Source organism: Aythya fuligula, chromosome 2 (genome assembly GCF_009819795.1).
Source record: "Aythya fuligula isolate bAytFul2 chromosome 2, bAytFul2.pri, whole genome shotgun sequence".
Lineage (NCBI taxonomy): Eukaryota > Metazoa > Chordata > Aves > Anseriformes > Anatidae > Aythya > Aythya fuligula.
In genome coordinates this window covers 66,445,528-66,517,616 of record NC_045560.1, presented here as the reverse complement: position 1 = coordinate 66,517,616, position 72,089 = coordinate 66,445,528, and the positions used below count along the sequence as shown (strand labels likewise).

At 42.4% G+C, this 72,089-nt stretch overlaps 1 protein-coding gene across 2 annotated transcripts; it reads right to left on the bottom strand.

Moving 5' to 3' along the window:
- Positions 1-43,034: 43,034 nt before the first annotated feature.
- Positions 43,035-71,430, bottom strand: DCLK3 (doublecortin like kinase 3). 2 transcript variants are annotated; one of them, XM_032180621.1, is made up of 5 exons: positions 71,361-71,430; positions 53,048-54,915; positions 46,175-46,307; positions 45,041-45,208; positions 43,035-43,608 (listed from the first exon to the last, which is right to left on the bottom strand). In XM_032180621.1, exons 1-5 carry the CDS (start codon positions 71,428-71,430, stop codon positions 43,412-43,414), a joined length of 2,436 nt encoding a protein of 811 aa, XP_032036512.1. In that variant the 3' UTR covers positions 43,035-43,411. The 2 variants fall into 2 exon arrangements, with proteins under 2 accessions (XP_032036512.1, XP_032036513.1); XM_032180622.1 differs by having other exon boundaries at positions 43,035-43,605; positions 71,361-71,393.
- Between the last annotated feature and the right edge of the window lie 659 nt (positions 71,431-72,089).

The following is a 72,089-nucleotide window of genomic DNA, read 5'->3' as shown; positions in this document are numbered from 1 at the left end:
TGTTTTGCTTACTACAGAAACAGTCGTCCGGACTGCGGAGAAAGGATGGACACATGCCAGCCGTGTTAAAGGACCCATCTGTGACGAGAAGTGGGAGATCGCTCCAGGAAACAAAGACCTGAAGCTCACATTGCGACGAACTCAATAGATACCGTGGGTTAAGGTAGAGGCTCTCCCCTGAAGAACACTACTGCTGCCGAGAAGAACTAAAACCTCGTAGTTGGCTGCAACCCAACTGACGAGTGAGGCAGAGGAGTGAATAAGTGGGGAAAGAAATGGGCCTCAGCCATTCCTATTGGTATTTGGGGGTTCTCGCAGTGATTTCATCCTGCATAGCGACTCAACACCACTCCCACCAACCTTTTAAATGGACTTTAAGTCGATTCGAAGATCAACAGGTTATTGCAACCCAGATAACATCGGGGGGGACAAGCTTTACTTCTACACTATGTCAGCTGATCTCGAGGCCCCGATGCTGTGAATATATGGGATTTTATTTCTGCCCAAGTTCTAACCCGGGAAAGGGGTACTGTAAATGCCTGAACGTGTATTATTGTGCATACCGGGGGTGGGAAACCATTGCTACAGACTGGACACTCGGGGCTGGTCGGGATAAATTCTTACAAGTGGAATATGGGCTGCAAGGTTGTAACCAACAATTGGATCCTTGTTACAGGTGGCAAGGGCATGGTATAGGGTATACAGGAACCTTCCACGGAAATAAAGAAATATGCTAGGTTCTATATATAAATATAACAAACTTGGACGATACTAGCTGGGTACTAGGAAAAATGTCAGATTTTACGAACACGGAACAGATAGGGGAGGACTCATACTAATAAAGAAGGAAAAACCCAAGACTTCCAAGGTAGTCGGGCCTAATAAAGAGTTAAAAGGGGAAGGTTTGGTTGTCCAGACTGTAAAGATACCTGGGACTGCCCAACCTACTACAGTGTTTTCTAATAAGTTGACAGAGTTATCCTTTCCCACACTGCTTCCAAGCATTGTGAAAAAAAAAAGGGGTTGTACCCGAGGAGATAACTGAAGGGTGCTGGCTATGTGTAAGTGTTAAGCCCCCATATTCAAATTCTTCCAAGTGCAGTTGGGGTCAGGAAATTGGGATAACTTTGACCCAAGTTACGGGAAAAGGTAGATGTATCGGCACAGTTCCAAGAGATAAAAATGATCTGTGCCATACCACTGAAAAAAATAAAATAAAAAAAAAATGTACCAAACACACAAATGGTTAATTCCTGCAAATAACACTAGGTGGGTATATTCATTGTTGGGAGTCACTCCTTACCTATCTTTAAAATTGTTTAACACATCTCATGATTTTTGTGTACAGGTGGTCATTATACCAAGGATTCTATACCACACTGAAGAGTATATGTATACCCATCACACAGTGGCTGAATACCATCTGGTAAAGATCATAATGGGGTGGTAAGAGATACAATGACTAAATTGCGGGAAGGATTAGAAAAACGCAAAAGGGAAAATGAGGCTCGTCAGAATTGGTATGAATCCTGGTTTAATTACTCACCTTGGCTTACTACCCTGCTATCAACCATAGCAGGTCCCCCTTGTTGCTACTTATATTAACACTGACTTTTGGACCATGTATATTCAATCAAGTAATCGCAATTGTGAAAAGTCGATTAGAAGCTGCTCATCTTATGCTTGTGCGTGCTAAGTATGAATCTCTTGAGCAGGAGGAGGACAATGCAGAAACTTTGATGCTCAGCAAGAAGATATTGCAAAAATTCAATGAACAAAATATGTTAGAAAAAGAAAAAGGAGGGATTGTGATAAATTAGTAGGGGTTTGTTTATTGTCCTTGAGAATTTAAATAATCTACTGAGGAGATAAGGTTTCACAACTCATGGCATTGTAACATGGCGACAAAGCAAGACATCCTGTTTTGCCCCCACCTGAACACAAGCACAACGCATGATCACCGGAGGAAGAATAACGACCCCCAACAACATACTGCGCAATCTCAGGACAGGTCTCGACAAGTCGACAAGTCGACAGGTCTCGACAGGTCTCGACAAGTCTCGACAAGCCGGAACTTCAATGCTATAAAACAGCGACACTGGAAAGGGGAAGTTGCGTGCCGTGGTGGAGCGGAGACTCCCCAGCCGCCCAGTGCTGTTTTGCTTGTGTCTGCTTACTTGATTAATAAAATAATTTCAATAGACCAGTAAATCGTGTGGTCTAACTTATAACAATCTGGCAGGAGCTGCTGCCTGTAGGGGAGCCAGGTTGGAGCAATTTTCTCCTGAGGGATGGACCCCGTGGTACGGACCCATATCTGGAGCAGTTCTGGATGAGCTGCTGCCTGTGGGAAGCCCACGCTGGATCAGTTCATCAAGGACTGCATCCCGTGGATGGGACCCCACAGCACAGGGGACGAGAGTGACCGAGAAGGAGCGGCAGAGGTGCTGTAGACTGACCATAACCCCCATTTTCTCTCGTTCCCCTGTGCCGCTTGGGGGGAGGAGGTGGAAGAGGGTGGATGGGGGGGGAAGGTGCTTTTGGTTTCTTTCCTTTGTTTCTCACTTCTCTAGCTTGTTAGTAATGAGCAATAAATCTTACTATCTTCTTATGCTGAGTCTGTTTTGCCTGTTACAATAATTATTGCGTGATTTTCTCGTCCTTATCTCAACCCTTGAGCCCTTTTCACATATTTTCTCCCCATTCCTCTTTGAGGAGGGGGAGTGAGAGAGCGGCTGTGGTGGAGCTCGGCTGCCTACTCGAGCGGAACCACGACAGCCAGTCACCTGCATGAAGTGAAAACCAAGTGCTCTCACTACAGTGGTGAGGAGTGTTGCGGAGGTGCTGCAGTGGTTTGTCACCATTGGTGTTTCACCCAGAATTGGCATAAGGGTTAGCACATGAATGGATTGAATACACACCCTGCTTGCAGTCAAGCCTCCTTGGGACCATGAGGCTGTGAGAGGTAGATGTACATTGGGCTTTTTATTTCCTAGGGGCAGATGTTTCCTGGGTGGCTGTCACAGACATCTGCTGCTCTGCACTCCCCATGTTTGCAGCTCTTGCTGAGATTATTTGTTTTATGACTGAGGTTCAGCCATATTTTTATCAACACGTGCTTCAAAAACATTTGAATGGTTTTGAAGGTTTTGTTTAGCTATCTTCTTTCTTTCTTTCTTTCTTTCTTTCTTTCTTTCTTTCTTTCTTTCTTTCTTTCTTTCTTTCTTTCCTTCTTTCCTTCTTTCCTTCTTTCCTTCTTTCTCTCTCTTTCCTTCCTTCCTTCCTTCCTTCCTTCCTTCCTTCCTTACTTCCTTCCTTCCCTCCTTCTTTCCTTCCTTTTTTTCCTGTTGGTTTGTCTGCAGAGAATACCAAAGGGAGATAAGTCCTGAGATAAGGTGGGAGTGAAGTGTATTTGATTATATGACCACTTAAAAGATTTATCTTTAAAGAAAATTCATCCTTAATTTATCTATAAAAAACAACTCTCCAGGTTGTGCAAGATTTTTGAGGGATTCCTTTGAGTATTTGTCCTATTTAGTTAGGCAAAATCATACTGTTCACTACTAAGTGCAACAATAGACTGAGACAATTAGTGACAGGTTCCAGCATGGTGGGAAGTGGAATCACATGTGAAAGCAAAAATACATCTTTGTTCATAAGTGGTGTGCCTGAATCTCTGATAGAAATTGTTATAAATGAAATCTCAACTCTGAATTTAGTAACATAAAAGAATATTTATAAAAGGCAAGTAAACAGCGCTGGGTGCACAGGGAGTCTATGCTCTACCAACATGTACACGCAACCGTTGAACTTTCCAAATATATATATAGGACATTGCTGTTACATATTTACAAGAAACCCGAGTACACCTATACATATGGATATTCTATCCCCGCTTCATATTATAATTCTCTTTGTGGTGGTCATTGTGGGTGAAGGGCTCACAGTTTCCCCATCACCATTAGCAACCTTTTGTTCCAGACTGCAGGAGCGGCTTCGACTGTCTCCCTCTTCTTCTACACATGCTCTGCCCACCACAAGGTTCCCGAAAGCAACAAAACGTGATTGCTTTTCCCGCATTTCATTAACACTTGAAACCACACTAAACAATCAATGTTAACAGTTCTAACCAGCAACCCCCACACACAACTTGTGTGCCTTAACAGAGGGGAAAACAAGCAATCCCAGATGGCAGGGCATCACCTCAATCACCCTTCTTTATTTCCTCTAAACTCTTTACATTCCTGATGACCTCATCGTTAAAGAGTTTGATGTTATCACCAACCACCAGGCTTTCCGACCCCCATTGCCACATTCCCAAATCTCCCCCTTCTTTATTAATATCAACCATTTTTCTGACATGAATTACCACTCCATATACAACAGAAATGATAGTTTCCTTAGTATTTTGCAACAATACCAGAGTTGTGAGAGTTTTGAGATGGATGAAGTATCATTTCTTAGAGCTGTCTGCAAAGAGATTTGTATAATACAATGTATTTGCTGTTAACATTTTGTTGTTATTATTTAGTGGGTTTGTTATCCTATCCCAGCACTGAGTAGGGGTTTATATGAAGTTTCTAGTGGAGAACAACTACTGTCTAAACTTTCTGAGAAACCTTTTCAATAGGCTTGATTGGCACATAAAATACACTTCCAGAAATTTGTGTGCACCAAAGGATGAAAAGAATATCAGGGAAAACAGTGTTATGAATATCTTCAGGGCTGATTCAGTATCATTTTTCGCTGGTGAAGACTCCAGGAAGCTCTACAAAAGGAAGAGTGTCCTTATTCACTTGCCAAAATGGGAGATTTGGTGGCATCTTAACACTTTTGCAGTCTGCACTTCATTGTATCTGACAGAACTGGATTTCTAATTGGGAAACTGATTGCTCAATCAGTTTGGGAGCACGTAAAAAAGAAAGATTATTTTTTTATAAAAATATAAGATGTAAACTGACAGCTGTTATTTTGATTCCTGCCTGGTAGATATCTAGTGAGGTCTGCCACCTCTTATCCACAATACAGGATTAGAAATATGTGAACCATCTTGCCTATACTGAGAAACAATTCAAGGTGAGAATTTTGAACTTGAGTTCTAAAGCTTTAAATTATTTGTGTTAGAGTTTCTTCCATTTTTAACAGTCATGTCCCCCATCCCATCCCATCCCTCCCCTCCGCCCCCCCCCTGTATATGTAACACATACATGGATAGCATCAAAATTATGGAAGTATAACAAATATCATAGACCTAAAGAGTTTCTTGTGTCTACTGCTGTCAGATCATGGTTGAGCCAGAGGAAGTAGAGCTACTTTCCTGACATTAAACCAATGCAGTTTCTGTCCATTCTTGGTCTTTTTGTGTTAGATAGGAAGGAGAAAAATAATATTTCATCCTAGTCCATATATCCAGTGAAACATTTGTTTTAATATGATGTGAATGGTTAATCCAATGTTGTACTCTGGTTCTGAAATATTTGCATATGCCACAAGGATGGGATTGAGAATTGGAACAGCCCAAGTTTGTTCTTCACTCTTTTAGAAATGGAAATCAGGCAATCTCATTTGACATTTTCAAGCATCTGCAAGATGGGGAAAGATATATTTAGGATCAACAAAGTCAATTTATTAACATCTGAAAAGCAGTTTGAAGTCTCTAAGCACAAAGTATTGTAGGAAATGTAGAAAAGAGACACTATTAGAATTCAGACAAATCTTTTTTTTTTCTTTTTTTTTTTTTTTTTTTCTTTTCAGCCACCTTGGTTTGCTCTGAAATGCCAATGACATGTATGGTATTTTTAATAACAGTTTAAGCCTGTATTGAATTTTCATCTTGGCTAAATTGCTCTTGCAACCAGCCCATGCCTTTTGGAGTAAAGAGTGGTCAGTGAGGGACAGTGATGTGTGGTGTGGATTAATGTGTGTTTGGTGGGCCTGAGAAAAGGTGAAGAAAGTTTGCTAGAAGAGTTGAAAAGTTTTCTGGCTCATTATTCAATTAGCTGGAAAAAATGGAAGTGACACACTAATGACAGGACTAATACAGAGCATCTCAGCACACTGTCAGCCACAAGCACACCTGCTTCCTAACATTAGCACTTGTCAGTTTTCATAGACTCTGCTAAATAGAATGTTCCTGAGGAACAAGAGGAAAATGAATAAAAGCCCTACTTCTTTATCTTGCTCACAGCAAACACTGAAAGCAGCTCTGTGCCTCTCAAAAGGATGACAGTCACAGTTTCTCATAATGACTCTGTTGGTCCTGTTCTGACAAGTGTACAGTACACACGTTGATACTCCCTGCAAGCAGCTCACTAAATCGTCAGTGGAAGCATCATCGAGGGTCTGTGAACTAGGTCATTGCTACTGGAGGAAGCAAGCTAAATCAGCATACAGACAGTGCCCTGATTTGCAGAGGTTTCTTCTGCCTAGGCCAAGGACACCTCTGCCTCTGGGGGGTGGGCTGGTCTCTCTATCAACTGTTGCCTGTCTGTAAAACTGCAAGTGCTGGGTAGCTTTTGTTCAGCTGTTGGCATTGTTCCTGGCCTGAGGATCCAGCAAATCATGTGTCCTTTTTTTCATATTCATGTCTTGAGCAAAGACAGGATGAGCTGTCACCTCCTCAAGCTAGGTCTCCATTTGTACATGTCCATTTCTGATTGTCTGACTTCTCAGGACCAGAAGTCAATGTGTAGTTTTCCTTCAGTCAAAGAAAACATTGCCTCAGATTTCTTGGTCTTTTCTTACATTGGAAGTTCATGAACAAGAGGCCTGAATCTGCACAGTTATGGTTTGAAAGGCAGGTGAAATGGCAGGTCCACTCAAGGCACAGGTTTTACAAGAAAGGGCCATTCTTGATGGCACAAACCTGCTTCTACCCTGTTGGTTACATAAAAGCAATTATTTTTCCAATAGTGTTATATATGGAGTGGTAATTTGTGTCAAGAAGATGGCTGATATTAATAAAGAAGGGGAGATTTGGGAGTGTGGCCATGCCCCCATGGTTGATGAGAACATCAGACTCTTAACGATGAGGCCATCAGGAATGTAAAAGAGCTTAGAAGGAACAAAGAAGGGTGATTCAGGAGACTCCATGCAGTCTCCAGTTTCTTGTTCTCCAGCATTTAAGGCATGGAAGTTTCTGGGTGTTTGCTGTTGCTGTTATATGCAAAGTTGTTTGACCAATGAAAAGTTGTTTTTGAAAAGGACTGCTGTGGGGAGAAGGGTATAAAAGGGAAGACTGTCCTCAACACAATATAATGACGTTATGTCATCAATAAAGAAGTAGAAAGAAGGAATGAAAAGGAACAGGCTAGCAGAACGGAGACCAGGACAGGAACAGGCACATTGAATGAATATGGGTTCAGCCTCCTCCCCACCGCATCCCTTTGCATCAGGAAACTGCAACTCCACTACTGTTGGACATAAATATCATGCTTAAGAAGGCAAGAGAGGAAGATATTTGCTGTGCCTGGACCCTTCAGCATTACCCAGTCCAGCAGAAACGAAGAACGGTAGGTTTAAGTGAAATCAAGCTCCTGGAAGTATTTTTCTCCTCAGTCCACCCAGCATACAATGCATGGTGATAGCCACGAGGTGTGCACAGTGCTCCTCTATGAGCCATACCCTGACTCTTAACCTCTTTCAGTCTCCTTTCATTTCCACATGATGAAGCTCAGAGTCTCCCTCCACAGAAATCATTTTTATCCCACAGCTCTGTGATCCCACTGATGCTCCTGGTGCTCCCACAGCTGATCCCCAGGTACACCAATCCCTCCCAGAAGGTTTTACCCAGGAAGTTTGCTGGTTGGTGCCAGAGCCCTCTCACTGTGGCTGTATCAGCAAGGCTGCCATGCTCTGCCCTCCACAGAGCCCATTTCCTCAATGTACATGTTGTTTTTTTTCAGCAGTACCACTCATGCAATTTAAGGAAGAGCTGCATGCTGTGAACCTTAATCATCACTGACATATGAACGCAATCACTGTTCAGTGTTTACATGACAGATCAGTGGTAAACCTGGCATTAAACTCTCCCCAGAGTCCTCACACCCCACTCGCAGTCACCTGTGGCAGTGCTGCTCAATCCTGGAGCAGAAAGTATCCATTAAAATGAGGCAATATTGTTCTCTATAGCTTGCATGACACTGAATGTAGTAAGATTACATTTAACATTAAATTTACATTTTTGAATTGTTAAAACCACTAGCAGATCTTCTAAAAAGATGTTATGTCAGTAACATATCTATCTGTTATACTACACAGTTATAAAGCAAGTTTACAAAAAACCTATCAAAACTGACAAACTCTTATTAAGTTATCACTTACCAACAATCTATATCTAGGCTCTCTACAAAGTGATGACAGCAACCCATTGGACACTTGCTTTAGCTAGAAAAAATCTGGAAAGTTCAGTCGTGCAAAATCAGCAATAAAAGTTTAGAAGCGTTGATAAAGGTTTTCTGTTTTCAGGAAAATGATGTTGCCATCTGAGGCGTCAGTACTCAAAAAGAATACTTTCAAGGAATATTTCACTGTAATTGTGTTTTTATCCTCTGGCCTTCTAGTCAGTGACTCAGAACTGATATTAAATAAGAAACTCATTGGAGGAAAAATTTCAGGTGAAAGAAATTGTGCAGCAGATTAGAAAACACTATTCTCAGTTAAGATTTTGAACAGTGATGCCATCGTCTCACATTTTTCCAACTGGCTAGGACATTAATGTTTCAAAACATTTCTAACTGTTCATACACACAGTTAAATTAAACCTGAACTGTCAAGAAATATCCAGGACACTAGAAGGGACATTGTGCTTGAAGCATATGTCTGTGCTCCCCCTGTGATTCCTATGGAAGCACAGAAGCCATCAGACAAAACAAAGACTGACAAAGAGTCCCAGCTCAGGTTTAACAGAGCAGAGCAGAGATGATTTTCTTGCTGTGCTCAGATATTCCAAGCAGAGCAAGCTATCCTCCTCTGGATGGCCATGGGTAGCATTGCTGGACCAGCCTGGCACCTCAAGATGTTTGGAAGCACTATGTTGCCCATCACGGTAACAGCTGGCACAGAGGGCAGTGAAAGAGGATATGCAGTTGCAAGCATGGAAAAGAAAAATAAGGGTAAACCACAGCTCCTGTGGAGAGAATCATTCTTATGGGGTGGCCTATTCGTATTAATCTCATAAGAGGAATAAGGACCCAATCAACACCATGAAGAAAAATTCCTGTTTCAGGTGTTCCTGTGATGACGTCTCCGGTGACATCAACATACTCAACACCACCACTTTCCTCTTCTTGCTCAACTCATTTTTCCCCCCTTCTCTCTTCCTCTGTGCTTGGTCATTCCCTTTTCACTCTCCCACACAGACCACAGGGCTGTCAGCCCTTTCATGCTCACAGTTCTTGGGGTAAAACAGACACCATCACTGCCTTCCAAAGGGCAAACTTTTGCTCCCGGGACTGGAAAGCAAGTTAGGGAGAAAGTATAGGAATAGGTTCTGATGGTCACATATTAGAATCACCTAGGTTGGAAGAGACCTCCAAGATCACCTAGTCCAACCTCTGACCTAACACTAACAAGTCCTCCACTAAACCATATCACTAAGCTCTACATCTAAACGTCTTTTAAAGACCTCCAGGGATGGTGACTCAACGACTTCCCTGGGCAGCCTATTCCAATGCCTAACAACCAAAACCCTTTCAGTAAAGTTCTTCCTAATATCCAACCTAACCTCCTATGGTGCAATTTTAGCCCATTCCCCTTCATCCTGTCACCAGGCATGTGGGAGAATAGACCAACCCCCACCTTGCTACAGCCTCCTTTAAGGTATCCGTAGAGTCTAATAAGGTCGCCCCAAGCTTCCTCTTCTCCAGGCTGAACAATCACAGCTCCCTCAGCCGCTCCTTGTAAGGCTTGTTCTCCAGACCCCTCACCAGCTTTGTCGCCCTTCTCTGGACTCACTCGAGCACCTTGATGTCCTTCTTGTAGCGAGGGGCCCAAAACTGAACACAGTACTTGAGGTGCAGCCTCACCAGAGCCAAATACAGGGGGACAATCACTTCCCTAGACCTGCTGGCTACACTGGTTCTTATGCAAGCCAAGATGTTGTTGGCCTTCTTAGCCACCTGAGACACCGCTGCCTCATATTTAGCTGACTATCAACCAATACTCCCAGGTCCTTCTCTGCCAGACAGCTTTCTAACCACTCCTCTCCCAGCCTGTAGCTCTGCTTGGGGTTGTTGTGCCCCTGGTGCAGGACCCAGCACTTGGCCTTGTTGAACTTCATTCAGTTGACCTCAGCCCATCGGTGCAGCCTATCCAGATCCTCCTGCAGAGCCTTCCTACCCTTGAGCAGATCGACACACACCTAACTTGGTGTCATCTGCAAACTTACTGAGGGTGCACTCGATCCCCTCATCCAGATCATCGATAAAGATATTAAAGAGAAATGGGCCTAGTACTGAGCCCTGGGGGACTCCACTAGTGACCGGCCTCCAACTGGATTTAACTCTATTCACCACAACTCTTTGGGCCCGGCTACCCAGACAGTTTCTAACCCAATGAAGCATACGATGCCAGCCCAACCCACGAGCAGTCAGTTTCTCGAGGAGAATGCTGTGGGAAATGGTGTCAAAAGCCTCACTGAAGTCAAGGTAGACCACATCCACAGCCTTTCCCTCATCCACTAAGCACATCACCTTATCATGGAAGGAGATCAGGTTCATCAAGCAGGACCTGCCTTTCATAAACCCATGCTGACATGGCCTGATCACCTGGTTGCTCTGCAAGTTACGCTCTTGATAGTGACACTCAAGATAATCTGCTCCATGAACTTCCTTAACACTGAGGTCAAACTAACAGGCCATTAGATTAGCATCTGTGCTTTTACTGTGCAGGTCAGTTCAGACTTAAGCCTAGCAGGGTCAGGAGCAGCCAACAAAAATCCAGACAAGCACTAACAAGGAAGCAGTGACTGGAGACCTTTTCTAAACAACAACAAAAACGCATCAGCTTCTTCAATCTACCTCTATGAAGACTATGTTGCTCTACAGCTCAGGAGGCAAATATGTTTTTTGCTGTTTAGTGCATGAGAACGTCACCTCTTTTTTGCTGGGCAGGAATTAGGTCCTTCTAGAATACTCTGTAATGCTTTGTGTTCATTCAAATAATGAAAAAGGTTAGAGACCTTGCAATGATTGTCTCAAACAGAGACATTAATGAATCATTCATCAAATGAAAGGGAACAAGTATTACATAACACGCTTTAGAAGACTTTCCTTTGTTCCAGTAATTTAGCAGCTGGCAGCTGCCTCATCTTCACACACACACACAGGGATTAAAACAATTAGAGAAAAATCGGGCTCAAAGCTACCATGGCCAAAGGCTAGATAGTGAAATTTTCAAAAGAGCCTGTGTGGCTTATACACTCACATCCTACCCAAGAGCTGAAGTTTTAACTTCCCACAACACTTCTCCTGCAAACCATTGTGCAGAAATCCAGTTCCCCTGCTGGCACCACAGCCCCATTCATAAAAGCAAATGGCCATCCCCACCCACAACTGCACTGCTTCTCCAGGTGGAGCATGGGAGTTCTCTTTTGCGTGTTCACATCGACTGCTGCAGCTGAAGTGCTCCTCCTGTCAAAGGGTCAAACCTGTATACTTGGATAGTCATATCTGCTTGCTTACTACATGTGCTTTGTTAACCTTTGTTAACCTTAGCTGCTTAAACAAAAGACAGATAACAGCCATTGAGCAGGTTTAGAGATTTTTTCCATTTCTCTCAGTGTGTTATTGAATAAACAGACAAACCAGACCCTGGGAAAACTCAGGATTCATTATGAGTAAGAGGAAACAACTTCTCCCCCAGATGCGTATAATTGGGCCTGACTTCCATTAATACAAGGCTAACAGGCAGCTTCCAAGTGGGTACCTCAAGGGAGTATTCTAAAAATAGCTGCAGGTTCAATTCAGTCTAGCCAAACAGAAGAGAAGATCAGCACAATAGCTAGATAATCAGGAGCCACAAAGGAGATTAGAAGGAGGTGTAAAGGAGACTGCAGGTGACTGCTTACCCCCAGACAGGTGTTTTGCTCTATGCATCATGAAGTCCCCCAGGTTAGTCTGGAAGGGACGAAGCAGGAAATTTTTCCAAGTACCTTCAAGCGCATCTTTGGGAAGGTCAGATACTAAAGCAATGCTGTTTCTTCTAGCCAACACTCATGTGTCTTTGACTTTATTCTCTCCTGGCTGTTAGTTTTCAGCCAGAGAGAGCTTGAGTAGCCATTATCTCAGGAAGATTGTCTGGTGGCATAGCTGTTAACATTAGGAAGACAGCAGTGTCAGCAAAGTTGATGCTACACCTAACTCTCCACTCCAGTCAGATGGAGGTAATTATAACCAGTGTTTCCAAAAAGTTTACCGGGGTCTTGTGACAACCCTGGAGAAGATAGGCGAGAGCATTATTTCAACAGCATGCTTCTGCTTTGTACCAACATATCAGGATTCTCTGTGTTCCAACAGAGAAGGTGGAAGAGAACTGTGAATGTCCAACAGACACAGAGAAATTCATTTAAGCATCTGTCCCCTCTCCACTCTTAATGAACTTGTTATCTTCACATTAAAATGTCCTGAGATGTAGCAGTCTCCAACTTGTACCACAACATGTTTAAAGAGTATATCATACATCTCAGTGGAAGTCTGCCCCAGGGTTTACTCACATGTTTCATAGTTCATCTCCAGTAAAGGTAAAAGCTGTACCATGGAAGCTAGAGACAGACTTCTTAGGAAAAAAATAAAAAAAAATTTAAAAAATAAATAAAAATGGGTGGGAACGACCAACAACACACTAAGATGTATTAAGTTTCACAAAATTCAGTTTAAGAAAAAAAAAAAAAAAAAAAAAAAAAAAAAAAAACAGATTAAATGGTTAATGAAAAACCTCTAAACTCATTGCAGATGAGATGAATAAATAGAAATAAGTACTGAACACAAAATAACAATGTCTTCATAGAAGTGAAAGTTCAGCCCACACTTGAACTTTTCCCATATTGCACAGTGCACAGAGGTTGCATTCCCTACCCAAACCTTACAAGATACAGGACTCTCCTGCCCCGTCCTGCACAGTTAATGGCATGATCTTCAGTGATACTATCTTTACTATGAAAGTCAGTGAATGAAAACACTGACTTTTTGCAATATAGATACATAGCAATGCACAATAGTTCTCAGCCTAGTTTATCCCCAGCTTGAAGTGAGTCAACTAGAGTTTAACCCAGTAGCCCAGTAGACTCACCGACTCATTTTTTTCTCACTTACTGAGTGAGAAAAACTCACTGCTTCCTCTCCCCCATGCCCACCCTCCCAGGAGACCTTAACTTTTTAGAACTCAATCTGATCAGTATCAAAAGAACTGTCCCAAGTTTCAGCAATCTACATCTAACTGAAAGAATAGCAATGCAAAACAATATAATTGCTATAAGCTACCTGTGCCGGACAATCACGAATCTGTCCAAATAAATTTTAAAATGCACTAGTTACTCCTTTTGATGAGAGTAAGGATTTTTCAGGTGAAAAATGCTTCCTTTTTGCTATGCCATACCCCTGAAATTATCATAGTCTATTAATATAAGATACCAGAAAATGGTACTGTTCAGGAATGTGTGCTTATTAAATAAAGTGTCATAAATAAGCAATTAGAGTTAGAACATGCTTAAGTGTCACTGATTTCAGAATAGATGTTGATGCTCTTCAGACTAGGTGCCCAAAGACATTACAAGCTTTGCAGAACATCTCTGCCTTTTGAGGACATCAGAGCTGGCTGGAAAGGCACAAAAATGTAACAAGAAGTGTTGGCTTAATTTGGGTAAGGCTGGCTCTGACTTGGTAGTGGTCAGAGTGACCATAGCCACCACAGCGTGCTGTGGGAACTGCAGGTACACAGAACTCGCCAGCTTCCCTGGGCATAGATGTGGCACTAATTAATTGGCAAGACTGGTTTGATGAAATGACCAACAAAATGATGGGACTAAAGACCATCACTAACACCTGCAACTGAAGTGAGCAAGGCCCTCCCAGAGGACAATGAGTGTTGGACTGGTTTGGACAGTGAGGAAGCATCATTTCCTCCTACTGATTTAGCAAAGAAAGGGATAAAAAGGCTTTTTATATATTTTCTGTATTTCCTGAACAATGTTGCTAATGCTTTCAAGTGAACAGGAACATCCTTGAAATGCAATAAAAGCCCTGAGTGCTGGTCTGGCTACTACTGAGAAAAGTCTCAGCACTGGGAAACCCATCTAAGCTGCCCACAGGCCTCTCACTAACCGCAGAAGTGGTAGGAAAAAAATGTGTGTGCACAATGCAAGTCTATCATAAGAAACGCAACATGGTATTTTGCCAATGACAATTGATTAGCAACATTGCTCTGTCCTCCAAAACACTTCGGCATTCTTCCCCAAAATATATGTGATTTTTTTTTCTTTTTAACTTTAATGACTCTCAAGTCACACAACAGGCAGTTCATGTAATTCACCCAGCTACATCACTGTGTTTCTTGCCAGCAGCAAGCAGAAAAAAGCGGGTTTGCCCTTGCACATTTCTGTGCCTATTGATTATATCATTAGGTAAGCAAATTGGTTACCTCACTTCAGAGCCAGTGCTAAATTACAGTCAATAAGGTTTGTCATCACCTTAATAGGGTATTGACTACAATGAAAAGTATATGTTGAAAATCCTTATGTCCAAGAAGAAGAGATTGTGAAGAAACACTCCCAGCTGACTGTGGGTAGCTCAGATATATTCCATAGCACACCTCACCATGTAATAAATTGTAATTCATAGCAAGGTCAAAATTCAAGACATTGTACGTGCTGCAAGTACTCATTTCAACAGATCAAATAGACTTCCAGTCAAACACAGATTTTCCTAATGGTTAAATTGCTCTGTCGATGAACAGCACACTGGCCTCCATGCAGACAAGTGCTCACAATCTGTTAATGATGGATGGACTTCCTAGGGGCAGAGATGGGACAGATTCAAGATAGTGCGGATATAATGAGGGTGTTTCCTTCCTATGCAGGTTGGCATTAAACCATCTGTCATAAGAGCCTCAGAAGGATATAAACTGATCCAGTGTCTACAGCACATCCTGACCTCAGCTGCAAGGAAAACATGTTATCACCACTCATCAAAATACACGGGTATGCATTAAAGGGGCAGAGTCTCAAGGCAATTTTGTCTAGGTCCTGGAAAGTGAAAGGGCTCCCTTTTCTCCTGGTGAATACCTGAACTACTCAGTCACTCTTTCAAGCATTGTATTCAGGCTTAGTTCAGGTCTGAGGTAGACATGCAGGTTCTCACCTACTCAATCAAGAGAAAACAAGTAAATAAGAAGGCAAACAATCTGTTTTCTCTATCTCAAACAAGCCAGTACTCCTTCACCACGTCCAATAAATACACAAAAAGCTTATTTACACTTTTTATGGGATTTTGGCAGAAAAGAGAATCAGCAAGTTGCTTATGTTTTCCAAAAAGCATAATTCCCAAAAAGCATAGCACCCCTGCCTGCAGCAGTTAAAATGCATCCCAGAAGGCTGTACAACATGAACACCAACATGGGAGGAGAGAAAGACATAGGAGTAAAAGGAGGAGATGGAGGACAACTGGGAGTAATGTTCTGCACAGCTGCAGTGCTGTTGCTATTCACAAGTATCTCAGCTGTCATTTTGCCTAAGAACTGGAGCTGCACTTTTCCCTTTGCAATGGAAAAGACTGGTGAAGGATGAAGAAACAGGAGCTCCCAACATGGGAGAGGTCCAAGGCAGGACAATGAGATAATGAAACAGTGGATGTTTCTCATTCCCTGCAGCTTCCCTCTGAGTGACAAATAGACATTATGAGAAACCATCATTAGCAAGTGCCTTATTGCACCCACATCACCCCTGAGTACTGCCAGAGCCATTCACTGCAGGATAAATACATCTTTGGAGTAAAGCTCTCTAGACCACAGTGGACAGACTATTGCAGTTAGGTTTCTTTGCAAAGATATTAATGAAGCTTATCATCATCTCCAGCACTGAATTCAATGCAAGATTCACTTGAGTACACACAAAATTCTAAGCAGCTGCATGGAAAATAGATAACTTTGAAGGACTGATCTGCACCACAGGAATTAAAGTTTGATGCATATTTATTCAAGGAATATATGCTACCCTAAAAACAGCCGGATGTTTATTAAACTGATGTCTTAAGAACTTTATTAATGCTGACTATTTACTGGCTCATAAAATATGAGCTCTCTAGACCAGGAATACCAGATTTCCATGCAAGGACCCACAGGTAAACTCAGAAAACAATTATGTAGCAAGTTGACAAAGATCACACATTCCCTGCCATTGGAATTGAAAAGGAAATTGGTTTTTCATGCTCCTCCTTTTGTTTGCCTCCATACTCCCATGAAGTTGAAAAGCTCACTGCATTTTCTGGCAGGACTTCACCCTGTTAGTTCCATGGGGTCTGTTAACACCCGTGTGCCTGAGCATACAGCTCTAAGGAAGCTATAGAACCAGAGCAGCCTCACCTGCACCAGAATCAATGCAAGGACTGCTGAGCCTCTACTATTAACCCAGGAACTGACACTGTTGGGTGAAGGGCCAAGACTTCCAACTCTAGGGAGAAACAGAAATTACCCTAATATGGAGGTACCTGAGTGGCCCCCCTTGGAAAGGGTTCCTGGGTAAGAAGGGATGATGTGAGAGGGATGCAAGTGTCAATAGCACTTGGGAATACAGACCCGAAACACCTGGGCTGAGAGGGTGCCTGTCCCAAAATTCATCTTTCCCCAAGGAAATGAATGATAGCAAAATTTGCTTAAGACAGTGATCAGCTGGATCTAACAGAAGCTGGGGGGGGGGGTTGGAAATCCCTAAGAGGCTTGAGGAAAGGAGTGAGCATTAGGAGGGCTTAGATATAAGAGTAGTTTAGACATTTATAGACATTAATTAACATCTTGTAAGTATTTAGTATCATGGTTTATCTGTTGTATTGTTAATACTGACAGTGAACATATAGTTCACAGATAGACAGTTTATGAAATACCCATACAGAAACAAAGAAATGCTTTGATTCCAATTTGATTTAAACCATTTAGTTGAGCAGATTTTCCCTGTAACACTCCAGAAATATTCCTGACTGCAGGGGAGAACATAAGAGGCTTATGAATCCAAATCCCAAGTCCTTCACTCATCTCTGAAATCATGACTCACCCAGCAGTAACAGTAACCATCATCTGGAAGTTCAGAGTGCCACTTCAGTGCTTTGCAGAACGCAGTGAGATAAAAGATGCCGTATAAAAATATTTTATGTTTAACACTTTGGCAGGTGTGACATTCCATCTAGTAAGGGATAATCAGAGATATATACAGGATAACACATTACAATTTTATCTTTTGAATCAACCCAGCAGAGCTTAAGTGCTTATCATGCAAGTCAGACAGAAAAAACAAAAACAATCCAGAGGATTTTTTAAAATGTTATATTTGAAGATCTTTCAAATCCCTTTCATTTTATTATTTTTTTCTAAGAGCTGAAAGAAGTCGGATTAGATATTTAAACTCAGGTGCTTTTTCAAATGGGAACAGATAAACTCAGAGCTCAACATTTAAAGCCTACATAAATCTTAGGGGTTTCTGTGGCTTCAAGCAGAACCATATTTCCATTTATGCTCCATTCAAGGCAAGACAAATGCAGTACCAAACCCAAATATGCTTAGCTAATAAAGTCTGCTGTAAGCCAGGCATTTTCTGAGCTTGTACAATCAGCTGATTTTCTAATAGAGACTACTTGGCAGCTTTCTTTTCCCACTATTCAGATTGAAGGACCCAGTACTGAAGTTTTTATTCTTGTGAAGTTGTATGAGTATGGCTGATCTCAACCCCCCATAATTATGCATTGAGTGTTGTTGTTTTTTTCAGTAAGTGTCTTATAGCCACTGTTTTGTTTTGTTTTCCAGGGGATTATAAAGCTAATATTAAAAAAAAAAAAAAAAAAAACACCAGGGATAAATTTTTAGACATAGGGCAGTGTTTCAACTGAACATCAATCCAGATTTGAGATGATAGGAGTCAGTAAGGCATTGGTGGTAAATGAACTGCAGGAAAAAAAAACAGCTCAAAGCCAGTGCCTATAACACAGGGACAGGGAGAGATATTAAGGAAGGAGAGGAGACTTTGTTTTCTCTTCTGAAGCTCCTCTGGGTTTTCCGATGATGTAAAGGACTGCAGCAAAATGTGTTTATTCTCAGGATTCTTGGTTTCACCTGGTTATAAAGTCTTGGTTTCACCTGGTTAAAAAAAGGTCTCTCCAAAATGCTTCACTCCCAGAAAATTCCCTGAAAGGGGATTCACTTACACCAGGTAGGAAATGCCTATAGCACAAACACTGATACTTTCTCTGTAGTTTCATAATATTCAGGTCACTTTTGCCTCTAGGCTTGCAAAGCAAATTACATTTTGTGTGTGGCTTTTTTTTTTTTTCCTAAGCTGTGCACGTGAAGAGCCCCTGAACCTCTTTTGAAAGCATCAGCAGTAACAACATTTCTCATTGAAAGTATACTCTAGACAGGAAATTCCTTTTAAAGCAGCAACTCGGGTCAGCACTTTAATTTCCAGGCCACCAAATCAGTGCAATTATGAGTCTTTTCAATACCCAAATAAATGTCTTTTCACTTATCCCAGTACCACACTGATGTATTCCCACCTATGCACATGGAGTCCTGCCTTCAGAGGCAGATTTTAATGCCCACCACAGGATTTCTCAGCCAATTCACCCACGTAGAAACCCCAAAGCCTAAAACTCGTGCCTTTTGCCAAGAACCAACAAACAGTGCCAAGAAGCCAGATGAGATACTGCAGGGCTCAGCAGGGAAGAGAAAGGGGTTCAAGCGCCTACCAGCTCGGTGCCCATCTCCAGCACAGAGAGCAGGCTGCCCAAAGGTCTCAGACAGGATCCTCCCTCATGTCCTGTCTGCAGGACTCGGCCCTTGGCCCTTCAGACATCCAGGCATTTCCACACAAGAAGGGCTCCAACTTCCACCTGCAACTGAAAAAACAAATCTTTAAAGAAAACAAAAACAAACAAAACAACAACAACAACAACAACTCATCACTTTCACAGAACACTGTCTCCCCTTTTGTACATCTTAATTCCAAACAAGCATTTTCACAGCAGGAGCTAGTTGTGGAGAGTTCATCAAGCTCATGGCCAGCTTCAGATCCCAAGTCTGCCCCTGCTTCCATACCTTCAGCAGCAGCCCTGCACAGTGCCTCTCTCCATGAGAAACATAGCAGACTAGAGGTCCTGGGTCCTGCTTTCGGGCACACACCACCCCTTCAGCAGAGCACAAAACAGATACACATAGAAAAAGCAAAGCTGTTTACAGCCTGAGCTAGTTTCAACTGCTGAGGAGCCCACAGAACTCATTTTGGTAGTTTGAGTTGCCAGGAAGAAGACAAAGAGACAAATTTAAGTTTTTCAGTTGCAAGTGAGCAGTAGATTCAGTCTCAAGAACTGGAAAGTCTTGATCTACTAGAAGATAGAGAGGATCTACTAGATTATATAACCTGTTTGCTGCCTATGCTGGATCACTTTAATTCCATTTGAGTTTAAAGTCTAAAAATTCTAAAGATGTATGTTGCTACAAGGTGATTCTCCATGAAGAAAGATCAGAGGGATGTATAAAACATATATCCTGTCATACTCTGGCACCATTTTAATTATCCACATGATTAAAAGAAGAAAAACAAACAAACAAACAAAACAAACAAACAAACAAACAATAAACGTAGAGGGGTTTCCTCATAGCTTTTATTACCAAAAGCAGATTACCAGAGCTTTGGAAGAAGACAGAGAGACCTCTTGTGAAAGAGGGATGCACGGCAAGTATATATACAACAACAGCTTCTACTGTAAGTTGATTTTGTGCTCAAATAAGGATACATCCTCAGAGGACCTGTTTGTCCCTGTCTTGCCCTGCCTGGTCAGAAGGACAGCCCGATAGGAGGGTCACTCTAACATAGGAAGGAGAATAAATATTCACCCATCATAAAAATTTCTATTTATTTCAAAAGACTTGAAATCAGATTCGTATATATTTTCAAAATGCTTTACAACCAGCTAATTTTTATTTATTTATTTTGACTCTAAAAGAAAGAAGAACATAAAAATATCAGCATGTCAGAAGACAAGTGTCGTGGTTTAACCCGACCGGCAGCTAAACACCACGCAGCCGTTCGCTCACCCTCCCCCCTCCCTCTCTGGGACGGGGGAGAGAAATGGAAAGTGAAGCCCGTGAGTTGAGATAAAGACAGTTTAATAAGACAGGAAAAAAAAAATAACAAAAATAATAATAACAATAATAATAATGATGATACAATGGTGATAATACGAAAGTAATAATAGTATGTACAAACAAGTGATGCACAATGCAATTGCTCACCACCCGCTGACCGATGCCCAGCCTAACCCCGAGCAGTCCGGCCCCCCCCCCCCCCGGCTAGCCACCCCTATATATTGTTTAGCATGACGTCAGATGGTATGGAATACCCCTTTGGCTAGTTTGGGTCACCTGTCCTGGGTCTGTCCCCTCCCAGCTCTTACTGCACCCCCCAGCCTGCCCGTTGGCAGGACAGAGCAAAGGCTGAGATGTCCTTGGCTTAGTATAAGCACTGCTCTGCAACAATTAAAGCATCGGGGTGTTATCAGCACTCTTCTCATTCTAAGCCAAAACACAGCATTCCACCAGCTACTAGGAAGAAAATTAATTCTGTGCTAACTGAAACCAGGACATCTATCCACCCCTTATTCCATACCATTTATGTCATGCTCAGGTTACACTCTTTTCCATACATTCTAATTAGTCACCTATAGTAATCATGGTAGTGATAACATACAGTATAATATACTATTTAACATGGTGCAATTCAGTTCATGGGCTATTCTCACCCAGTATTAAATCTCCTTGAGGTACACACCGGACCTCTCCGTTCTTTTGCATCACCCACCAAGTATATCCAGGTCCCTGAGCGAAAACAATTCCACTAATAGGTTTGCCTTTTCCTGAGGCAGGAGTAGCCCAGACTGTTTTACCCAGCATATTTTTTACATGCACTACAGGAACTTTATCCCCATCTACAGTACGTAACAGGTTTGATTGGGCAGGTCCAGCTCGGTTGGTAGATCCCCTAGTATTGACTAACCAGGTGGCCTTTGCCAAATGCGTATCCCAGTTTTTGAACGTCCCAGCGCCCATTGCTTTCAAGGTAGTCTTTAACAGGCCATTGTATCGTTCAACTTTCCCGGAGGCTGGTGCATGATAGGGGATGTGATACACCCATTCAATACCATGTTCTTTGGCCCAAGTGTCTATAAGGTTGTTTCGGAAGTGAGTCCCATTGTCTGATTCTATTCTTTCTGGGGTGCCATGTCGCCATAGGACTTGCTTTTCAAGGCCCAGGATGGTGTTCCGGGCGGTAGCATGAGGCACAGGATATGTTTCCAGCCATCCGGTGGTTGCTTCCACCATTGTAAGTACGTGGCGCTTGCCATTGCGAGTTTGAGGGAGTGTGATGTAATCAATCTGCCAGGCCTCTCCATATTTATATTTCAGCCATCGTCCTCCATACCAAAGAGGCTTTGACCGTTTGGCTTGCTTGATTGCAGCACATGTTTCACAGTCATGAATAACCTGTGCTATAGCGTCCATGGTCAAGTCCACCCCTCGATCACGAGCCCATCTGTATGTTGCATCTCTACCTTGATGGCCTGAGGTGTCATGGGCCCATCGGGCTATAAATAATTCACCTTTATGCTGCCAATCCAGGTCCACCTGAGCTACTTCAATCTTAGCAGCCTGATCCACCTGCTGGTTGTTTTGATGTTCTTCAGTAGCCCGATTCTTGGGCACATGAGCATCTACGTGGCGTACTTTCACAGCCAGGTTCTCTACCCGAGCAGCAATATCTTGCCACAATGCAGCAGCCCAGATAGGTTTGCCCCTACGCTGCCAGTTGTTTTGCTTCCATTGCTGTAACCATCCCCACAGGGCATTTGCTACCATCCATGAATCGGTGTAGAGATAGAGAACTGGCCATTTTTCTCGTTCAGCAATGTCTAAAGCCAGCTGAATGGCTTTCACTTCTGCAAACTGACTCGATTCACCTTCTCCCTCAGCAGCTTCTGCAACTCGTCGCGTAGGACTCCATACAGCAGCCTTCCATCTCCGATGCTTCCCCACAATACGACAGGACCCATCAGTGAACAGGGCATATTTCTTTTCATTCTCTGGCAACTGGTTGTACAGTGGGGCTTCTTCAGCACGACCCACCTCCTCCTCTGATGATATCCCAAAGTATTTGCCTTCTGGCCAGTCCATGATCACTTCCAATATTCCTGGGCGACTGGGGTTTCCTATTCGAGCCCGCTGAGTAATCAGTGCAACCCACTTGCTCCATGTAGCATCAGTTGCATGATGCGTAGAGGGGACCCTTCCCTTGAACATCCAGCCTAGTACCGGTAATCGGGGTGCTAGGAGGAGCTGCGCTTCAGTACCGACCACCTCCGAAGCAGATCGAACTCCTTTATATGCTGCCAATATCTCCTTTTCAGTTGGAGTATAGCGGGCCTCAGATCCTCTGTATCCCTGACTCCAAAACCCCAGAGGCCGACCTCGAGTTTCCCCAGGTTCTTTCTGCCAGAGGCTCCAGGTGGGGCCGTTCTCCCCGGCTGCAGTGTAGAGCACATTCTTTACATCTGGTCCTGTTCGAACTGGCCCAAGGGCTACTGCATGGACTATTTCCTGCTTGATTTGTTCAAAGGCTTGTCGTTGTTCAGGGCCCCATTCAAACTCATTCTTCTTACGAGTTACTTGGTAGAGTGGGTTTACAATCAGACTGTAATTTGGGATGTGCATTCTCCAAAACCCCACAACTCCTAGGAAAGTCTGTGTTTCTTTTTTGTTAGTTGGTGGAGACATAGCTGTTATTTTGTTGATCACATCCATTGGGATTTGACGACGTCCATCTTGCCATTTTATTCCTAAAAACTGGATCTCCCGTGCAGGTCCTTTGACTTTATTTTGTTTTATGGCAAAACCGGCTTTCAGAAGGATTTGGACTATTTTCTTCCCTTTCTCGAAAACTTCCTCTGCTGTGTCACCCCACACAATAATGTCATCGATGTACTGCAGGTGTTCAGGAGCTTCCCCCTGCTCTAGTGCAGACTGGATCAGCCCATGGCAAATGGTAGGGCTGTGTTTCCACCCCTGGGGCAGCCTATTCCAAGTATATTGGACTCCCCTCCAAGTGAAGGCAAATTGTGGCCTGCACTCTGCTGCTAGAGGGATGGAGAAGAATGCATTAGCGATATCAATTGTGGCGTACCACTTGGCTGCCTTCGATTCAAGTTCATACTGAAGTTCCAGCATGTCCGGCACTGCAGCACTCAGTGGTGGCGTGACTTCGTTCAGGCCGCGATAGTCCACTGTTAGTCTCCACTCGCCATTAGACTTTCGCACTGGCCATATGGGACTATTGAAAGGTGAATGAGTCTTGCTGATCACTCCTTGGTTCTCCAATTGACGAATTAGCTTATGGATGGGAATCAGGGAGTCTCGGTTGGTGCGATATTGCCGCCGGTGCACAGTTGTGGTAGCAATTGGCACTTGCTGTTCTTCGACCCTCAGCAACCCCACAACAGAGGGGTCCTCTGAGAGACCAGGCAAGGTAGATAATTGTTTAATGCCCTCTGTCTCTAAGGCAGCAATACCAAAAGCCCACCGGAACCCTTTTGGGTCCTTGCAGTATCCTCTTCTAAGATAGTCTATGCCAAGGATACATGGAGCATCCGGACCAGTCACAATGCGGTGCTTTTCCCACTCATTCCCAGTCAGACTCACTTCAGCCTCCAATACAGTCAACTGCTGAGATCCCCCTGTCACTCCACAAATATAGATGGGCTCTGGTCCTTTATAGCTCGATGGCATTATAGTACATTGTGCACCGGTGTCTACTAAAGCCTTATACTTCTGTGCGCGTGATGTGCCAGGCCATCAAATCCACACAGTCCAATAAACTCGATTGTCCCTTTCCTCCCCCTGGCTGGAGGCAGGGCCCCCCTAATCCTGGTCAGAATCTTCCTCGTTTCTGTGTTTGAAGGACTGTCTGCTGGAAGTTGGAGCAGCAAACTTTTCGGAGAATCCCTTTTTCCTGATTGTTTTCTTTTGCAACTCACGTACCCGTGCCTCTAGGGTCGCGGTAGATTTTCCATCCCACTTTCTCATGTCCTCTCCATGGTCTCGTAAGTAAAACCACAGGGTGGCACGGGGTGAGTACCCACCATATCGTCTTCCTTGTGTGGGTGAACGCCTACCCCTGACAGCTGAGACACTGCTTTGTACAGGTGCGAAGGAGAATAATCTCTCTTCAAGTTGGTGAACCTTTTCAGAAAGTTTCTCCCAAGTGTTCTCCTTTGGTCGGTGGGCACTGGTTGGTTCAGGTGGGGAGGACAATAGATTCTCTTCAAGTTGGTGAACCTTTTCAGAAAGTTTCTCCACAGCTGAGACGCAGGCCTGTAAGGAAGAGGAGAGACTTTCTTCGTACTGCCGGAGTTGTTTAGCCGCTTCACCCACTGTGGGTTCCTCATCCTCTTTCCAGGCCATTATTGCCAATGAGCTGGCATATGATGATGGTGCACTCCGTACAAACTTCCGCCACATGGGTCGTGTACACTTGACTTCATCTGGATCTGTGGATGTTTGTTTGAGGTCTGGATCCTCATAAATCACTTCCCGTACGGCTAATTCCCTCAGGTACTGGATTCCCTTCTCCATAGTGGTCCACTTGCCTGGTAGACATAAAATATCTTCCTTGAAGGGATACCTTTCCCTCACAGCTGAGAGGAGACGCCTCCAGAGGCTGGTGGGTCGTGCTCCATCTGCAATTGCTTTGTCAATGCCGGCGTCTCGAGCAAGGGATCCCAGCCGCTTGGCTTCCCTGCCGTCTAATTCCACACAATTGGCTCCAGAGTCCCAGCACCGGAGCAGCCAGGTGACAAGCTGCTCACCTATACAGCGACCAAAATCTTTTCGCACATCTCGTAGCTCGCGCTCGTTTAGGCTTCGGGTAGTTACTGTTGCTCTTTCGGCATCCTCATCTTCCTCCTCCTGAATCCTTGACGGCCCAGCGTCGTCATCATCTTCGTCATCTCTATACTTAGTTTTGGCAGAAGCCTTACCTGGATTGGCAGAAGACTCTCTGCGTTCTAAACGACTTGAATTTCTATACCATATTTTCACCTTCTCTACAGGGGCAGCTTGCACTGCTACTGCTCGTTTCTCTGACTTTGTTACAGGGTCTGCCACAGGGGTTGGAATGCCCTCTGCAGGGTCAACTTGCACTGCTACAGCTCGTTTCTCTGACACGGCCACAGGAGCTGGAGCGGCTACAGGAGCTGGAGCAGTTGCAGGAACCGGAGCTGTAGCGGCTACAGGAGCTGGAGCTGGAGCTGGAGCAGTTGCAGGAGCTGGGACTGGAGCAGCAGTAGGAGCTGGAGCTGGAGCGGCTTCAGGAGCTGGAGCTGGAGCGGCTTCAGGAGCTGGGACTGGAGCAGTTGCAGGAACTGGGACTGGAGTAGCGGCCGGAGCTGGAACTGGAGCGACTGCAGGAACTGGGACTGGAGCAGCTGCAGGAGCTGGAGCTGGAGCGGCTTCAGGAGCTGGAGCTGGAGCAGCTTCAGGAGCTGGGACTGGAGCAGTTGCAGGAACTGGGACTGGAGTAGCGGCCGGAGCTGGAACTGGAGCGACTGCAGGAACTGGGACTGGAGCAGCTGCAGGAGCTGGGACTGGAGCGGCTGCAGGAGCTGGGACTGGAGCGGCTGCAGGAGCTGGAGCTGGAGCGGCTGCAGGAGCTGGGACTGGAGCGGCTGCAGGAGCTGGGACTGGAGCGGCTGCAGGAGCTGGGACTGGAGCGGCTGCAGGAGCTGGGACTGGAGCGGCTGCAGGAGCTGGGACTGGAGCGGCTGCAGAATCCACCGTAGGGGTCACAGTGGCCGTTGGATCTGTCACAGGGTTTGGAGTGGCCGCAGGGTCTGTCACTAAGTTGACAGCAGTATCAATGGCAGCTCGATAGGCATGAGCCAGGCCCCAGCACGTTACAATGATTTGTGTTACTTTGGAACTGCCAGAATCATTACACCTTTTTTTCAAGCATTCTGCCAGTTTTTGAGGATTTTGCCATTGTTCAGGGGTGAATTTCCAACACACTGGGGGTGCCAACTGCTCTAGATGCCTGCCCATATCCACCCATACTCCCTGCCACCCACAACTATACTGCCTCCGGGCAGATCTCCGGATGAGCTTCATAAGTAGTTGTTTAACTTTAAGCAGAATCTGAAGTGCATTCATGAGGCAGAACAACAAGACTATGGTATTCTGAGTATTCCAGAAATATTCAATATCTTGGAGAGCTATTGTGACAAGCTCAGGGGATAAGAGGGTGGTGAAGGAGGAAGGCAGAGTGACCCAGGAGGATACAGGGGTGGTGAAGGAGAAAGGGAGAGTAAGCAAGTAAGGAAAAATATCCTCCCCTTTCCCCTCCACAGATTGACTCTCTAATGGAGAAAAACAATAGGTATAATTGCTAATAGTTCCCAAGATGCTGTTTCCAAAGTACAGAGTCCACGATGTTACTGAGTATAAATACCAAGTTAGAGTCATGACCAGATATCTTATCGTCTCATAAGCCATTGCTATAACACTTAGTACCATAATGGTCTGAAACCAGGGCCCGGAGAGGAGAAACAACACTACAGAGAGCAAATACGGAAAATAATGTACTATAATACTCAATTTGGAAAACAGGCGCAGCAGAGTTGTGATTAAAGCAATCAGCATCATGACAAGTGACTATTAAGCAGGTCTAATCCTTACACCAATTTTAGTTTAACACACTCTGATCAGATCTGCCGTTATCTCAACCTTTCGGGCCCCACGTTGGGCGCCAAAAAGACTGTCGTGGTTTAACCCGACCGGCAGCTAAACACCACGCAGCCGTTCGCTCACCCTCCCCCCTCCCTCTCTGGGACGGGGGAGAGAAATGGAAAGTGAAGCCCGTGAGTTGAGATAAAGACAGTTTAATAAGACAGGGAAAAAAAAATAACAAAAATAATAATAACAATAATAATAATGATGATACAATGGTGATAATACGAAAGTAATAATAGTATGTACAAACAAGTGATGCACAATGCAATTGCTCACCACCCGCTGACCGATGCCCAGCCTAACCCCGAGCAGTCCGGCCCCCGCCCCCCCCCGCGAGCCACCCCGATATATTGTTTAGCATGACGTCAGATGGTATGGAATACCCCTTTGGCTAGTTTGGGTCACCTGTCCTGGGTCTGTCCCCTCCCAGCTCTTACTGCACCCCCCAGCCTGCCCGTTGGCAGGACAGAGCAAAGGCTGAGATGTCCTTGGCTTAGTATAAGCACTGCTCTGCAACAATTAAAGCATCGGGGTGTTATCAGCACTCTTCTCATTCTAAGCCAAAACACAGCATTCCACCAGCTACTAGGAAGAAAATTAATTCTGTGCTAACTGAAACCAGGACAACAAGGGAAAACAAAATATTGGGACAAACAATAGACACTGAAAAAGCTAAAATAAAAATAAATAAATAAATAAATAAATAAATAAAAACATGTGAAATTAATTTCTCTAAAATGAAAAAACATTATGGAGCTTTGGCTTCAGTTGGCTGCTTGTGGAGCTGGCTGTGTTACACAGTGACAGAAAAAGTGGTTGGAACAGCGAGCAGGTGTCTCTGTAAATCTAGCTCCCATGAGGGAAGTATAGACATACGCCTCTGCTAAATAGGATGTTACAACAGCATCAGGTGAGTTGTCTGCATATCAATGCTCCAATAGCTTGTATATCCTAACCCAAGTCTAAGAACAGCTTCATTGTCATGTCAGAAAGCTTTTTATATATACAGTGCAAGGTTAAGTTGCTGAGCCTTGCAAAGCAAATGCACTCCACTGAGCTCACTGGTGGTCCTTTCTTCTGTAGGTTCAAATGCCAGCTTCTGCCCATGTAGGGCAGCAACATGCAGCAGGCACCTTGGCACTGCCTCACTGCAGCCTGGATGGCTTTAAGTCTGTGACTTGAGACATCCAGTCTCAGAACTTGGGTTAAAAATCACCCAGCAGAATACGCCGCATGTCCCAAAGAGTTGCTGTTTCCAGAATGCAGGTGTCTGCAGTCATTTTACTAGACATTACAATGTGAAATATAAAGAGCTAAGGCTCCCAAGTACAGCCTGAAAACAGAGGAAGAACTAAACTCACTGTCAGACACTGGCTGTTCACTGGTTAAGCGCAGTGGTGAGCCATTACAGGATGACTGCACACAGACACTCCAGTGTTTCCTTCTGATCTCTGTTCATTTTTAATGCGATATACTATGGAAGCGGCACTGGTGGTCAATGCTTTCTATATCGGGACATATATAGGCAGTAATTTGTACTGTGCCTGAAATAAAAGCTAGTAGCCACATCATGGGCTGCCATCTCCTGCCGTGAGCAGAGGAGTGTTCACCAGCATCTCAAAGGCCTTTTCTCCCTTAGGTAACTCATCTTCTCATGCTGATTCTGGGGGCTTCTCAGGGAAACATGAACTTGAAGAGTCAAAGTACAATAAAATCAAGTGTTTTCTCCTAGCAGAAGGGGAGATTGGAAAGAAAAGTGATCTGGGGACAGAGGGACAGAAACCCTGTCTAGCTGGGGTTGCTGAGACCCTGTCTGGAGATAACCCCCTCTTTCAGCTGTGCCCCAGCTCAGAAAAAACAGAACCACAGTATCCAAGCTCCAACAGCACAGGGTCAGGCTTAGCATGGCACAGAAATGATTCTCCTCAGCTCTGACTCAGAGGAAAGAAAACAGCCCACAGAGCTTAATAAGATGCAGAACAAAATAACGCATTTAATCTCCACCATCTCCATCCACCCTCGATCTATTTATCACTCCAAGGCATGACTGATAAGACCATCCCCTTGCTCATCTCTGTCTGGACTCTCCCTGGTATCTGAAGGTGCCCAATGGCATCTCACTGACAACTCTTCTGCTCGTCTTGGCAAGGAAAACAGGTCCTGGTGCTCATCTCCCAAGCAGACAAGCTGAATAGGAGGTAAGGGCAAAACTGGTCAAACCTGGGAATTGAAAAGAACAACAAAACAGCAATCAAACAAAAATCAACCAAGTTTTTTGCTGTGAGAAGGGGCATTGCTACAAGAACAGTTTATTCCAGTAAGACCATGTTGGGAAAAACTGGGGAGCAGGTCTGGTTCCCCCAACAATAACACCCTAAGGGACATCACTGGGAGGAAGAGAGGAGGGGCTGCCTTTGAGACCACATTTTGTGGTGTTGGCCCTGCTTCCACAGAGGTGACAAACTGATTTGGCTCAGGGCTGGCATATGATACTCAGAGGGCTGGGACACCCTGACAGGACTGGGGCACTTGTCCCAAAAGTGGTGTCAACGCACACAGCAGCCCAGCCCTCTGTCACACAGAAGTAGAGACATCATCAGAGGACATCATCAGGGCCATCCTCTGGACTCCTGGTGCTCTGGTGCTCCCTGACAAAGGGGTGTCAAGAAAACTCCCATTTTTAAACTGGTCATTTTTCTCTCTCTGGGGACTTTGGAATATGTCTATTTTTAAACCGCTTTTTCTGGACTCATTTTAAAGTCAGGGGACTTCTGCACATCCTGTAAAAATAAAAAATAAAATAATATAAAAATAACATAAACAAACAAACAAAACCCAGCTGCTAATGTAGAAGTTCATTTGTAAATTAATGCTGCAGCCAAAGCAAACCCTTCCTATAAAGCCAGTTCCCGGGCAGGAGCAACACTCAAGTAGCTCTCAAGCTCTCGTATTCTTGTGCTAAGAGCACCACCCGGTGGCCTGTCCCGGCCACGGCTGTTTTCCCGCAAGACCATAACAAAATACCTGAAGGGGAAGGAAAATCAATTTAGAGTTGTGCAGAGAGCTGGGTAAAAGCCCTGTGTTGTATGAAACCCGGCCAGCCAAAGATCAATGAATAAAATCCCAAAGTACAGCACAGTGAGCTCACTTCTACACAGGGTGTGCTGTGGGTTTTCGGCAAGTTTCTCTGAACTTTTGGAGACCTTGAGGCTTAATATTGAGTTTAGCACATATCCATAAGTAGTTATTTGTGTACAGCTCCCATGCTTTGGCTAGGGCTTTTGCACTCAAGGGCCTCCTACACAAAGAATACAGTCCTGAGTGTGGTGGGGTTTCTGTGTGTATTCTCAAGCTGCCTCATCGGGAACACGTTAAATAACTCAGCTGTGGCCTGGAGGGAAATAATTCATGCAAGTGTTACTGACTGCTAATGGAAATGTTTGGGAAGGAGAAAAAAAAATATATCTCTATCAAGACGAAAAAGGAGCACGCCCATCTAAGAAGTAACTCCCAGTAGCTGTGTTAGGAGCCCTACCTGTAAAGCTCCAGTGTTTCTAGCATGCTGTGCTGGGGATTTTGTAAGAGCTGAACAGCACCAGATGATGTGCAAGCTTGGGTTTCCCCTTTGCCTTTAGCCTATAGGTCACAGGAAAAACATCAAAAGTGTTGCTTATGCAATACTTTGCCTTTTTTTCACCTGTTTTGTTTCTCTTTCCTGTACTTTCCACTTTTTGGTGAGTGTGAGTTTAGAAGCAGAGGGCTATACCGTCTGTGAGCCAACCAGCTGGCTGTTTGCATGGTCCTTCCTGGGATAGCTATGACAGATGTGCAATAAATACATCCAGCTTCTGCCTGCCCTGTTTGTCTCATGGATGTCACTTCACCTAAATGCAGCCACATCATAAGAGGTGGTTTCTGCTAACGTATCCAAAGTGCTGTAGGAAAGCTAGAATTACCTAGAAGGCTCTTAACTTCAAGAGACACTTCAAGAGACTGCAGCATTGTGAGCTTGTATCATTTTAGTTAATGGAAAAATCTTCTGGAGTGTTTTATATGGTGAGCAGCATAGTTTCTGGAATAAGTCAGCATCCCTGGGGGAAGGAGGGAAGAAAACAAAACAACAAACAAACAAACAAAACATACAAATACATACAAGCATTAAAGTCAACATGGACATGTATGCATGTGCTAAGTGACAAAATGTATTGTCAAGTTTTAATTTCCTAAAATTGCAAGGTCTCAATTTTATAGAGTGAAACATGGGATTAGAAATTAGAGAGTAATTGATTAAGAATGAATATGTAGGCAACACTCAATGCTTAATATGTGCTGCATTTGCGATGTGCCTGTGCTGTGCTTAAGCCTCCAGATAACAGGAGCCCGTGGGACCATGAGAACCAGATTGAACCAACCTTATGGTTTGGACTGTGATCAAGGGCTCAGAGATAAGGAGGACTGTTCACAAAAGGACAAGATAAAAAATGTCAAACATGCAAGGCCTCGAGATAACAGGAGCCCCTCAGACCCAGAGAACTGGACCAAACCAATCTTATGGCCCAGGTTGTGACCAAGGCCTCAGAGAGCATGTGCAAGGAGGCAAGGTGAAAAGTTCGACCCTGATGAAGACATCTTACTTCATCCTCACGACCCTCAGCGCCCACCACCAGAAGGCACCGTGCAAGCACAGACAGGAGGATTTTATGGAAATGACTTATTTGAGCTAATTTTAATACCAACCAGGACAGGTTATGAATATGTATAGGCATACTGGGAAACCTCATGCATATGTAAATCTTTACTGCATATAACCAAAGCAAGTTGCCGTGTTAGGGGTGCACGACTTTGGTGGGACTACCCCCCATGCCTCCCAGTGCTGAATAAACATACCTGCTTTACAATCTTACTGATTGTAGAGTCAGCTTTCCATGAGTCAAGAGAGCTACTGAAAAGATGAGCACACGCTAACGGAAAACTCAGTCTATTTCCCAGGTGGTAGCAGATGTTTGATGAACCTCATGTCAGAAAGGTCATCAAAGTATATCAAAAAAGGAGGGAAGAAGGAACACCAAATTATCTGTCTCCTGCTTTGAGCTCTGGGAATTTATTTAGATATTTTTGTTCCAGAACACCATTCAAGTGTAGGAAATGAGTGATCACTAAAGCAACATTTGCTTCTAAAACACAGTAACATTGTATTTTATTTTGACATAAATGTTCTTGATTTCACAGTATGTAAAGAAACATTTTCAACAGGTTAATATAGTATTTTAAGCTACTGTTTCTTAAACATACTTTTTCATATTGTCACTTTTTCCCCTCTGAAATGCATTATGTCAGCCAGAATCTACAGCCACATCTGCAGATTTTAGCAAAGGATGCAGACCAAAAAAAAAAAAAAAAAAACCTGCAAAAATATGACTTCCTGCTCACTGTTACTGTGAATTTCCACAAAGATTGCTTTCAGCAGTTAAACTTTTAGGACTTTCAGCAGTTAAATTTTGAGTAAATGCGCCCTGGATTTTTGTTGGTTTGTAAGCTGCAGTTTACACCTTGTTTGTACATTTCCTAGCACAAGAGTTCACCATAGAGGGTCTCTGGATGTTGCCCCACAGAAGGTGTTTTAAATGTTAATGATAGTGAGGTCTCTGTAGACCTCCTTTTCTGAAAGCTCATAGTACTTATCTAAGTGAAGTACTTAAAAGCTTCATATTAAGTGCCACTAAATCCTCTCCAAAGTATTTCACCTGCCATGATGATCCAAGCTATAAAAGTTTCTACGTGTCCACAGTGCTGCAGCCACACATAAAGGAATGAAGCTGGGGCAAAATTGGGAGCAAGACTGAACATGGAGATTTCTTGCAGCTTACAGACAGTAGTCAAATGAGGTATAGGCACCAAAAGAAGAGTAAACATACTCTTGAGCATAGATACCAATGCTACTGGAGTTTTGATCATCTCTGGCCATTGTTAATACCTAAGAAAATGACAGTAAACTTACAAGAGAACAGGACTTGAAGGTGTCAAATCTTTTACCCATCTCCCAAGTATGTTCTGGCTAAAGGCATGAGGCAGCCATGTCATATATCGCAGGAGATGAATGTGGAGGGAACAACTATCAGGCACAGAAAGTTAGAAAATTAGAAAAGTTTTTCAAAGAGTAAGAGCAGCAAAGTTTATTGTTGATTGCCTGAAAAGCACATGGGGTCTTTTTCTCCAAGCTTTTTAAGAACAGGCTAGCCTCTGTCTGTCAGGAGAGCCACAGGCATCTTACCTTGGAACAGGATGGAGCAGTTTCCTCCTGAAGTACCTTCAAGTCCCCTGGAGAGTCACAGAAAAGGTCTAGGGAAGGTTGTGGAAGACAAACTAGTTCTTAGGTACCTCTTCAAGCCCTGGGTTTTCTCTTGGCAACCCTTGCCAGCTCAGGTGACATATTTTTCCCTTCTCCACATCCCAGTGGTAGATCACCTGGACCTGCGGCACCCAAGCTCACATACCTGAGCATGTGGGGGGTGTCCCAGACAGTGGGAAGTGCAAAGAGGGAGCCAAGCATGAGTCCTACACAAACTGCACAAAATCTGGTGAATCTGTTCAGTAATTTTCTGACCAGAACTCAGAACAATACCTTTGGTTGGTTAGAAAGAATGACTAATAATTGTATTTGTTCAATGTATCCATCTTATACACAATGCTTATAATGCCCATTGATATATTTATGTGGTTATAACTCAAAATTGCTGCTGCCAGTCAGTTGCCAACTGCCCTTAAACTCACGCATCCCAGACAGATGTTTCATCTTTTGAGTACCAACTACTGACACTTCACATATTAACTGCCATTCAACACTACAGGAAGAAATGTTTGTGTTGGCGCTTGTCAGCCTCAAGCAGCTTACATGATGGCTTCCTGAAAGACATAGAGGGAAACTGTCATTCTCTAACGGAACAAGAGTCCAGATGAGGAAGTCTGTACCTTTGCTTGTGCACATAGCAGCCTCCCTCCACCCTTTGCTGCTCTCCCTCCCTGCTCCCAAACGAAATGAAGGAAACTCCACAAAGCAGTACAATCTCAGTGAGGACTACATAACTGATACACAGAGTCTTCAGGCAGTAACTGCTTTGTGAAGGCATACAAGTTTCCACAAATTTGCCTACATAGAGCCTCAGACACCTCTTCTTTAAAGCTGCTAAAGCCTCAGCTCCGTAAACTTATTGTGCTGAGCCCCACTTGAAGACTTGCCTTAAGAAATTGAACTTGCTTGGGGGAATGTACCAATTAGATATTTAGGTCAATTATGCTGATTGACAGCAGGATTATGTCTAGCATATTTTAATTATGAATGCACTCAGCTGGAATAAATGCCTACCTCATAAGGACTTGGTGAGACTTAGTTTGTGAAGATATTCAAATGTACGCTGTCCTGTACAAGCACTAAGTGTTATTCTTACTTTTTCTAGTAGCAGAGGCTTCAAAGTTGGACATGGCAACCACAAGGTGGGAGGATTTCAAGGACTGAAGGTGACCCTGTCCCAGGGCTGCTGTGGACTGCAGCTGCAGAAGTGAGAGAACAGATTGGTGTCAGACTTTTCTCTAACTAAAAGTCTCTGTCCTTTCTCTGCAGGATGAAAGCAGCCTCTGACCTTCAGACCTCTACCCCAGCCCTTTTCTCTGCCCCGAGTCAGCATGGTGCCAGCTTGGCTGACAGAGCAGGAATCTGTCCCACCTGGAGACCACCAGGCCTCCTTGCAGGGCTCCATGCAAGAGCCCCCAGCTGCAGCCTCCCCCAGGTTTTACAGCTGGCAATGCCAAGCACCTTGATGTCAGCTCACAGAGAGATGTCGTGGTTTAACCCAGTCGGCAGCTAAACCCCATGCAGCCGTTCGCTCACCCTCCCCCCTCCCTCTCTGGGACAGGGGAGAGAAATGGAAAGTGAAGCCTGGGAGTTGGTATGGAATACCCCTTTGGCTAGTTTGGGTCACCTGTCCTGGGTCTGTCCCCTCCCAGCTCCTGCTGCACCCCCAGCCTGCCTGTTGGCAGGACAGAGCAAAAGGCTGAGATGTCCTTGGCTTGGTATAAGCACTGCTCTGCAACAATTAAAACATCGGGGTGTTATCAGCACTCTTCTCATCCTAAGCCAAAACATAGCATTCTACCAGCTACTAGGAAGAAAATTAACTCTGTTCTAACTGAAACCAGGACAAGAGACTACCCAGTCCTTGGAGCTACTAAGCCGGATCAGAAGGCACAAAGCTGTACGTGCTGCAAACACATGAGGTGCCATCAATGAATGAGAGAGAAACCAGAGGTTTGAATCTTGAATCCCAGCTGTCCTGCACCCCTTGCTCCAGAGAAAGCAAGAGATTCACCTCAAGCAAATCACACTCCCACCTGCCTCATAGGTATTTTCCTTCTAATTTCTGACTACTGAGGAGCCAGGAGGTTCATGGTTTTGTGCTTTGTTACCACTACCCTTGCTGACAGCACTGCTCCTGACAGACAAGACTGTCCTCCTGCCAAGGCTGGCACTGCTCCAGGAAAGAATTAAGGTTGCTCTGTTTTAACAGCCAGCCCATTGCAAAGCCATTTATTGAGGCATCAAGACACTAATACCTAATTAATAAACAGGAGCTAAAATTCATTAAGGCTTCCTAGGATCCCCAGAAGTATTACCATTACTGTTACTAGCTAGAACAGAGGTAGGAAAGCTTCGTGTTAACAAAATGCATCCACACACCTCAGCAATACAAAGGATCTTTCCACACAAAGCAGCAGATATGAGTCACCTTGGGGTTAAATATAAATCCAGTTTTGCATGTTGTGTTCCTCACTAAAAAAGAACATACCCGAAAACTAGTAATGTTACTAAGCAAAACAAATAAAACAATGAAAGTAAAGAGTGTTTTTTTCAGCCCATACATACCTATCCTATGCATATCCATTTGCATATTTGAATATGTGAACTGAAAAGCTTTTAGTATTGGACTCACTAGGTCTAGTTTGGACTCGCATTAAATAAATTCCCTTGAATCAAAACTACTCTGGCCTGCCAATAAGAAGCCTTCCACTAGCAAACAGTTCTCATCCTCGCACATCCTCTACCAGCTCATTTGACATTGAAAACAAACTGAAAGGCAGCAAACCCAGGCCCCTGATGATTTATCTTGAAAGAATGAAGTGCCTGAATTCTTTGTCTGTTATCTTCCCAGAATCTTTCACACAGGATCTGTACAGGATCCGTCCAAGAGTTCATCCGAAGTATCCTCCTGATATAGGCTGATTAGTTGTAAGTACAAATTATACCAGTCCCATCACAAATTCATTAAAACAATGACCTAATGACACTTTTTATTAGCTCATTTTGAATAGTGTTTGGGGTGTTCTGTTGTTGTGTTTTGTTGTTGTTGTTGGTTTTGTTCTGTTTTCCTCTGTATGGAAAGGTAGTAGTAACACTGGCAAATAACATGACTCCAGCAGCAGTACAAACACCACAAAAAGGGGCAATCACAGAATACTACATCTATATAATTACCACAAACACGCACTCGCCACAGAAGCTGCTGACCCAAGATGCCTCATAGGAATATGTATCACCCTACAAAGAATAGTTACACACAACCAAGGGGCAAAAGTCTCCCTTGGTGTACACCAACTCCAACCCATTGAAACTCCCAGAACTGTCCTCAGAAACACTAAAATATCTTAAAATTTCAAAGTATATATTTGTAAGATGCTTGTGATGGTATCTGGTGATGGGAAGTACAAAGGAACAAAGTTTAATGACATAGAAATCTGTCTCTGTTTTCCTGAAAAACTACATTATCAAGCAGCAGGAGATACTTTAAATGAAGGGTGGGAATATCAAAACTAATTACTGCAGAAGCAGAAACCTTATCATTTGCCGACATCTTAACATAAATATCACAGAAAGTGATCATCAGAACCTCTTGCTAGTAAGTTTTAAGATCCCACCCTCAGAGCTTAAAATGAGTATTTCAATACAAAAGAAATGCAGGATCACTTGCAGTGACTGCCACATTCAGCAGTCCATTCAGCAATCAGAAAAATGATTCATTTTCCTGGCCATTAAGAGCTTTACCTGAGTATTTTTGTTCGTTTTCCTCGTATTTCCTGCATCCCTTCTCCATGTGAACTGAAAAACAAGGTTTTGAAATATTTTTGTTCTACAACCTTCCCAGACATTTGACAAATTTATGTGAGGATTCATCTGTCATAAGTTTATTAGTATTACATTCTAGCACCAAGCTCTGACTATTTGTCCCTTGCACACTAACTGTGCGAGTTATGAGAACATTTAAGTATAAACTTCCATAAAACTATTGCGTGGTTGAATAATTTATCACATATTTACATGGTGGAGCAGTTTGTTTTTCTTTCTTTTAAGGGACTCTTCCTGTTCCATTGTTATGGAATTATGTTCCAGGTGGGAGAACATTAGCAGTTGCTATAGCATGTTATCCCCAGGCACACCAAAATGACTGGGGAACTTTTATAGGAACATTACACACCAGTGGGGAACTTTTATAGGAACATTACACACCAGCAAGGGTAAAGATTTTTTTTTATTATTATTTCACTGATAAAAGCTTGTTTACAACTTCTCTACAGCATTTATTTACTTCAAGAAAACAGAGGACTGGAAAAAGTTAAGAGGAAAAGCTAAAACAAAATAAACTTTTTTTTTTTTTTTTTTTTTTTTTTTTTTTTTTTTTAAGTACCTAGAAATAATAATCCAGTGGGACATATGCTGGCCTTTTTCCAAACAGCCTGACTTTCTTGTATTTGTAAGGGTGCAACATTGTACTTCCATTTGAGAGACAGGTCCATAATATATATTTCAGTCACCCCTCAGTCACCACACAAACATTACATTTGCCAGTATGCTTCCGACAAGCTGAAATGTGTAAAAATGTAACTGAGACATCTAAATCCATCCTTACACTATGCACAGAGGTTTCTTCTGAGCCTGTTAAATAATAAACCTACATGTTGAAGCATTACAATGTCAGGATGACAGAATTGCATTTTTTGAAGAGGCAGCAATAGGGTTTGCTTAACAACTTACTATATCAGTTAACCATCATACACTTCTGTTTTTTCCAGAAAAAACATCACCTCTGAAATCCTTGTCATTAAACACTTTAGATAATGTTGTACGCTTTTTTTTCCATTAGAAATGCCATCTTACAATATAATGTCAGTCACTGAAATCTAGAAACCATTACCAACTAACACAGCAATAACAACACAGAAGGAAACTTTTGCTTACAGTGTACACCATTTTTTCCACTGATTAGAAGAACTTATTCAGTCCTACACCCCTCATTCAATACAGCATTCTTAAAGCATTTCTGGAAGTTGACTGTTGTTGCACCTAAATACTTATCCTTATTAAGGTACTGCATGGCTCAGTGTTTCCACCAGGCAAAGTATTCACATTGCTCGGATTGCAGAAACACTTACTACAAAAACACTTTTTAAATTTATTCACATTTTTAGGTAGTTTCAGCTCTTCATTTCAGTTTTCGCATTCAAAAAACAAAAATATTTCCAGTGACGATTTAGGATTGTTAGCTTCACTTTTTTCCTGTTTTTCTAATTTCTACGTTATCAAAAACAGCTGTAATTTCAAAAGATAAAATTCTGCAGGAATACAACAGCTGTTTATACTGCTAAAGAACAGAGTGAATCACCAGACTGGATGATACAAGGGGTCATCTTTTCTGAACAAATTGCATGTAGCAGTGACAACATTAATGGCCTATTCAAAAAAATAATTTAAAAAAAAAACAAATAAACATTGGTGGACTTCAACTATGAGTAGCATGGGAAACACACTCCTAACAAGGAAGAATTAAATAACTTTTAATCAGACCCCTATGTACACCCCTTAAATTGCAGTGTATTTTAAATTCTCAGAGTAGAGAGGTGGCTGTGGTCTCTAAGTACCAATACACAATAAATGAGAGTGTGTACTGATTCTCACAGTAGCAGCCACTTCATCTCACATGCTCACATTCAGAGAGAAGGTAGTTTGTTCTAAAACACCATCAATATATTGGATGCATTTTTATTTCTACTGTTTCCACCAAGACTGCAGGCCTGCAGAAAAACATTTTTTAGCAACAGAAATGAGTTATACACAAGCTACTAAAACTCTTTGAAAAAGCCACTTCTGCAATCAACTCAATTTCAACTACAATGCCCATTTCTACAAACAAAACATGTTTTTAAATAATTTTGTATTTTACAGAATGAGGATTTATTACAAAATTTAGTACTGTGTGCATTATGCTTCAATGAAACTAGCTATGCTTATCACAATTGCTCTAATATCCTACTGGAAACCATTCGTGACATACAGGGACAAAAATAGTGTTGGAACCTCTCTCAGCTCCAGTATTGCAAAGACTTGTGTTGATTTTAATGGGATTGTTTGTTTACATTTGTAACTGCTCAGAAGACTGCATTATAAGGGGTTCTTCTATGTGTAAATGAAAGCACACACAATACTTACTGAACATGCCAACTTTTACAAGAAACATTACCCAAATAAATAAATTATAAATTAAGGGGGCGTAGGGTGGGGGCATAATAAAAATAAAAAAAGGTTCAAAATACTTGCCCAGGCAATTGTTTCCTAATTTATTGGAAATATTGAAACATAACATCCACTGTATAGCTTGTTTTTCTCAGGGGAAAAAATATCTTACAGACTTCAATGGAAAAGTTATATTTTAATTTAGAAAAACAACATTTTTGGCATAGTTGCATACAAGATATACTGTAATACCAATAAGTATTAACATATCCTGCCAGTCCAGCTAAAGTGCCCGTGTTACTTTCAGGAGCAAGAACATCAATAGTAATTCATTGTACTGGTAGACTTGCACAGAATAGAGGAATGCACAGCCAGAAAATGAAAAACGTTGTCCATACATTTCTGAAATTAAGATAAATCTAGGAGACAGGAGGAAAAAAAAAAAAAAAAAAAAAAAAAAAAAAAAAAAAAAAAGAGAGAGAGAGAGACTTATACTCTTCTTTGGGAAGATCAGTTTATAAGCGCAGCAAATTTACTACATTCTCAAGCAGATTGACTAATACCCCAAATCTGGGCACTGAAAGCCTGGACTTAATGTTCAGAAACTCCTAATAGAGTCATGAAAAGATTATGACACAATTGTATTTACACTGGCTTTCAAGAGTGTTCAAAATGTTTCAATCCTTTTGATAATCTCTGGTAGCAAATACACCCTCACATAGAGCCCAGCTATTCTGCACTGTGACTATTATAGTTGAAAGCTTTGACTGATTTTAAGTGTTGGCTCAGTAAAAAGAAAACTCACAGATGTGTGTCACCAGGAAATGAAATATGGGTGATCTGCTTCTTTAAATGTATGTTTGGATCTTGACACCTTAGAAGTCTGTAAAGTCTTGCAGTTTGACCTGTTCCTGCTATCTTACAGCTCTTACCTCATTTTCTGTGGAAAGGAAAAACTGCAAATAAAAACTCACCTCTGTAACATGAATTAGGTTCATGCAGAAGAAAGTGTGTCTTACAGACAGTAAAGATGAGGTCTATATTGGAATGTCATGCTGTAGGAAGAGAAGAGACAACAGGAGATATGGGGGACACTAGAGATTTTTGAGACCAAGTTTTTTTTTCATTTGTCTGAGTCCTCTCTAATCTTACCAACTGTCAACATCAGCAAGCAATGCTTGAGGCTGAGCTCATCAAAATCACACACATTCCCAAGACTTCAGGTAATGTAATCTGGAATGACTAGGAAACTAGTTTACAGCAGCACAGAGGCAGAGCAAGAACATTGAAAGCAATGGAAGAAAGGAAGGATTATCTAAATACGATAGATACAGGAGGTGGCAAAAGCCCTGAGAAGCACCTGGCAGCTTTTTGAGACTCCAACCTGAAGGAGGGCCTAATGCCACTGGTCTGTTAGCATCACCAATCCAGTCCTACAGTGCTGCCACATGAGCATTGGCGCTTACAGACACTATGTGATAGCAGCACGCAGCACAGTCTGTGTTCAAGAAGTCTAAAACCTAGAGAACTTGAGAGAAAAATAAGATCTTTGATAAAATAATTACTTTTATATTTATTGCAAATAAATTCTTTACCTTCTGTACCAGGGTTAAGGCTGTAGACGTGTTCTTAAAGGCAACCCATAGTAAACTCCATACCATCGGATTCATTGCTGATACTTTTTTGTCATTTCAAACTTTATTCCTGAACTACTATATTAAAAAATAATTACAAAATATAATATTGCAAGTCAGAAGCTATTTTTCCACATCCAAGACAGACTTAAATTAGCAGAGAAGTTATTATTAGTATTCAAAGACCACGTAACAGATTTAGAATATGAGGATACACATAGGAAAGCACTTAAATCCATTCTTCAACAGGAAAAGTCTTCCTAACTCAGAGTCTCTAAAGCAGAGGTATGACATATCATAAATACCACTTGGGCATACAGTAAAGGTTTGACTCATTTGTTTTACAAATTGTTGGATTCCACAGCAAGTCTTAATTCAATACGTATTAAAACAAGCCAACTAACTAAAAACACAATTCTCTTGTAAGATCCAAGTTGTTTCTACTTTCATACATCATTTTTGAGGAAAAAATTGTCACAGCTTGAAACAGAAACATGATGACAGTACCACACACTTTTTGGTAATTCAGAAAATTCACACACAATTTTAGCACTCAGCAAAAATAATATCCTGTTTCTTATAGTTATGAACATGTTCTACTGATTCTGAAATGCTTCTGATATCTCATTACAAGACACCTTCATTCAATTCTACAAGCTATGAACTTTATCTTAATACTACTGATAATTTTGTTGTGAATATTATTTGCTAGCACATGTAATTCATGGACAAAGCATTATAAAACAGACAAGTAGAGTGCTTTTTGGATTTGATTAGTTAAAGAAAATTTTTGAGATTCAAAAGCTCTTTAAGGTCATGGCCCTTCTCAGGGCTGCATTTTCCCCCCTAAGGATTTCTTTAAAATTCCATCCAAACCAATTAAAAATAACATAAGCAACGAAGCATATGACATGTCCCCTGGGAGACCTTCCCACAGACTAACAAGAAGTTGCTCTTCCTGAGTTGAACTTTAATGTAATTTCATTACATTGCCTATTCTTACAGAATTGAGGAAAAAGAGACCCAAGGGAAGGCAACATAAAAAACAAACAAACAAACAAAAAAAAACAAACTACACTGACAAGTGTACAAAAGCAATTCAGCTCTGAAGGATGTTGATGAGAGGGGAACGACAAGAGTAAGGGCTAACTTAAGTCACAGAAGGAGCTTTCCAGCTCTCTCTTCTCCATCAGCATGAGGGAGTCACAGATGGATGTGGATGGTTCTTAATAAAAAATTCAGTATGAAAAAAAAGCTTGGTTTATCATTCTGTAAGTATACCTTTGGGAATAGTTTCCTTAAAACTGCTAACTTCCTACTTCCCAGAGTAGGAACAAAAATGTTTTAAAAGTTATTATTCTAGCCTTGAAACCGTATCAGTCATGGTATCTTCCCACCTCTTCTTATAAAGAAATGAAACTACCATACTATACAGAACCATGATAGTTTAACAGAAACATTGTACATTCTACTGCCCCGTCCCTGAGAACATCCAAAGAAAATATATTGCCAAGGGAGATATAATATCTCCCATAAAATATCTCATTTCACCTACAACGATTTTTCTTTACTTACAACTTAATAAACAGTATCTTACATTTTATTTAACATATACTACAGCTAAATAATATATATATTTTATGTGTGTGTATATATATACACACATATACACACAAAAATAATTCCCTCACCTTCTCCACTGCTTGCAGGAACTTGTGAAAAGCTGGTTTAAGAATTAGTGCAGGATGTGTATGCAGACAGCCATTTTGACAATGTTATAAACACAAAACATTATAAAATAAAAAACAAAATGCAAAACTCCTGAAGGTATCACACAAAACAAGACAAGAAAACACATTTCAGTCACCACTAATGTTGGCCACAGAAGCAAACATTTGCCATCTAAAAAGATATACATTATATAATGTAAAAGTTCTAATCAGCATTTAAAGAAAAATAATGTATACCCTCCAGGAAATATCTAGTACCCACTGCTGTCAGAGACGCTCCCAAGTGACATCACATGGGTGGGGATGCAAATTAGATCTCTATCCTTATTCAGAATCTCAGAATCAAGGAGAGTTATAATGATGGCCAGCAAAATCTATACACTAAGGGCTCAATTCATTTACAAAAGAAAACAAATAATATGTTAATCTATAAAAAGGGACAAATAGATGAGCTTGAAGAGACTTCATGTGTCCTCATCTACAACTTCCTTTCGGCGCTGGGTCCGGAAATGACGCTCAATATTTATTGTTACTTCCCTCTGCAAGTTTCTGCCATTAGTTTTTCCAGCTGTTCTGATCCAAGGGTGCTGAAGTACTTGCCGTGCTGTGTAGCGCTTTTGGGGATCCACTATCAACAGCCTGGCTATGAGGTCTTTTGCTGCTATTATGAAAGAAAGAAAAGAAGAAAAAATAAAATTGGTGGTTATTCCTACACAAAGCATCTTTCTAATCTTTCTTACTAGTTTTACAGTAACATTTTTTTTGTGGCTATCCCCAGGAAATATTTTAGCAACTAGATTTAGAACTAGTGACAGATGTTAAATCTCCACACCATTTTCCCCCAAAGAAAGAGAAAAGGGAAGAGAATTCAATCTTGAAGGAATGCTGAAGGCATGCAGCTAGGTGTTCTGATTCACAGGAACTAGCAATGGGAATCTTATACCTCAGAGCACAACAGTCATAGAACTCTGTTGAGTATGCTCTTTAAAAGATCTTATAAGGAGACAAGGGTTTTACTGTCTGATTTTGAAGACTGCAGAAAAGATACTACTAGCCTACAAGAGGGAAGAAATGACCCCACTGATCTCAATAGAAAATTCACACTGCATTCTGCAGAGAAAAGAATTAATTTTCATCTCTTGAGATTTTTTTAAACACATCTTTACAGAAAGGTAACATAACACTGGAGGTAATTTTGGTGCCTTTTTTCCTACAGAGATAATTCTTACAAGTCAGCTGAGCAAAATTTTTTTCTTGCCTTAGAAAAGGAACAGTTACATCAATCAGTCCTGATATTCAGATTCACCATGACTGATACCACCAGAGGACTAAATTGAGATCTAAAGCAAATACGAAATCATCATATAAAACAGACCTGTAAGACATCCCAAAGTTAACGGACATCTCTGTCATGAACAAAAGGCAGCTTCTCTGTGTCCAAGCCACTCCAGGGAAGAGCTTCTCAGAGCTGGTATACATGTTGAATCTTACTGTGTTGGGTCTGTCTGGGATGGAGTCACCTTTCCCTGCAGCAGCCCACACAGTGCTGTGCTCTGCACTCATAGCAGGAAAAAGCACTGATATCACTCCAGTGTTGTGTCTATTGCTGCATAGTGCTGGCACAGCATCAGGACTCCCTCCAAGTCCCCAAGAGCCAGCAGGCTGGCGGTGGGCAAGTGATGGGGAGGGGACATTGCCAGGGCAGCTGACCTAAACCAACCAAAGGGATATTCTATAACACCTGATGTAACACTCAAGAATAAAAAGGGGGGCTTTCGTGGGGGAGAGGGTTGTCCTCCTGAACAACCGCTACGTTTTTTGAGGTCCTGCTTCCCAGAACAAGGCCAAACATCACTTGTTGATGGGAAGTAGAGAATAACTTTTTCTTTCTCTCTGTGCTTCCATGCGGCCTTATAGTTTCTTTTGTTTCTTTTTCTCCCCATTCCCTTTCCCTTTAATTAAATCATTCTCATCTCAAACTTCGAGCTCTTTGTGTTGTATTTTCTCCCCCTTCCTCTTTGAGGAGGGGAGGGAATGAGAGAGCGGTTGTGGTGGAGCTCGGCTGCCCACCCGAGTAAAACCACCACACTTACCTGCAGAAATATTGTCCCAGTATGGGGAAAGGAACTCATAGTGACCCAGCTGTATGATTTGAAACAGCTCTTCTTGATCACGTTCCTGACTGCGAAATGGGGGAAAACCGCAGAGCAAAATGTAAAGGATCACACCAGCTGCCCACATATCTACTTCGAGCCCATAGCCTAAGGAAGAAAATACAAACCATGGCTAAACATCTTTTACTAAGTCTTGTTTTAGAAAATAAACAAAAACAAACAGCAGCATCAACAACAAAAAACACAACTCATGACTGGTAGGAGCTGTTTCTTTTTTCATTTTATTCTCTACAAAACAGAGAAGCTTTGTTTAGCTTCTTAGAAAGACAAGGTCAGCAGAAGAGTAAGTGGCTGGTACACCACTTCTGCAAGTGGATCTGCTCTGTTAATACTCACAGCTCTCACACAGCGCCTCTCTTCTTCAACACGTTTCACAATCACTGTCTGTCTTACAAGGCCAATGTCAACAGGAGACTAATTGAGAAAACATGGGGCATATTTCTAAAAGTTTCTCTTTTTAAAAAAAAAAAAAAAGCACTAAGAGTGCCAAGTTTCCATTGAAGTTGACTATAACTGGAGATGTTCAACCCAGCTCTACAGAACAAGACACAGAAATAGCTTTTCTTGAGTCATCAAAATCTTACTCCTTTCCAGGTCTGAGTCTTTTTGGATACGAAATCAACAAAATTCTCTCTGATGTGAATGATGCTTTGGCTTGTTACATGTATTTAGCATACACGTTCACCATCCTCTTGCATCAGAGGGCCTTGGAAAGTTGTTTGGTTTACAGTCACAAAATGGGAGTGACTATCCTGAGGTTGCAAGACAAACTTTTGCTTATTTCACCACTTCAGCAATTATTTTCTATGGTAATTTAGTAAGTTGCTTGCTTGGAAATCACAATTATATCACATAGACAATAATGTAAATATGACTGATATCATGCTTGTCAAAAGCTAAAAGGTTTTCTTTCCTTTCACTGATTTTGCTGCTAGCCAACCTCCTACCCTGTAAAGACATATCAGTAGGATGAAACATTATGGAATATGTCCATGATTAGAAAGTTAAGAGCAATTGGATGATTTACTAGAAATTATAGATGTATACACTCACCCTTCTCAGCAAGTATCTCAGGGGCAACATACGTTGGTGTTCCACAAACGGTAAATATAGGTTTTGTAACCAGCTTTGCAAGGCCAAAATCTGCTAGTTTCAGTGTAGTAGATTTATCTGCATTATGCTGAACCTACATTCGATGAAATATATATTTAGTCCACATGCATTTTTAGATTGCAAAAGATAAATGAAATAGTTAGTAATACAGAGGAAGAGGTTCTAATAATGGTACCATCAACCAAAACAAAATGAAATGGAAAACATATTTTGATAAACAGTATTCAGAAAGTTTACTCTTCTCCATGTACCAAGACAGCACATGTATATAAGAGAGAAAAGTAATAATGAAAAAAGAAAATTTTGCTCTTCAAACTCTGGCACACTAATTTCAAAGAAACAAAAAGGAGGAAGACCAAAAATAAGGGAGAGTGAATTAAACATTTATTTTTCACCTTAGGAAAGCAAAGGAGAATGTTACGGGCCTCAACTTGTGCATAAGGAGGTTTAGACTGGACATCAGGAAGAAATTCTTTGTGGGGAGGGTGGTCAGACATTGGAAGGGACTGCCCAGGGGAGTGGTAGAGTACTACCCCTAAATACCCCTTGAAGTATGTGTGGACACAGCACTAAGGGACATGGTTTAATGATAGGAATTGTTAGGTCAAGTTCATGTCTGGACTTTGTTGTCTTGAAAGTCTTTTCCAACCTAGATGATCCTATGATTTTATGGTAATTGATATTGCCACGTATGCCACTGACTTTACAGTGTCACTTGAAGAGTGTAACTGTTGAGGGATTTTTTGAAACAGCAAAAATCCCATGGCTTGCTGTAGCTGAGCAAACCAAGCTACCAGGGCAACTATGAGAAGTTCCCATGACAGTGTTCCCACATCGCCCAATTGAGGAATTCAGGAAAATATTGTTACCAGTAGCTGGCCTCAAGGACAAGGTCTATGTGACTGCTAATCACAAGGGGGTTGTTTTCTTGCAGGTAGGTTTGTTTTCTTCTAGTTGTTTGTCTGAGTGCTTTTGACCAATAATCTTGTGTGAAAGTTAGGCTATTCGGGCAATAAAATGAAGCTTGCTGATCACTCATATTGAGTGTCCCTGTCTTCCTTCCATCGACAACATGTAACTCCATCACAAAGGTCAAAAAAAAAAAAAAAAAAAAAAAAAAGGAAAGAAAAAAGAAAAGGGCTTTATTTTCTTTGCAGAAATGAATCCAACGAATCATCCTTGTAAGTGTGCCTTTCCATCAGTTCCTATCTCCTGCATTTGTGTGTAAGGTAATCAAAACACTTGTTCCCATTCTAATGTTGTATACACGTGTCTTTAGCATTAATTTGTAATGCAGCTAATGAAACATTATTTTAAGAAAAAATATTGAAAGATCAAATCATTAATAAGATAACAGGGTAGTTAAACACATCACTATTCTTAAAACTGGTGACTGATACTCAAATATTCTTTAAGTAAAAAATGTCATAAACTTGCTTCTAATGAGAAATTATCTGTCTCTAACTAAGGGGAACAGACCAGCATCTAACATGAATATAGGGAAACCAAGAAAATCTGCACTTGGTTTTTGAGCAGACAAGCCAGAATACGAGGCGACAGGCATACTTCACTCTTTAACACATCATTCTTTGCCATCAGGCTGTGCTTGAGACAGCCAAAAATTCAAGATGGTCTCTATTACAAGACAACTAAGAACACGGATGGGACAAGATTTGCGCACCTACATTACAGCCAACTACTTCCCGTTTATCTTCTTTATGGAAACTACAAGCACTCATCCAGATTTGATTAAGCGAGAGTTTTGTGATTTTTTTTCCCCTGTTTTGAGAAAAATGTGTTTGCCACCATGAAATTGAAAATAAAAGTTTCCTATGACCACACGGACAAAAATTCTGTAGGACAAAACTAAAATGCAATAGCTATCTTCTCTTCTATTGCATTAGTCAACTTCATGAGGATTTGTTGTCATCATTCACTATGTACTCAACAGCTGACAAAATGAAAAATGACAAAAGTAACAGTTATTTTCTAGAACTGCATCTATCCACAAGATTTCTATTCTAACTATATGGTTAACAGTGGTAGAATGCTACAAAACCTCATAATTGAAACATGCTTTTTTAAAAAAATAATTTATTTACGTTAAAGAAACTAGTGAAGGGAGAAATCCTGGTCTTAATCCCAACCCACGAAAGCCATTAGGAAATGTCTGGTCATTTTGCTTGATGAAACACACTGGTGTACTTTTCACATAGAAGCCAAAGTCCTAACCTCTCATCAGAGCACAAGGTAGCAATACTGTACCACGTGTTCTTGAGGATAAAACCACTTAGCTTTCAGTTTACTTGACATTTTAACAGGTAGGAACAGTATGCAACATGGGTGTATTTTTACAGCTCTGTGACAACCGTTTCAAAGCCAGTGTGTAACCTGTCGGCATGCCTGAAAACCTCAGCCCAGATCTCCTCAGCCTCTTCACTAACAACTCAAAGTCAGCTCAGATCAAACAAGCATTCCATTCCCTTCATCCCAAACTTTGCAATTTCCAGTCCATCTTTCCATCACCTGGCAGCAAAAACAGCAGGCAAATATGCATTACAGAAAGAAAAGCCGCTCAGGTTGCTTGTATTCCCTCTTGAGGCCAGAGCTTTTACTCACAGCAGTATCACAGAAATCTACAATCTTCCCAAGAGAAATCTAGCCTTTGACATATCCCACATACTTTGAAATGGGACAAACAAAGCAAAAAATAGTAACGCTAGAGGATCATCCCAGCTTTATCATGACACCTGTTATAGCATCTGCATTTAAGACTACAAAGATTGGTTCTAAAAGTTCATTCCAAAAGAGCTCCCCTTACCTGCCTACAGAGCTAACTACCACGAAGAAGAGCAGCATCCATCCAGCATATTTTGTCTGTAGACACCCAGTTTAAGCCATACAGCTAATTGCATGCATCATCTGTAAGGGAAGCCAGCATCTGGTAGTCCTGAACCAGGACAGTCAGAATTGTTTGCAGGATAGTCAGAATTGATAGCAGGATACCCAAATACTGTTTATGGATTTCTAGCTATAGCAGCCATACACCTGAAAGATTATAATATACTAATACATAGACAAGTTCATCTTCAAAAAGGGATAAACTGGTCTTTTTTTTCTGTCTGTTGATGACTCCCAGGTGCTTGTTTTCATATCTACATTGTGAAATCCAATGTGTTTAAGATGTTTTATAGCATTAATATTCCTCTTTATGCATGTATGTATGGAAGTACAGATTCTACATACAGACATAATGATATCAAGCTAGCCCATGCAACTTTTTGCATATTAAAAGGAGAGATAGAAAGAAAGCACTGCTTCTACATTTGAGTTTCAGACATCCCTTGATGGATAGTAGCTAGAATAATCTCTCTATAAAAGAAATCTTATAGAAAATAACCTGCATAGGTTTAACATACTGAGAGCTCCTGATAGGTAACTGGTTAAATAGAATTTTAACTCAAATGCACTTGGAGACCTTCAACAGCACTTTATCTATTTGTAAATAGGGTCACAAAACCAAAGTTTATTGATAAAAGAGCTACACTTGAAGTTCTCATACACATTTGAAAACTTGAAAGAAACGAGAAAGGAAAAAGGTAAGGAAAAAACTCAAATGCATAAAAAGCTGCAACACTTATAAAGCCCAGTTACCATATTAGCATTTTGGGGAAGAGTACAAGAAAATGAGTTCACAATCACAAATACAAAAATCTACACCATGAAAAAAAAGGATGTGACTCTGCATCTTTTACTGCTATAACCCGGAAGAACAGCCTCTACAGTTTGAAATTAATTTCTGACTCACAGAAATGCCACCACCTGTGGAATTAAACAGTCCCTTAACTAAAAACCTTGGTGGCAAATTCTACTCCTCCTATGCTCTTCCAGCTAGCATTAAAGTAGTGACCAGCTTCTTCTGTGAGGCAAATATACCACATCACTCAGTCTTGGTAGCAAAGATACCTCGCTAAACACCTCATCCTATGCCAGTTGATTCCATTAGTGGAAAGGGAGGACTTCAGAGCAGCTGTCTTCACGCCACCTGTCAAACGGATTTTGTTTTGGTAGTGCAAGTCTTCTGCTTCATAGCTACACTGCAAGGAGTCTGAAAGTTGTGGCCAGGCACAGTAATGAAATTGGGAGAGGCAGATGAAAGGCAAAAAGGATTTAACGGTAGGCTGCTACACAAGTCTGTAACTAGAGGACAGCAAACTAACAAAAACAGATTTTCAGCTCTGCGTGAATAACCTTATAACTCACTAGACATCAAAGTATCTTTCCACCTTATCCTCTGTAGAGACAGAAACATGGTTTCCCTTCTTTCCCCAGCTGCTTATTTTCCAGTAAGTTCAAGTCATTAGGAGCAAGCCTAGATTCCCACAGAAAATAGGAAAGTCTTTGTCTAGACTTACAGTAGACAAAACATATTCCCTTAGGAAAACAGGCTAAGGATCCTTTCTCTGCCGGTCTCCATTTGCTGGGAAGGTTTAAGAAATATGGAAAAAAATGGTTGATAAGAAAGAGAAAGGACAGGATTCACCGGACCAAAAGACCCCAAAGTAGTCCAAATGAGTCAACAGCCAAAAACCGATTAGATTGGATATTACGAAGAGTTTCTTCCCAGATCAGGTGGGTAGGCATTGGAACAGGCTGACCTGGGAAACTGTGGAGTCACCATCCCTGTAAGTATTTAAGAAATATGTGGATGTGGCACTTTGGGACATGGTTTAGTGGTGGACTTGGTTAGGATGATCTGGAAGGTTTTTTCCAACCTAAATAGATCTATGGTTCTATGAAAAAGTATGAGCCTGTTTCTGTTCTCTGATCAAAGACAGCCTAGGGAGACTAATTCAGACAAACATCTGTGGTGTAGGAATGTGAAGTGAAGCAGGAGGTAGCTATCCCACAACAAAGGACAAAGTGGAGACACCACAGGATGCAAACACTTCCAGAAGGCTGCTCCAAGCCCCCGGCCCACCAACAGTGGATGAGCCCATAAACTTGCTTCAGTAACATTTGGTACTGTGTAGATCTGGCCAACACTAAATTAGTGGCAGCTGTCCACGTTGTTCTGTTATTACTGCTCCAGTCACTCTCAGGAGTCAGAGAAAGCATATTAAAATTTCAGAAAGCCATAAACTTGCTCACCTGTATTTTTAGGGATGATTATTAGATAGCAGATGAGCTATTCAATAGTATCAACAACTTACAAGCTCACATAGCTTGTTGAACACAGTAACTTTTCAAAAAGAAGCATCACATAAACAGTGCGTAAACATGGAATTCAGTCATTTAACAAGCAAGGTGAAACCAGAAGAGGTATCTTTTTCTTGTTAGTTCTGGTAATGCTGTTCTATGTTTCTGTAATTCAGCCAGAGCAGGCAACACAATTTCTTCAGTGTTACAAAACTTTGCTCACCAGTATGTTCTGCAGTGCTGCGAACTACATGTGAAAACCATCAGGTGAGACCTGGATCATATGTCTCTTTTCACTTAACTGCAGCACTGAAAAGATTACATATTATGCAGAGAAACAAAGCATCTGTCTCAGGTGTTTCATATACAGCAATTTATTTTCTGTCAAGAGGAAGGAGCAAAGCCTGGCTTACAGTGAAAAATTAGCTTCTGGTAGAAATCCCTTCAGTTCTGAGTGAAGTTTTGCTCAAACAGCAAAACAAGGCATGCCAGGACCCAGAACCACTTGCATTCCCCATCTTTTATTTATACAAACACACCACATACCAAGGATTTTCATCAGACTAGGCAGAATGCATAGCAGGACCTAGTATAGATGCCATTGGTTAGTCAAAAGGTTTGGATGCAAATTCTTCAGACCCAGCTGTGCTCAACCTCTGTATGTCCTTTCTCCAGAAATACAGATTTATTTTTTTTTCCCCAAAGTTAATTGCCTTAAAGAACTGAATGACATATAGGTCTAATAATCTGTTAACAATTTTTTGGTTATGATCTTCCACCAACAGAAGAAATTAGGTCTGTTAGAGTCAGGCAGATATTTGGTAACTCTGCTCAGAAATTTGGAGCACTAGGAGAAGAGCATAACAAATGATTGGCAAGGGACAATTGCTTACTTTCACCCTGTTATAATCGGTGTGTTAACCAAGAGTCAATATTGGAAACACTTCTACCCTATCTTACACGTGAGTAACTTCACTGACTTCAGTGCTGGATGCAAGGAATGTAGCCTCAGAAATGTGTTGGAAAAGAGAACTCCTTAGCACAATGTGAATATGAGTTAACTTTAGTGTTTGGTGTTATATTTCACCAAAACGTCTGTATATCGCCATCAGCTTATTTCAGATAAATGCATTGTACTTCTGCTCCTAAGAAAGTAAAATTGTCACAGAATTGTAATCACTATAGTAGAGGATTGCCACAGTGGTCGGCAGTGGACACGAAGTCCATCAAATAAGCGGAATTAGCAATTTTAATAAATTTTGGTCTGCAAGGAAAACACCTGATGATTCAGTGCAAAACATTCAAACCTGTGTACCAAGAAGTCAGATGATAAATAGTATGCCTGATTCCCAGAATACAAATGCTCACTGCCCCTGAAAGCCAGGTCATTTCCATTTGAATTTCTGTTTGCAAGCACTGTGATCTACAGCCTAGAGCAGATCTACACAGAGTAGACTGTCATGCTAATTTCAAGATCATATTCATTTTTCCAAACAGTACTGCCACAGTACATTCTCTTCACATATTATTTGCTTAAAACTATTCAAAGAACCATAACAAAAATGAAAATAAATCCCACTCCTGCAAATATAGAGTGTGTTTGCCCATACTTACCAAAAGGTTCTCTGGTTTGAGGTCTCTGTGGACGATGTTCTTGCTGTGAATATACACCAGGGCTTCAAACAGGTCAGTGATCATGACAGCAGCATCATGCTCTGTGAACTTCACACTTTCTATGATTGCATCAAATAAGTCCCCCCCTGGGACATACTCCAGGATTAGGTAGATCTCAGCCTCCGTCTCATATACTTCAATTAAGCTTACTATATTAGGATGAGAAAGACTCCTAATGATCAGAATTTCGCTTTCCATCATGTCCTCTTTCCCCTTCAGCTTGGATTTATCCACAATCTTCATGGCATAGATCTGATTAGAGTTGCAGTGGCGACATTCCTTCACCACTGCAAAATTCCCATCCCCAATAGTCCTGCCAATCTCATAGTGGTTTTCCACATCAGTTCTGTTTTTAATGGCATGCCTCCGGCTTGTGTTTTCCAGTCCCAGAGCCTTGTTTTCTTCTTTATTCATTCTGCGCTCTCCTGTTTTCTCTCGTCGAGTCATGTCATTCTCTCTGTGTATATTTCTCTCTCTCCTGGCACCCTCCTCTTTAGCCCTTTGACCCTCTCTGCTGTCCCTATGTACTTTAGATGGTTTCTCAGCATCTCTTGGAGTGTCTTTTGTTAGCCAACCATTTTGATTAGTTACACAGCTACTTCCATTTTCTTCCTTCACTTCATGAGTTATTTGCAGCCCTTCCACAGCATTCTTGATTTTCACCACTTCTTTCTCGTGGTTTTCATGTTTGTCTGGATTTCTTTCTATCTCAATGCTCTTTTTTTGCTTTTCCAGCCCTTCATTAACTTTCCTTTGTAGAGGTTTCCAGGTCTTTCTGCAGCCATTCTCTTTCCAGCCAACTTCTTCACCTTCTAGAGGAATTTCAGATTTTCGGCTATTCCTGATTTTTGCATTTCTTTCTACCTGATACTTCTGACATGCACCTGCGTCCAGGTCTGTGTTCTCAAATGAAGTCTCAGCATGCCTTTCCCTTTGTAATTTTTGCCTCGCCTGCCTTTCCTGTTCACACTTCTCACACCTCACTACTTCCACTGTAATCTCTTCTAATCCCTTCTCAGGGCTCCTCTCTTGCTTAAGGTACCTCTCACTTTCTCGGGTTTTTCTAGGAGGCCTCACTCCTTGCTCACCATCCCAACTCTCTCTAGTCCACTTTTTTTTTGTTCTCATTTTCTCTTCTTGCTTTGTCTTGGCTTGACTTTTTCTAGCTACCAGTCTGGGAGACATAACATCACCGCAATTCTTGGCAATCTCTACCTCATCAAATCCACTGTCCACTTTTGATGCTTCATCATACAGCCTGCTCTTCAGTTTTTGGGACTGCTCCTCATCTTGCTGAATTGCACTGACAGCATAAGGATTTTCAGGACAAAGTTCTTGTATTGCCACTTCCAAGTTCTTCAACGTAAGGGGCTCCCTCCCCATAGCTATGAATGCATTGCCTTCCCTGAAGAAATCAGAAACACTTCGGATTTCTCTGCCCCTCAGACTGTAAAGCTTTCTCACATGGTCATTCTTCCAGCGTGCAAATCCCAGAGCTTCTGAAATGTCAGCCATCAGCTGCTCAAGGGTCTGGACAGATCTCCTGTTCAGAAGCAAGGTTATCTTTTTGAGTGTATGCCTGCTGGGTTTCACCACTGTAATAATCGTTGGCTTCAGAGAACTGTGCTCTGAATGTATTGTATGAAAACCATTCCAGGGATTAAAAAATGAAGACCTATAGCTGCTTGCATTCACAAATTGTTTTCCACAGTTTCCACGACCAACCGGAGGACAAGTCCCATGTAGTTTCCTCTCTGTTACTTTTGAGCTTGCACTGTGAGATGAGTGGTCAAACATGCTTCGGTGTCCTAAAGCAAAGAAAGATCAGGCACATTATTCGTTGTCCATCATCAGATCTTTCGGAGTAATAGTTTTCTGTGTATCAGTACATGAACACAGGGAGTAAGGGTACTTTCAAAGAACTTTAACTGTCCTTAAAGAGTATCTCCATATTCATGCAACTACAAACATGGTGAGAAAATACATACTTAGGTTTGAAAGAAAATAAGTAAGTAGTTAGTGAAAAAGAGAAGTTATTCAAAAAAATACACTGGAAACAGATTTTTCTCCTAACTGCCTTCATCTGTTAGTCATCTCAGAAAAAATGGGGTTACTTGGACTAGGACTGCATCCAGATTGTTTGACATCCTGGCACAAACCTACCTTCCATGAACTCACTTGATACCTTTCTGATCCCAATTATAATTTTGGCGTCACTAAACTCTGCAGCATCAAGTTCCACAATTATATTGCATGAATCAAGATAAATTAATTAATCCTGGTTTTGAATTGCTACCAGATGGGTGTGTGCAACCTTATATTCTTATAAATAATTACCTCCCCTTCGTGTTCCCTAGGCCATTCATTAAGTTTCTAGGTTTCTATAACAACTTAAGTAAATAAGATATTTTTTTTTTTTAAACGTAATACATGGTTACGGCCAAGCTATCACGAAATTCAGTCTGTAAAGACAAGAATAAGCTAAGAATAATGTCACCTTAAAGTACACAGATCTCTTGTACTTATTAAAACTTGGTTACCACACAATTCTTTTCAGCCTCAACAAGTAACCTTTCATAATGACATCACAGAGTACTTCCAACTCCTGTTAGTAGTTTTACAGTTCAAGAAAGAACAGACATCCAATACATTTGAACTAAAAAACATTTGATCCCAGATCAACCTAAGAGTAGCCACAATGATTACTGAACCATTACAAGGTAATTCCCATATAAAAATGGCTTATCTCCCAGAGAATCCCACTCTTTTTTATGCATTATTATGACTACATAGCCATAGCCAAGTAGCAATGTGAAAATCTGCAAAGGAAAATCTATGTATATGAGCACTCCTCTTGGGGCTAGGGCTGAGATGCACGTTCAAGAGCTCTGGCAAGCTGAAGTCTACCACATGTTGGCTTTCAACTGTTGAAATGCCATTTTCAGTATTTCAAGCTATATATTTTAATTTGTCCCATCAAGGCAAAAAAACTAAGTGCAGAGGAAATACACCTCCTTACCTAGGATGAGGAAAACTATGCCAAGCACTGCCACCTTCACTGGGGAGCACATGGGGAGAAGCTGCTACAGACCTCCATTCTGCTACTGCCTTGTCCAGTGCTGCGATGGAGGATGCTCCTTTGTTGCAATACTCTCAAAACTAAGTGCTGCATGTACCTCAGCATGCTCCTTAGCACTTGGATCCATTTCCTTTCTCTTCCAAATGAGACAGATACTGGAGAACCAGATAAATATTACAAAGAAGCCCAGCTGTCAGCATGCTGAGTGAAGACGTAAGCATTATATAAGAGCTATGTGACTAATGCTTGGTGGTTGCACAGGTTATTTCTGTCTTCATTCTACTTTTTAAGGATGATCTCTTGTTACCAAAAGATGACAACATATGTGCTAGCAGGTTTCCAGCAATCAGATATTTACATTCTACCCAGAATAAAGCCGACTGTGAATTGGGGGTGTTTCAGCTCTAATTACACTAGCACATATTGGTTACCAGGAACTGCCGAAGCTCTGAATTTAATCAACATTTCCAGATTCCTGTGTACCCATTCTCAAAGTGCTACTTTGCTTATAGGAACAGTGTGTGACATTTTTATGGCTTATAATCGCTGTACAACATAAAAACAATGGTGCACTAATAATGACTTTTGCCACAGATATATGTTTCTCCCAGCCATGCTGCTATTATCACACCTTTCTGCAAACCATTTATTTTAAGTGCCTGGCTGCATTGTTTCAATTACCCAAATATCGATAACATTCCCTTTCTTCATCAAGTCAGCTACACTTTAAAGGGAAATCTGATTTACTTTTTATTCTATAACTAATGAATTAAAAGTTTCACTCAATTAAAAAAAAAAACAACACACAATCCAGGAATGTGTTTTTGTGCTTTCTAAAGTGCCTTAGTTCCTAACCAAAACATCTTGACACAAGTCACAAGTTATAAAAACAACCATTTTAGGATTAAGAATAATATCACATCTTTTTCTAACAGGAAAAAAGAAGTTACTTGAGCGTCTAAATGAACACAAAGGTACCTCCTACTGTTTTCTGAGAAAAGGGGGAAGTGCCAAATTTTGTCAAAGTGGTTGCAATGACTAATCTATGTATTACAAAATCTAAAATTAATTTCAACTGCCTGTTACAGCTACGCATTTTACTTATTTTCCAGTTATGCTAAATTTACTTTAATTGATAGATATGAAGCAAGCTCCAATCTTTCAGGAAAGTGCACACACAAGGCAGTAACGAACTTTTCTAGAAAGCCTTCAAAGGTCACGCATGACTCCTATAACTACAATTCATACTGCTTAAAAATCTTGTTTCCATATTTATACAGAAGTGGGAGAGGAAGGAAGAGGGATCAAAAACACTTCAATTGGAGTCTGAGTGCTGGCAACTGATGCATCTGAGAATAAAACGTGGTTTTCCTTTTAGTGTCATAGTAAGTGCTAATGGTTATAAAATACTTATATTTCTTGCAAATTTTAATATGTATGAATTCATGCAAACAAGTCTTTTTTTCCCCTCAATATACACTTGTGTATCACCAAATATCAGCACAAATGGGAGCTCAAGTTGGTTGCAGGCATAAGAAGTTTAGCCATCTGCTGATCACAGCACAGGTCAGCTTGAAAAAGAGGTTGCTGCATGGAGCACAGCTTCTGAGCTTCATTTTTAAAAGCCAGTTCACAAAGCATTTGTGAAAGCTACAGTCAATCCTCCAGGTGTAGAGTACAGGGTGAGAAAAGCACAAAGCTTCTACCAGACATTTCCCGGCAGACGCTTGGTTCATACTCTGGAAGTGGTGTAAAATAAAATTCAGACCACCTAAGCTCTGCATAACATGCATATACAGAGTTTCAACCACAATATCTTAATGAATTGCCTGGCTACGCCTCCTCTCCCCCAACAGCAGCGTAATGGGGTTTGCCAGAGGTCATCAACCATCACAATTAAAAATTTATTGCTGCTATTTGTCCTTCAAAAGTTATCCCTTCCCTTGACCAGTCTAAGTTTTTGTTCATTAATTAAAACATTTCCACTCATCTTACTTTCCTTTTAAGCTCTCCAGTTGGAGATCACAGTTTCAGTAATTAACTGAATGCTTTTACCCAGCAGCTAATTCTGCTATCAAGTCACAGGTTGCAATGCAATTAAATTTTTACAAGGACCATTACGACACAATTAAAAACAGAAGGAAACACTGAAGTAGGATCTAGTTATGGGCATCACTAAGATGTTGCCGCTTAAGCCCTGCAATTTATATTAGAGCCTTGGATCAATACAAGAGCCTTTGGTCACAAAAGTAATTGTGAAAGCTCCTGAAAACATTAGTAGGATTACTCACACAAGTGAAGTTGCACATAACAGAAATTGTGTATCGGGAGTGATTTTGATGTATTAGTCCAAAAACAGCATAAACAAGATGTTCTTTCATATGGGAAGAGAAAGAACAGCACTAAAAATGATTCTCCTTAAACTCCAGCAATTCCTATTGAGGATATGCAGAACAAAGACCAGAAGAAAAAAAAAAAAAAACATAATCTTAATCAGAACCCAACTTTTCATTTATGTCAAAGTATCAAAAAGCATCTCAAAGTAATTGGCAATAAAGAATCTCTCTGGCCTTTAACTCAGAGCAGCCAAGTACATAGGTCACATACCAGCGAGCATTAGCAGCCACCTGCAGGATGCAATGCAAGTCTCTGGAAGCCTGCTATCTTAAGCTCCGTTTCTTGCTGTAAATTATTAAATGTCGCAACTTTCAGAGCTAGTGCATGCTGTTAGTGTCTGAGGCTGAAGAATTAGTACAACCAGTCTTAAGGTACTAAATTAGTTACATGGAAACAAAATATGATCACAGGCATCTTTTTACCTCAAGTAAATTTTACATAGGCATTATTTACAGCCCTGCTACTGGAAACATTATTGGTGATTTTTCCTCTACATAGCCATAGCTGTAGTATACTGACTTTTCTTCCCTCCTGCTCATCCTTGTCTCTCTGCTTGCTTTACAGCATTTTAAAGCAGAGATTTTGAGTCAGGACTGGCATTTATTTCAGCAATGACAAAAGGCAGTCACCCTGTGTCAGTTTTGCCCAAACAACAACTTATATAGGAAGGGAAGTCAAATTTAACAAGGTCTGGATAAAGACAGCGTCATACAGCAAGATGATCCCAGCTAGTTCCTGTATGAGCAAGCTCAAAACGCTCACACAGCTGAGAGCTACAGTGGGCCTTTAGGACTCGAGCGTTCCTCAGCCTGAGTTTCAAAAGTGTCTTTTTCCCCTGTAACAGCTACTTCAGTAACTACTAGAGGACGGTAGTCAGATAGTAGAACTAAGGTAAATTACTTTGTCTTTCCAATGTTCTGACAATCCCATCTTGTTCCTTAGCATTGAGACACATTCTGCTGTAGAGCAGGGAATTGAGGCGGGCAGAGCTTTTTTGCAGCATCGAAGCCACTCAAAGCAGCCGCAGGAACCACCAAACCTGGCAGCCCTCTCGTGGGAGGCTGACGAGTAGGCGGAGCCAGCAGCGCCCCCTCCCAGGCCGTTCAAAAGCTGCCCCTGGGGAGCGCGGTGACCAGGATGGGCAAACAGGGCGAGGCATGGCGGTTTGTGCAGACAGGGTGCCCGTAGGCAGGGCAGAGTGTTCCGCCCTACTCACAAGAACAACCAGCCGCCTACCTATAGGTAAACCACCATGGTCATCACTAAGCAGACGGCTCTTTTTAGAAAGTCTGTGGCCACCCAGACTGAGTGCCAGCTCAAAAATGCGGCACTTCAGGTCTCTGGATGCACAGAGTGCCTGAACTTGTTGCTCCCCTCTGAGGGCAGCAGAGACACTGTGTGTGAGAGTTGTGAGCAGGTGGATGACCTGGTCAGCCTGGTGGCAGAGCTCAAGGTGGAGGTGGAGAGGTTGAGGGCTATCAGGGAGTGTGAACAAGAGATAGACCTGTGGAGCAACTCCCTGCAAGGCCTGAAGGAAAGGCACCAGGGTGAGACACCCCACACAGTGGCGGAGCCCCTGTCCCTGTCAAGCAGAGGGAAGGGACCTAGGAAATGAGGAGGAATGGAAGCAGGTCCCTACTCAACATAACAGGCAATGCCCCTTCCTACCGGTCCTGCCTCCCCAGATGCCCTTACACAACAGGTTGGAGGTCCTGGAGCTTGAGAGACCAGTAGCTGAGGAGGAGGGAGAAAGTCTACCCAGGAGGATGCCTAGGGCAAGGAAGTCGACTCCACGCCTCAGGACTGCCTCCACGAAGACAGAAGGAAGGGTGATTGTTGTAGGCGACTCCCTTCTCAGGGGAACAGAGGGCCCTATTTGTTGACCTGACCCTACCCATAGGGCAGTCTGCTGCCTCCCTTGGGCCAGGACCAGGGACATTGCCAGAAAACTTCCTAACCTGGTTCACCCCTCTGACTACTATCCTATTTTTAACAGTCCAGGCTGGCAGAGATGATAGTGAAGACAGAAGCCTGAAGACCATCAAACGGGACTTTAGGGGACTGGGATTATTAGTAGATGGAGCAGGAGTACAGGTCATGTTTTCCTCCATCCCTACAGTGGCAGGGAGGGGTGCACAGAGGATCTGGAAAGGCCACCTAATAAACAGGTGGCTCAGAGGCTGGTGCCAACACAGGAATTATTTTTTTTTTTTTTTTTGACCACAGGATGCTTTACTCAGTACCCAGCCTGCTAACTGCAGATGGGTCCCACCTGTCTCAAAGGGGAAAACAGACACCAGCCCAGGAGCTGGCAGGGCTCTCATTGACAGGGCTCTCATTGACAGGGCTTTAAACTAGGTAGGAAGGGGGGTGGGGAGGGAATAAGGCTTGTTAGAGGTGTGCCAGGGAGACCAATGTCAGGGCCGGGGGAGAAAGCAATTGCCCAGCTGAAGTGCATCTACACCAATGCATGCAGCATGGGCAACAAACAGGAGGAGCTGAAAGCCATTGTGCAGCAGGCTAGCTATGACCGGGTTGCCATCACTGAAATGTGATAAATGTGATGGGACTGCTCCCATGACTGGAGTGCTGCAATGGCTGGCTATAGGCTCTTCAGAAGGGACAGGCAGCACAGAAGGGGTGGTGTGTGGCTCTCTATACTACAGAGTGTTTTGATGTTGTGGAACTTGAGGCTGAGACTGGGGATGATAAGGCTGATTCCCTATGGGTTAGGATCAGCGGGAAGGCCAACAAGGCAAGCGTCCTGGTGGGGGGCTGTTACAGACTACCAAACCAGGATGAGGAATTCTACAGGCAGCCAGCAAAAGTTGCGAAATCGTCGGTTCTTGTCCGTGTGGGGGACTTCAACTTCCCGGACATATCCTGGACATGCAATACAGCTCAGAGGAAGCAGTCTAGGAGGTTTCTGGAGAGCGTGGAAGATAGTTTCCTGATGCAGCTGGTTAGTGAGCCTCCCAGGGGAGGTGCCCTGCTGGACCTTCTGTTCACAAACAGAGAAGGACTGGTGGGAGATGTGGTGGTTGGGAGCTGTCTTGGGCAGAGTGACTACAAAATGGTAGAGTTCTCTATTTTTGGCAAAGTCAGTGGGGGGATCAGTAAAACCGCTGTCTTAGACTTCCGGAGGGCAGACATTGAGCTGTTCAGGACACTGGTTGGCAGAGTCCCTTGGGAGGCACTTCTGAAGGGCAAAGGAGTCTGGGAAGGCTGGGCCCTCCTCAAGAAGGAAATGTTAATGGCTCAGGAGCGGTCTGTCCCCACGTGCCCAAAGACAAGCTGGCGTGGAAGAAGACTGGCCTGGCTGAATGGAGAGCTGTGGCTAGAGCTTAGGGAAAAAAAGAAAAAAGAGGGTTTATGATCTTTGGAAAAGAGGGTGGGCCACTCAGAAAGATTATAAGGATGTTGTAGGGATGTGTAGGGACAAAATTAGAAAGGCCAAAGCTCATCTGGAGCTCAATCTGACTACTGCTGTTAAAAAATGTTTTTATAGTGTTTTTAAAGTGTTAGAAAATGTTTTTATAAATACATTAAGACAAAAAGGACGAGAAAGGAGAATCTCCATCCTTTACTGGATGCGGGACGGAACTTAGTGACGAGAGATGAGGTAAAGGCTGAGGTGCTTAATGCCTTCTTTGCCTCAGTCGTTAGCAGCAAGACCAGTTGTTCTCTAGATACCCAGTACCCTGAGCTGGTGGAAGGGTATGGGGAGCAGGATGTGGCCCTCCCAATCAATGAGGGAATGTTTGGTGACCTGTTGCAGTACTTGGATGTACGCAAGTCAATGGAGCCGGATCGGATCTACCCAAGGGTGCTGAGAGAACTGGCAGAAGAACTGGCCAAGCCACTTCCCATCATTTATCGACAGTCCTGGCTATCAGGGAAGGTCCCAGTCGACTGGCGACTAGCAAACGTGACACCCATCTACAAGAAGGGCCGGAGGGTAGACCCGGGAAACTATAGGCCTGTTAAGTTTGACCTCAGTGCCAGGGAAGCTCATGGAACAGATTATCTTGAGTGCTATCACGCGGCACTTGCAGAGCAACCAGGTGATCAGGCCATGTCAGCATGGGTTTATGAAAGGCAGGTCCTGCTTGACGAACCTGATCTCCTTCCATGACAAGGTGGCGTGCTTAGTGGATGAGGGAAAGGCTGTGGATGTGGTCTACCTTGACTTCAGTAAGGCTTTTGACACCATTTCCCACAGCATTCTCCTCGAGAAACTGACTGCTCGTGGGTTGGGCTGGCATCGTATGCTTCATTGGGTTAGAAACTGTCTGGGTAGCCGGGCCCAAAGAGTCGTGGTGAATAGAGTTAAATCCAGTTGGAGGCCGGTGGAGTCCCCAAGGGCTCAGTACTAGGGCCAGTTCTCTTTAATATCTTCATTGATGATCTGGATGAGGGGATCGAGTGCACCCTCAGTATGTTTGTAGATGACACCAAGTTAGGTGTGTGTCGATCTGCTTGAGGGAAGGAAGGCTCTGTAGGAGGATCTGGATAGGCTGGACCGATGGGCTGAGGCCAACTGAATGAAGTTCAACAAGGCCAAGTGCTGGGTCCTGCACCTGGGGTACAACAACCCCAAGTAGCACTACAGGCTGGGAGATGAGTGGTTAGAAAGCTGTCTGGCAGAGAAGGACTTGGGAATATTGGTTGATAGTCAGCTGAATATTGTGGGAATAAAAATGTTGTTTTTGCAGTTACACTGTTTAAAGGTAAAGAATGTAGTATTTAGATATGCTTGTAAGAAATCTTAGCAGGCGACCTTGTAAAATGAAGACAAACAGACTCCTTAGGACAATTAGGTGAAGATCATACTGTCAGGTCAAGTCAGATAAGAAGAAACATTATCACTTCAAACAGTGAAAACGTCAAAAGAAATTTGAAATTTAACAGGCTAGCAACTGAAGGCATTGTATGTGAAACATCAGATACATTGTGAACCTGGATTACCCACTCAGTGGAGAAACAGGGGAGGGTCCTGTCATCAAAAGGTATGTAAACTGTGTTTTGGAACTAGTAGGTGTGCTCCTGTTTATGGGGCGCCCGCCATTGCAGTGTGCTCAGGTGGCTATGAAGGCCAACAGCATCCTGGCTTGCATAAGAAACAGCGTGGCCAGCAGGGCTAGGGAAGTGATTGTCCTCCTGTACTCGGCTCTGGTGAGGCTGCACCTCAAGTACTGTGTTCAGTTTTGGGCCCCTCGCTACAAGAAGGACACTGAGGTCCTCAAGCGAGTCCAGAGAAGAGCAATAAAGCTGGTGAGGGGTCTGGAGAACAAGCCTTATGAGGTGTGGCTGAAGGAGGTGGGATTGTTCAGCCTGGAGAGGAGGAGTCTCAGGGGCGACCTTATTGCACTCTGTGGGTACCTTAAAGGAGGCTGTAGCGAGGTGGGGGTTGGTCTATTCTCCACATGCAGGGTGACAGGACAAGGGGGAATGGGCTAAAGTTGCGCCAGGGGTGTTTTAGGTTGGATATTAGGAAGAACTTCTTTACTGAAAGAGTTGTTAGGCATTGGAATAGGCTGCCCAGGGAAGTGGTTGAGTCACCATCCCTGGAGGTCTTTAAAAGACGTTTAGATGTAGAGCTTAGTGATATGGTTTAGTGGAGGACTTGTTAGTGTTAGGTCAGAGGTTGGACTAGGTAATCTTGAGGTCTCTTCCAACCTAGATGATTCTGTGATTCTATAACTCAAACAACAGTGGACAGCAGCAGAGGAAGGAGGAAAGAAATACCTCCAAACACCACGTTTTCAGATACTCTGCAAGCCAGTTCAGTGGAAGTTCAGTGTCTTGCTGCTTTCAAATATCCCACCAGCTATCAGGTTGAGACTGTTTTGTTAATAAGAAAAAAGTGGGAGATGAACAGTTGGTCAAAAGCCTGGGACTGAGTAAATGTGGCTGAAACATCTCAAACGGAGACAGTCAGTAAGGGAAGCAGAGAAGACTGGAAATGGCTTGTAATGTAGGAGCCTGGAAGAAGGCACGGAGTACAGGGATTTAGCTACCAAAGGAGACTAGGTCTATAGACAGACATGTACAGAGACAGATACACAGGACTAAAGGAGAAGGGGAGTCACACAGGCCTCCCACGTGCTGTGGAAGATGAATTACTCCCAGCAAAGAGACGAGATTAGGAATTATAAAACATGGGATGAGGAGCCCTGACAAAGGGATTAAAAGTGGTATCTGATTGAGGAAATGCAGACAAAAGACAAAATGCAGTAAGAGCTGAAGCTTGCAGGAAGAGAACAAGAAAGCTGGGAACAGGAGAGGGAACTGGAGGGGACACTGCTCCTCTGGTATCACCATCCAGAAGCCAGCCTGGGTGTAGTAGGGCCAGAGTCTGAAGCTAGAAAAGGAAACCTGGTGTAGATCTGGACTGGGAAGATAAAAGAGGACCAAGTCACAAGCAGGGATGGGGAAAGGCTGCAGGGAACATGGCAAATAGGGCCACAGTTACATACCCACTGACTGCAATTTCTATAAACTTTGATGACCCAGAGGAAGCAGATGGAGAATGTAATTGGGAAGCAGTAAAACCTGAGGGTGAGAATCTGAGCAGGCTGGGAAGTCAGGTTGGATACTGAACTTTGGCAAAGGGACAAGACTGGGAGCTGTAGGAGAACTGTCCTCACATCCCTCCTCTGTGATTTTTCATAAAGGATATCTACCTCCTTCTGTTGTCACTTTATGCTTTACTCTTTTACAGATGAACCAGAATCAGGACTGTATGGTCATAAAGTGTTGTCTACAGAAACTTTACATCTGTAAAGAGAGTATAGTGAAAGAATACAGGAAGAATAGTTTCTTTGCCTACAGAAATACAGCTCTGGAGAACTGGATTGTATCTCAAGCAGTTCCATAAAATAAAAGTTTCAGAGCAATCAAATTAATCTGAATTTTTCAGAGCGGATTACATTCTGGTGCCCAAAACAATACACTGAGACCCAGTCTGCAAAAGTCCTCAGTGCTCTCACTTGCACGAAAGTTTGCTGGAAGCTGTACTTCAAAAACAAAGCAATACATAACACAACACATGCATAACACTAAGCCATCTAAACGTCTTGGTCCTGTACACCTCAAACAGCATTCTTGCCCACATTAAAGAATTGAGTATTTTGTGTCTTGACTCCAGCTGAACAAAACACAGTTAATGCCCTCTGTTTAGAGGTTTCACAAAAACACTAGTCCATGTTTGCTACTGCAATAATCATCATGACAGAAGAGCTCACAAGTACTAACAAGCAGGGTCCAAAAAGCACACAGTGAAAGGCAAGAACAGCCAGGATAGACAGCATGTAGATGCTCATTAGGCAAGCTTTGTCCGTCCCATGCACTGATGGAGCCAGAGACCCTGGAGGAAAAAAGGAGCATCTGATAATTTTATTATTGTTTATATCATGATGCACAGGAACGGGGGGTGGAGGGTGGGTAACACTGCTCATCAACAGTCATAAAAGATTGACTTTGTAACCAGAATAATGTTGGATTGTAAGTATCAGCCTGGTAAAAGTGCATTGGGCAATGATATATGTTCAAAATATATTTGATGGTAAAACTGTTGTAAAACACGCTGTGCAATGAAGTATTACTGTAAATCATACTGTATCATAAACATGGTTTACAAAACTAAATAAAGTAAGCATAATCTAAGTGCATTCAGATAACTAACGTGTCTGTCGGTTTTTTTTTAAATCAGATGACATCAGAAATCAACAAATCATGGTATTTCCATGAACTTCTGTCTGTATTAGTACAGAAGTTAAACAAAAATACATTCAATCTTACAAACACCACTTATCAGCTGGACTCTTTCAAGAACAGTTTTAATACTGTCTCAATCAAAAAAAGGGAATTAGTTTAATTTCTGTAACATTACTTCTGCTGCCCTAATGGTCATCTCCAGTCATACTCATTCACGTTCAGTTTGCACTAATGTAACAGATCAATTGCTGACCCAGTCTAACCTAATTTGCAGAAAACTAAAGTCCCTGGCAGCTCAGGCAGTATTCTAATTTCACTGAAGTAAAACTAATTTGGGCTTTTCTACAAAAAGGACAAAGCACAATAATATCTGTTTCAAATACACATATTTAGCCCTAAAAGGTCCTACAAAATTAATATGATGGGACTTCAAGTTCATCGTATTTCATAATTTCACATCAAGCTTACTTAAGTTCACATGCAGTATTATTTTTCCTGTAACTGTCTGCCCTGCAAACTCAGCTGCATGTCAAATTGGACTCCTTTCCCACACATCACCAACAGAACTAAAGCTTCTCCTGGGCAAATTATGTCTGGTCCCATTAAGTGACAGCTGAAGTGTCAGCCGTGAGGAAAGAAAACATCCTCAGTACTAATCCTGGAGTACAAAAGTTTGAGACACACACCTAAGCACCAAGCAGGCAATAAAACATTTGCACCTCACATGCAGCCAATCTTCTACATATACACAGACAGCACATAAGAAAAATAAGCTTTTGATTTTAAGAATAAAATACTCTGTCATACAAAACAGAATCTAGAGACCTCCAAACCTTTCAGTCCCATAAGTGCCCATTCCCATTCTTTCACGCATTTACTCTAGTCCCTTCTCCCTGCCCAGTTCTCTCATTGTCACTTCACTGCCAGTTTTGGGACACAGACTTTATGGTAGATCACAGAGGGCAAAGAGTACCAGAGAAGCTAAAAAGCAGGCAGACATAGTAAGAGAGCTCCTCAGATGGGAAGGTCTGTCTGGAGGGAGTGCCTGGATGAAAAACCCTGCAGCTGGCTGGGCTCTAGCCAAGGGAGGAAGCCTGTGGGATGCTCACACTGGATCCCTCACTATGATCTCTGGATTTTTCCACTCTGAGGAAAGATGCTGCCTCTGTGTCACCAACAGCCCAGTGTGGGTGCCAACCTGCAGTGAAACACATGTAGGAGGCTCAGCATGCAGGAACATGTGACCATATTTACTGTATTTGAGAATCGTGAGGGATAAATGACATTTAACAGCCAGCCTTCCTTCTTACACCTCAAAGAAGATGAACTCAGTTTTGCTTTCCTCTTTCTCTCATCTTCCCTGCTCTTTCCCTAAATGCTCTGAGCCTCTTTGCAGTCTACCCTGGTCCCCTCCCATCCTGCTCCTCCCAACCCAGAGACCGAGACTCCTGCAGGGCAGCCTGGTTTGCTCCGATGGTTTTACATTCCCTTTCCTCATCGGTCACGGTGGATGGGCAAAAAGTACCTTCCTAGACACTCACCTGCTCCCCCTGCAGGCCCACACCAACTCCAACATACAGTTTAAGATCTAAATCAAGCCATTTGTTAACTAAAAAAATAAAATATTTACAGCAAACACAGATGGCTATTGCCATGTGTTAGTGTTAAACTGAGCTGAGTCACCCCCAGAGCAACAGATGAAGGTAAAGATTGCATGTAGCCTGGTAATGAATCACAAGTGCCGTCATTTTTATGTGTGTTTTTTTTTTTTTTTTTTTTTTTTTTTTAAGAGCAAAACCCCCACTTTCATTACTTTTTCTTTCTGACATTTTAAGGGTAGAAAATTAAGAAGTGATCATAAAGAAAGCCCTTTAAAGAAGAATACAGATGCATAATCTGTAAAGACTTAGCTCACTACATGTGAAATAAATCAGTGCATTTAGAGGTTGAGGCTCAGTTTAACTTAAAACCCTGCACAAAACCAAAAAAATAACTTTATGAAACTGCTCATTTCTTTCAAAGACGACAGGCTGTGTATTTTATTAGGAACAGCCATGCCTGCTTTCTTAAGTTTGACAAGTCCCAGTAACCAGGGACGTGAGCTCTGCAGTCCAGGGCCTTCCATTAGGAATATTCCAGGGGAGGACAGAACTGACAGAGAGAAACAAAAACACCTTACACAACTGCAAGATTTGCCAGGATCCATCTGGCAAAGCCCTCTGTGTGTTTCTCAAAGTACAGGCAGTTTTGCTTTCATGTTGATGCTCTTGACCCCCTAAACTGCCATGTATTTTAAATTAATTATTCATGTTTCATCAAAAGCAAGCTTTCATTTCTTCTTAATCCTGTTAGCCAGCATTGTCTCAGCCAAAGGAACAGCAATCTGTTTCTTAGGTGTGGGATTTTACTTCCATTGCTTCCTAAATCTCAACTTGATGACTACTCAGTTGCAACTGAGCAAATCCAGTGAAAATAAGAGAGCTTGCAGAGGTGTCACTGAGGGTTTAATTAGGCTTCCAGATTCTGTATTACCAATAATCTCATTGCATAACTAAAGGAAAGACCCAGCCAGAGCCTGATTCTCTATCTGGTTTGCAAAAGGGACCATTACCACAAAATTTTGCTTGGAAATCTAGCACATTTAAGAGAGGTTAATTCCCATATAAATGTCGAATTCCTACCCCATTACTACAGAAACACATTTTCAGAAGAGAGCCATACACTGAAGTTAATGCTGCAAAACAAATTGTTTCACAACGCTTCTAAAAGAAAATGGGTTTCTCAGACAAAACTCTAAGCCAGTGTTAATTATACTTAAAAGTATGATGACAAGCACAAAAATGAGGATTTTCACACCACCAGACAATATCCAATATTTCTATTAAGTACCTTATTTGAGGCGACAAGAAAACTGAAAAAAAAAAGTATACATACAGGCTGGCAATACTGATTGAGCAGAAGGTAGTGTTTTCAGAACAATGACTAGGAGCTTCCTCTAAGAATGCATGACATAGGCAATTGTTTTGCATTCTTACAACAACTAGACTGAGTAAACTACACTAGTAACAGAAGAAAGTTGGTGAATTAGTCTGACTTTCACTTGCAGTGAATGCAAATTACTGTGATGCAAGATGAACAAATTGCAAACATTACTAAAACCTCAAATCTACTCGAGAATCAATCAAGACAGTAGCTCTACTGTCCATTTTTCAGTATTTCCAGTTATTGAATGGATACTTTCCAAAAGGACAGACCACATACCCTAAAAACAAGAAAAACCTGGAAAACAGTATACCTTTAAGAAGCAAAGTTAACAGAAACATCATATTCACCTCTTTCAACTACTACATTTTCAGCTCTAATCCAAGTTACACTGAAGCTAATTAAAAGATTCACATTACCTTCAGTGAGAGCGGTATCAGAGCTAAGAGAGACTGCTGGAGTCACCGTAATGTTCTGACGCTAATTGCACGTACAAGAAAATCTATACAACACTGACTTCAAAAGCTGTTAAGCATTTAGGAATCAAGTCAAAGCAAAAGGGCAAAATCAGCAACAAACACCGACTCAATCAGCCCTAGAACTGTTGGAAAAGAAGGAAGGACAATCAGCCTCTCTGATTTCTACAGAACTATACATGTTTCTGTAGAGACAGAAACTAAGCTAAGTGATCTTAGAAATGGGAAATAAATCCCACACAACTTCCCATAGACACCACAAGCTGAGAGCCCCACAGATGCCAAAAACGTGAGGCTCTGCAGAATACTACTAGAAAAAGCAGCAGTGCAGACATATACAAAGTATATAGTGATGCTACTAAATACATTTAAAACACAGCTTAACATGCCCAAGGTAATTAACTTGAGTTTACAGAAAAAAAAAAACACAATACAACAGAGAAGAGATAACTTCTGCACAGCTCAAATTCAGTCTTGAACAGCTGCCAATAACTTGAATTAAAACTAAGTTATCTTTGCTGACAGTTTAAGATCAAGTAACCAATTCAGGTTAATGGAGATTGGAGATGGAGATTTACCAGAAGCTAACTCTCAGATGAGATGTCCTAGCATCCTACAACAAGCTTTCATAGAGTCATACCATTTCAGGAGATTCACACCTGTTACACCTCAAGAAAGAAACTCTGCAGAATCAGTTCTATCCAAAGAGCCACAGGACAGCTTCCTTAGCTAGAAAACACAGCCACCTCTTGAGAAGACCATGACAGAGTTGTCATAATAACACAATTCTATGTAGAAACAAAATTCTACAGCGTAGCTGTAATATGTTTTATAAGCACTGTTAGGTTTGCTGACTGTCTTGTGACTCTTTGCTGATTCTCAACATTTAAAAGTCAAAACCACACCTAGACTGGATAAAAAACATGCCAAGAGAAGAAAGGGGAGGCTAAAGAAAAAGTCGAGGAGGAGGTGGGAAGAAAAACTCACATGCAGACATGTGCATATTTTTGATGTCTGTATAAAGCTCATAGCAAAAGCATGCAAGATGAACTATCAGATTTGGTAATAAACTCCGATTATCCTCTCACACAAAAACGTTACAGTAAAAATGCTCAGAGGAAGGAGACAGAGTTTTGTTACACTGGTGTGAGGTCTTATTTTTTCCTTCTAACTAAACTTTTCAGTACACAGTGCAGCAAAAGTTTTAGTTTATGGGGTTGTTTCCCAGCTCGGTGTCTTGCAACCTGTAAATTGTTCCTTTAGCTCCAATCAGCAGTCCACCCAGCTTTACTGCCATCACCTACTGAATGTCCCCGAAGGAAGGAAGGAAATAATACTGCAGAGCACAAAGTTACGAAGCACTTTTCCTATAAATACCTGTTCTGCTGTTAAACCTACTTGACCAAGTGCCGTAGCCAGGGACACAGCCGGCGTTGTACCCCGACGTGGCTTGGCTGCCGCCTGTAACAACGCCCACCCGAGCACCTCAGCCTTCCTTCAGCCTCCCCCTTCACCTGCACCCCCCGGACGACCACCAGGACCCCCAAGACACTCCCGTCCTAACACACCACCGTCCGGGGGCGACGGAGAGCCCACTCACCCGCGCAGCGGCCGTAGGGGCAGCACGAGCCCGCCGCGGGGTGCAGCGGGGGCGGCGCGGCGGCTGGCATGGCGCCGGGTCCGAACTCAGCTCCCTCGGGGCCGGGGTCCCTCTCCCGGCTGCCAGGATCAGTGGAAGGGCCAGGATGACGGCAGAGGGGAGGTGGTGCCGCGTTACGGGCACGCCCAGCGGTCACACCTCTCCGGCAGCGGCCCGCCCTCCACAGGCAGCCCCCCGAGGAAGCGCCTCACCGCCGCCATCTTCTCACGGCGCCCACGTGCTGCTGTCCCTCTGTTTCTGTTCCCTCCGTCGTAGGTACCTGCAGCCCCCGGAGCCGCCCTCCTCACGCCTCTCCTCGTCCTCCCGGAGCTTCCAGCCTGTCCCCCCGTTGCCCTCCTGTCAGCTGCAGACGGTGCAGTCGTACCACGATGTCATCTCGTGTGGCCTCCCTTCCCCGTTTTGAAACACCTGCCTGCCATGGGAGATAAGACCGCTGGGGATGCCAGCGTGTGCTGCCTGGCTTCACGGGTGTTAGTGTAAGGGTGCTGGGTTCTGTGTGCTTTTGTTATAGCCTGTAATAAATGGCTAAGTCCCAAATAGGGTTACAATCAATGTTTACAATTTATTAAATGAATAGAGGTAAGCAAACAGCACCGGGTGCACCGGGAGTCTCTGCTCCACCAAGACACACACCAGTTACATCAAGCAGCTGATTTTTATGCTCCTAGG

Bases quoted from the DNA above. Each gene is read 5' to 3' on its own strand.
- DCLK3 (XM_032180621.1), bottom strand. From the start codon at position 71,430: ATGCCAGCCGCCGCGCCGCCCCCGCTGCACCCCGCGGCGGGCTCGTGC. The intron at 46,308-53,047 runs GTAAGTATGGGC...CATCGAATGTAG, and splicing joins TCAAACCAGAGAACCTTTTG to GTTCAGCATAATGCAGATAA. The intron at 45,209-46,174 runs GTGAGTGTATAC...TTTCTTCCTTAG, and splicing joins TGAGATACTTGCTGAGAAGG to GCTATGGGCTCGAAGTAGAT.